Source organism: Artemia franciscana, chromosome 2 (assembly GCF_032884065.1).
Source record: "Artemia franciscana chromosome 2, ASM3288406v1, whole genome shotgun sequence".
In the NCBI taxonomy this organism is placed as follows: domain Eukaryota; kingdom Metazoa; phylum Arthropoda; class Branchiopoda; order Anostraca; family Artemiidae; genus Artemia; species Artemia franciscana.
This window is the reverse complement of record NC_088864.1, coordinates 38,760,406-38,832,494: the sequence shown is the minus strand read 5'-3', so window position 1 is coordinate 38,832,494 and position 72,089 is coordinate 38,760,406. Positions and strand designations below refer to the sequence as shown.

At 34.2% G+C, this 72,089-nt stretch overlaps 2 protein-coding genes and 1 long non-coding RNA gene across 3 annotated transcripts; all 3 read right to left on the bottom strand.

Moving 5' to 3' along the window:
* Positions 1-23,473: 23,473 nt before the first annotated feature.
* On the bottom strand, positions 23,474-26,287 carry LOC136034926 (ankyrin-1-like). The gene has a single exon (XM_065716439.1). It carries the CDS (start codon positions 26,285-26,287, stop codon positions 23,474-23,476), a length of 2,814 nt encoding a protein of 937 aa, XP_065572511.1.
* Positions 26,288-30,495: 4,208 nt separating this feature from the next.
* On the bottom strand, positions 30,496-39,326 carry LOC136041366 (uncharacterized). The gene is made up of 2 exons (XR_010621011.1): positions 39,216-39,326; positions 30,496-33,889 (listed from the first exon to the last, which is right to left on the bottom strand). It is a non-coding gene; the product is annotated as an uncharacterized LOC136041366 (long non-coding RNA).
* Positions 39,327-49,134: 9,808 nt separating this feature from the next.
* On the bottom strand, positions 49,135-51,123 carry LOC136034919 (putative ankyrin repeat protein RF_0381). Its single transcript, XM_065716430.1, has one exon. It carries the CDS (start codon positions 51,121-51,123, stop codon positions 49,135-49,137), a length of 1,989 nt encoding a protein of 662 aa, XP_065572502.1.
* Positions 51,124-72,089: the final 20,966 nt, after the last annotated feature.

Below are 72,089 nucleotides of genomic sequence, written 5' to 3'. Positions count from 1 at the left end.
TGCTTGGTACGTAAAATTTTTTTCTAACATCAATGTTAGAATGAACACTGAAAAATTGAAAAACATTGAAAAAGGTAGAATGTTACCAAAAAGCAAAACCAGGCTTGCGGTTCAAAGAGAAATGGCCAGATTAAGAATGTGCAATTTACGTCAACGAAGGCGTAAAAAAACTAAAAAAAAGGCAAAAACTACAAAAAAAAATAAAAACTAATAAAAAAAATAAAAAAGCTAAAAAACTAAAAAAACTAAAAAAACTAAAAAAAAGTAAAAAACTAAAAAAACTAACTACAAAAAAACTAAAAACTAATAAAAAAAATAAAAAAGCTAAAAAACTAAAAAAACTAAAAAAAGGCAAAAACTACAAAAAAAACTAAAAACTAATAAAAAAGCTAAAAATCTAAAAAAACTAAAAAAAAGGCAAAAACTACAAAAAAAACTAAAAACTAATAAAAAAAAATAAAAAAGCTAAAAAACTAAAAAAAACTAAAAAAACTAAAAAAAGGTAAAAAACTAAAAAAACTAAAAACTAAAAAAACTAAAAAAAAGGAAAAAACTGAAAAATAAGCTAAAATAAAGGTAAAAACCAATAAAAAACTAAAAAAAAAACTGAAAAAACTAAAAAAAGGCAAGAACTACAAAAAAAACTAAAAACTAATAAAAAAAAGTAAAAAAGCTAAAAAACTAAAAAAACTAAAAAAACTAAAAAAAGGTAAAAAACTAAAAAAAATAAAAAATAAAAAAAACTAAAAAAAAGGAAAAAACTGAAAAATAAGCTAAAATAAAGGTAAAAACCAATAAAAAACTAAAAAGAAAAAAAGGAAAAAACTAAAAAAAATTTTCATCTAAAAAACTAAAAAAAAACTAAAAAAGGTAAAAACTAAAAGAACTAAAAAAGAAAAAAATAAATGACGACACTCAAAGAGAAAGCGACCAGGACAAAAGGAATGTTCGATTAGCAATCAACAAAGCACCGGGACACAGGGAGTATAAAAAAAACTAACTACAAAAAAACTAAAAACTAATAAAAAAAATAAAAAAGCTAAAAAACTAAAAAAACTAAAAAAAGGCAAAAACTACAAAAAAAACTAAAAACTAATAAAAAAGCTAAAAAACTAAAAAAACTTAAAAAAAGGCAAAAACTACAAAAAAAACTAAAAACTAATAAAAAAAATAAAAAAGCTAAAAAACTAAAAAAACTAAAAAAACTAAAAAAAGGTAAAAAACTAAAAAAACTAAAAACTAAAAAAAACTAAAAAAAAGGAAAAAACTTAAAAATAAGCTAAAATAAAGGTAAAAACCAATAAAAAACTAAAAAAAACTGAAAAAACTAAAAAAAGGCAAAAACTACAAAAAAAAACTAAAAACTAATAAAAAAAAGTAAAAAAGCTAAAAAACTAAAAAACTAAAAAAAAATAAAAAATAAAAAAAAAACTGAAGGAAAAAAGGAAAAAACTGAAAAATAAGCTAAAATAAAGGTAAAAACCAATAAAAAACTAAAAAGAAAAAAAGGAAAAAACTAAAAAAAAATTTCATCTAAAAAACTAAAAAAAACTAAAAAAGGTAAAAACTAAAAGAACTAAAAAAGAAAAAAATAAATGACGACACTCAAAGAGAAAGCGACCAGGACAAAAGGAATGTTCGATTAGCAATCAACAAAGCACCGGGACACAGGGAGTATAAATGATGACCAGGACATAAGTAAAAAAAAAAAACTAACAAAACTAAAAAGAAGGTAAAAACTACAAAAAAACTAAAAAGAAAAAAAACTAAAAACTAATAAAAAAACTAAAAAATCTAAAAATCTAAATAAACTAAAAAAGAAAAAAAAAGGAAAAAAATAAAGGAGAAAAACAAAACTAAAAAACGAATGTATATACAGACCGGGACACCGGGATACAAATGACGACCGGGACACAGGGAATATAAATGACGACCGGGACACAGGGACACAACTACAACGGGGACACCGGGGGAAACAGGGGGATATAAATGACGACCGGGACACCGGGACAGGGAATGGTCGATTAGCAATCACCATCAACAAAGCTCAAGGGCAATCATTAGAATCATGAGGTATAGATCTGAATACAGATTGTTTTCCCATGGACCATTATATGTTGCATGTTCAAGAGTCGGTAAACCTGACAATCTATTTGGATCAGGTGACGTCACCTGAAAAAACTGGATCAGGTGACGTCAAAACTGAAAAAACTAAAAAAAGGCAAAAACTACAAAAAAAACTAAAAACTAATAAAATAAATAAAAAAGCTAAAAAACTAAAAAAACTAAAAAAAGGCAAAAACTACAAAAAAAAACTAAAAACTAATAAAAAAGCTAAAAAACTAAAAAAACTAAATAAAGGCAAAAACTACAAAAAAAACTAAAAACTAATAAAAAAATAAAAAAGCTAAAAAACTAAAAAAAATAAAAAAACTAAAAAAAAGGTAAAAAACTAAAAAAACTAACTACAAAAAAAACTAAAAACTAATAAAAAAAAATAAAAAAGCTAAAAAACTGAAAAATAAGCTAAAATAAAGGTAAAAACCAATAAAAAACTAAAAAAAAAAACTGAAAAAACTAAAAAAAGGCAAAAACTACAAAAAAAAACTAAAAACTAATAAAAAAAATAAAAAAGCTAAAAAACTAAAAAAACTAAAAAAACTAAAAAAAGGTAAAAAACTAAAAAAACTAAAAACTAAAAAAAAACTAAAAAAAGGAAAAAACTGAAAAATAAGCTAAAATAAAGGTAAAAACCAATAAAAAACTAAAAAGAAAAAAAGGAAAAAACTAAAAAAAAAGACACCGGGATACAAATGACGACCGGGACACAGGGAATATAAATGACGACCGGGACACAGGGACACAACTACAACGGGGACACCGGGGGAAACAGGGGGATATAAATGACGACCAGGACACCGGGGCAGGGAATGGTCGATTAGCAATCACCATCAACAAAGCTCAAGGGCAATCATTAGAATCATGAGGTATAGATCTGAATACAGATTGTTTTCCCATGGACCAATATATGTTGCATGTTCAAGAGTCGGTAAACCTGACAATCTATTTATATGCAAAGACAATGGGACAGCAAAGAATGTTGTATATTCGCAAGTTTTACGTAGTTAAAACCATATATATATATATATATATATATATATATATATATATATATATATATATATATATATATATATATATATATATATATATATATATATATATATATATATATATATATATATATATATATATATATATATATATATATATATATATATTCACAGGTGGGACATAGGGACACAACTACAATGGCACGTAACTATTATGGCGCGTAACAACTTACGCGCGCGGGGGGGCTTGGGGGGGGGCGCGAAGCGCCCCCACCAACTAGGTGTTGGGGTGGCGCGAAGCGCCACCCCAACAGCTAGTATATATATATATATATATGACGACCGGGACACTCAAAGAGAAAGCGACCGGGACACAAGGAATGTTCGATTTGCAATCACCATCAACAAAGCACAGGGACACAAATGACGACCGGGACACAGGGAACATAAATGACGACCAGGACATAAGTAAAAAAAAACTAAAAAAAAACTAAAAAAAAGGTAAAAACTAAAAAAAACTAAAAACTAATAAAAAAACTAAAAACTAATAAAAAAACTAAAAAAGCTAGAAAACTAAAAAAACTAAAAAAGAAAAAAAAAGAAAAAAAGGAAAAAAACTGAAAAATAAAGGAGAAAAATAAAACAAAAAAAACTAAAAAGGTAAAAACTACAAAAAAAAACTAAAAAGAAAAAAACTAAAAAAACTAAAAAAAGTAAAAACCAAAAAAAAAACTAAAAAGAAAAAAAGGGGAAAAACACAAAAATTTATTTCATCATATACCAATTCAAAAACGAATGTATATACAGACCGGGACACCGGGACACAGGGAATATAAATGACGACCGGGACACAGGGACACAACTACAACGGGGACGCCGGGGGGCAGAGGGGGATATATAAATGACGACGGGGACACAGGGAATGTTCGATTAGCAATCACCATCAATAAAGCTCAAGGGCAATCATTAGAATCATGAGGTATAACTAAAAAAAACTAAAAAAATGTAAAAAACTAAAAACTAAAAAAAAAACTATTCAAAAACGAATGTATATACAGACCGGGACATCGGGATCATAGTTTTGAATATTATTATTTTATTATTTTGTTATGCTATATGGTTTTCTGTTTTTTATTATTTCTTTTATCCTGTTCTCTTATTTGAACCTTCTCTGTTCTTTTCAGTGACACGTTTTCTTCCGATCTTTCACAATGCGAAAATACTGTTTACTCTGATGATGTACAACTCTTCAACTGATTTCTGAAAAGTTTCTTTTTATTTTTGATTAGAAAATTTCAGGTTCAGACTGTTCTCTTCTAAGCGGAAACTGTTCGACTTGTTCGTTCCAAGTTTCTGTCGCAGATTAATGTAGGTCTATTATTTGTTTTGTTTTCACGATCTGTAGAGATCGAAAATTGGGTCGTAAAATACAAATTTGACAAGAGAAATAAGTTCAAGGTCAGGATTAAAATATATAATCACGATTTATATATTTAATCAGGATAAGATAAAAGCGAGAAGAAATTTTTTTGTTCTTATCTACATCTTATCTATCTAGTACTTCTTTTCATACTGTAGAGGATGTTAAATTAGTTAGTTCGTTTAAAGTGTGTTTGTTGTGTTTTTTGTCTTTTATTTCTTTTTTTTATAACTTTTTCTATCCAGATGTTGGATAAATTTAGTTTCTAATACTGTACCCATACTGCTGTCCTAAGCCCAAGGTTACATCTTAAGGGACATTCAATTGTAGTAATAAAAAAAATTGGGTCGTAAAATACAAATTTGACAAGAGAAATAAGTTCAAGGTCAGGATTAAAATATATGACGTTTTTATATATTTATAAATTTATAATATTATCTCGTCCGTAATTTTTTCCACTAAAAAACTGTATTCTTTAAACAATACTCAGGATTGTCAAAGAAGTTTGTCAGAAGGATTGTCAGATGGACAAAGAAGTTAATCAAAATTGTTGTTGAAATGAAAACTATAGAACAGAAAAATTTACAAAAACAGCCCGTAACTCAACCCACCATCCTTTTTTTTAAATCCTCCATAATAATATTTTCATGATTTCGATTACCGTTTTAAAACTACATTAACCGAAAGTAGGTATGAAGGGAACGAGAAAGGTGTCTTATGAAGGGTTGAGGCTAAATACAAATTTGACAAGAGAAATAAGTTCAAGGTCAGGATTAAAATATATGACGTTTTTATATATTTATAAATTTATAATATTATCTCGTCCGTAATTTTTTCCACTAAAAAACTGTATTCTTTAAACAATACTCAGGATTGTCAAAGAAGTTTGTCAGAAGGATTGTCAGATGGACAAAGAAGTTAATCAAAATTGTTGTTGAATTGAAAACTATAGAACAGCAAAATTTTCAAAAACAGCCCGTAACTCAACCCACCATCCTTTTTTTTTAAATCCTCCATAATAATATTTTCATGATTTCGATTACCGTTTTAAAACTACATTAACCGAAAGTAGGTATGAAGGGAACGAGAAAGGTGTCTTATGAAGGGTTGAGGCTTTAGCTTTGCAAGATCCGGGCAAATTTTACATCATATTCTAAGGGCTATATGCCGGTATTGGCCTAAAAGTAGGCATTAGTGTTATTTTTCTGTGTATAAAAAATTCAAAATACAGCTTTTGATGTATAATGTTAATTCGTTGAGAAAGTTCAGAAAACTGATACGGGAAGAAACTCAAATTGGTCTCGTAGGAGAAAAAAAGTTCTATCTGGGAAATCAAAGCTAATCATAATAAAACTAAAGAAAAATATTTTTGTTTATAAAATTAACAGATAATTTCACAAAAAATAATTGTAAACAACCTTTGTAAAGCTTGTTTTGAACTATGAACTTCTGCTGGTTAACATTGATGGTGTCGGTATAATACTGACTACGCCCGCGTTAAAATGGTAGCCTTGCAGTGTTGGTGGCAATAGGACAATCTGCAATTTCGATTATGCCCATTTTAAAGGTTAACGTAGTGTCGGTGGCACCAGTACTATATGTAATTTCAGTCATGCCCGCTTTAAAGTAGCAGCCTTGTAATGTTGGTGGTACCAGTACAAAAAATAAGGAAAAGTTTTACTCTATTTGATAAAAAGAACATTTTTTTATTACATTGCTCTTCTTCTAGAGCTAGAAAAGTTTAGGGGAAAGAAGGGGAGGGGTGGAAGCCCTCCCAACATACAGAATGTTTTCTGTTCGCTTTGAGTTTTAATGTTGCTGTTTACTTTTCTTTGGAAAGTAAACTTTCCAAGTTAAAGGGCTAATGATTTGCTTCTGTTTGGTTCTCTGTTTTCTTCTTTTTCTTCTATACGGGAATAAAGGTTTTGTTTGTTAGAAGTATTTTTCTATTAGAATCGGCTATCCAATCTTGGTCGCAAATCGGCTTGCACAATATGCTATAATAAAAAAAAAATTCTTAAGTGCCCTAGTGGAAATGGCTGCAGTAGGATTTTTTTTCGAATAGCCTACAAAAAGCAATCATTATGCATCAGATTCGAGCTCTTTATTGTTTAAACATTCGTTCCCATTTTTAAATTTGGTATAAATTTGATGTAATTGCTTCTTTTAACGTTTCCACTTCAACGTTTTCAATTTTTCTTTCTATTTTCCAGGAATTGTTTACTTTTTTGTTAACATTTCTACCTTTTTAGTTTTTCCGCTTTCTTTGCTTTTTAACATGGGAAGTCTTTATAATTATAAATTAAAGCTTTCTCTAGAAAGAAACTTTGAATGGTATGCAATGGTCCTTTTCCGAAAACTGCTTAGAAATCAAAGGTCCTTTTTCAAATTAGTTTAAAAATCAAATGTCCTTTTTCAAAAATTGTTTAGAAATAATGAGGAAAGAGTCAACGAGGATATGCAAATTCTCGATTTTGCCTATTGCAGTCTGACCGTTTTCTTCCTTAATTTTCCTTCTTGATTCGTTCATAGTTTAGTCTTCATACGTAATTGAATTTGATTTACAACATCAATATAATCACGATTTATATATTTAATCAGGATAAGATAAAAGCGAGAAGAAATTTTTTTGTTCTTATCTACATCTTATCTATCTAGTACTTCTTTTTATACTTTTTACGTATTTTTCGCCTAAAGTGTTATACGGTAAGACAATATAGAAATAGATATAGAAATTTGTCTTTTTTTTTGTGGTGTGTGCTTTCTTGAATAAAAATTATTTTTTTCCGAAAAAAGTATTTGACGCGGTGATGCTAAATTCACTATTTATTTTTAAAAATTATAGATGGCACATCAGGCGTGGTAAATTGTTGACGTGTCAGTTTCCGGGTGTTGTTTTTTTTACAGGGACGGGTAGAACTAGAATCGCCAGTCGCCAAACCTTGTTGCAGATGGGATCAAACCTCATGTGGCAGGTCCTTGTATTGCCAGACCAAGATGAATCCACTGTGCTATTAAATTAAAAAAAATCAAGTTTTTTTTTAGCTGAAAGTAAGGAGCGACATTAAAGCGAACAGAAATTACTTCGTATATGAAAGGGGCTGCTTCCTCATCAACGCCCCGCTCTTTACGCTAAAGTTTGACTCTTTCTCTCAACTCTGCTTTTTAAAACAGTAAAAAACTTTAGTGTAAAGAGCGGAGCGTTGATGAGATAGCACCCCCTTTCATATACGAAGTAATTTCTGTTCGTTTTAAGTTTTAATGTCGCTCCTTACTTTCAGCTAAAAAAAACTTGTTTTTTTATTTAATTTCTGAACGTTTTTGAATCAATGCATGTTTTGATTTTGGCTCTCCGCAGAGGAATAATTAACACGAAATTTGCAAGTTTATTATTTTTTTTTGTGGCTAAATGGCTTTCTCATAGTTTTGATCGAATGATTTTGAGAAAAAAGGAACGGTGGAGGAAGTCTAGTCGCCCTGCAATTTTTTGGTTACTAAAAAAGGCAACTAGAACTTTTAATTTGTTATTTTTTTTTTAATTTGAAATGTAACTTATAAATTAGCTTACGTAACGAACTTTTGTAATCTCACGTTTTTATTACATATATGAGGGGTTCACCCCCTCGTCAATACCTCGCTATTTACACTAAAGATAAAATTTTGTCCAAATTCATTAAGAATTACCCCTGAATCACAAAAGCTGTAGAATAAATAGTTGAAATCACTAAAAATACTTTAGCGTAAAGAGCGAGGTATTAGGAGGAGGTGAGCCCCTCAAATGCGTAATAATTTCTGTTCGTTTTAAGTTTTAATGCTGCTCATTACTTCCAGTTGAAAAAACTTTTCATATTTATTTTTTCAATGTTTTTTTTTAATAATCCTAGAAAATCCTGCGCTCCCTTCATGGAAATTTTCTTTCCCCATGACAAATTCCTCGATGGAATGTTCCCCTAACATATCACCCTCTTTTCAACCCCTCCCTCCAACCATAAAATCCCCCTGAAAACGTCTGTTTCATTTCCGTTAGAACGAGCCCTCTCGCAAGCTTCTAGGACCACTGGGTCAATACGATCACCCCTGGGAAAAAAACAAACAAACAAATAAACACGCATCCGTAATCTGCCTTCTGGCAAAAAATACAAAATTCCACATTTTTGAAGATAGGAGCTTTTCCATTTTTTAGAGTTTTGGTTACTATTGAGCCGGGTCGCTCCTTACTACAGTTCGTAACCACGAACTGTTTGACCACAGATCAACTATGTATGATAGAAAAATGCATAATCTTTTGGCAAGAAATTATTTATTACCTGCTCCAAAAATAAACCCGAAAAATAATAAAATACTTTTATTGTCGCATTAGAACATAGTTAGCAGCAGACTTGCCACCACAAGAAAATATTGACACCACAATAACATGGATAAATGAATTATGAAGACTTCAGGGAGCATTTTTAAGAAGTTTCAAAGGGTGATAGGTACCGCTTTGATGCAGTTAGAAGTGGAGTACAAATGAATTGGCAAGACGAAGTGAGGACTTCCCTAGGTTTTCTGGTTAACTGGTTTGTGGCTACTGTAAATTCGGTGGACATCAGAATTAAGGCAAATAAAACGTGTTCAGTGTTCAAAAGGCAAAAAAGTGTAATTTAGACCGGGGAAATTGACTGAGCGGCATTTAGTCTTTTGCCCTCAAAAACAACGTTTGACAGTTTTCTGTAATTTTTAATTTTTTTCTGTAATAGCTATCTATTTTTGTCAAATTTTGTATGGTCAACTGAAACTTTTATGTGTGAATTGTTCTTATCCAGGTATCATCAGACTCTGCGAAACTTTTGTCACAAAAACATCTGTCTTGAAATTTAAGGGTATGTTTGCGAATAGCGACCTAGTATAACTCTGAGTAAAGGGGTTCGAAAAAGGGGTTCTCTTTGTGAAATGAGTTGCTGGGTACACGGCTGGTTCCAACCCTTTTTGCTTTTTTTTGGACACAAAAAGGGTTTAACCAAAGACGGTATCATGTCAGTAGTCAATTGCATTAACCTACTAAATAGGTTAACAAATCTAAGGGATTAATAGTGGCTCCATTTGAAACTACCAGCTGGTTGATGAATATCTTGTTTGGCGTTTTCAGCTAGAAATTGTAAAGTTGTTTTGCAAGACTGATTCTGTCCATTTTCTGTTCGCTCACCATGTAAAAAATATCTAGTTGGATATGTTTCTCTTCAATTCACCTCTGATTACATTTAAACGTCTGCAATTAAAATATGTTTGGCATCTGTTGTGGCACAAGTTTCTTTTCAGGTAACCGCTGATTACATTTAAACGTCTGCAAAATATCTTTGGCAAATGACCGTCCAACAGGTTGACTCTAGCTCAGCATCCTAGAGTGACATGTATGAGAGGTGTAGCACAAGTGGGAGATGGTAATGATGGCAATGAAGGGGAGACAATTAGCCATGACTCTATGCCCACTTAATTGGACTATCTGTCTTGGCTTTCCCCTCCCCCTTCATTGCCATCGTTACCATCTCCCACTTGTGCTACACCTCTCATGCATGTCACTCTGAACTAGAGTCAACCTGTTGGAAGGTCTCCCCGGGGAACAGACGCTGGTTGACAGTAGAATACTTGAAAATTTTAATTGACACATGTTTCTTTTCAATTCACCGCTGACTACACATTAACGTCTGAAATTAAAATATCGTTGGCATCTGTTGTGGCACAATTTAAATCTAGTCGCTGATAGATATCTAATGTGCCTCATGTAGAACCAAAATGTGAAGATGTTGGCTTATAGTAATTCTTTGCGTTTGGTATGACTTTCCTTTTCAATCTCATTTTGCCAGACCTATTTGAATTTTCAATAGTTATAATTCTAGGTGGAAGCCTTGATCTTATAAGCTTCATCTGTAGGGTAAACGTAAACTCGCATGCATCACAGGGAATATACATCTTAACAACAAAAACCCATCGTAAATTTATCAATTAATAGTTTGGAACATCGCCAAAACTGAGAGTTTTAATACTGAAGTCACGTATGGGTAACTTCTAAGAGTGGGAACTGACACTAGTGGCATTTTTACGATGTAATAATAAGAATAATTTATTTAATTAGTATCATTAGTAAAATTAGGGCTAGATGCAAGATGGCGTTGATAGTTTTTTTGTTTTTGTTTTTGTCGACACCAGTGCCAGTTTCCACTCTTAAAGTTACCCGTACTCTTTGACTGATGTTTTGAAAACAGTGGGAGTAAAAAGCGTAATTTTAAAGGAGGCTTTGCTCTCTTGATGTAAAGGACTATTTATGCTCGCTTTAATGGTACTTTTACCCTATATGGCCCGATGTTAGTCACTACACTTTTGGCAATTTAAAGAAAAATGAATAAAAATAGACCATACATATAGACTAATCGATAAATATGAAAGCCATCACTTGATCATATAGGCTTGGCATACACCTGCTTGTTTAGCAAGGAACATAAATCTTAACCGCAAAAACCCAGTGTGACTAATCAAATATTGGTTCTAAAAATCACCAAAATTGACACTTCAATGCTGAAGTTTCGAAAACAGTCGGAGATAAAAGAGGAGTTCCCTTTCACCCCCCCCCCCCCAAAAAAAAGAGCAAGAAGCCCTCTTCAAATAAATCATATGTTTGCTTTAATTACGCTTTTTACACGACATGACCCTCTGTTAGTCGCTACGCTTTTGACATTGAAAAAAAAACAGACTGTATGTTATGAATTGTGTTTTTTAAAAAGCATTATTATTTTTTAGATTTAAAAGTTAAAAATGCTAAAAAGACTATTAAGTCACTTGAAAATTAATGTTAAAAATGCTTAAAAGACTATTAAGTCACTTAAAAATTAAGGTTATTATTAAATATATATTAAATATATTAAATAAATAAGGTTATTAAAATTATAATGCTTCCCTCTCTCAAGACTTAAACTGGCATAAAAAAGCCACGGTGCAGCTTGGTCCGGTTGCCCCTCCCGCTTCAAAACCCATACTTGCAATGCTATAGTTAATAAATTAGTCACCTGTAAATAAGGTGTAGTTATTATCATATTTATTGTCGATTATAGGCCTTTACAGAGATTTATTGGAAAAATGTGCTCCAAAGAAAGGTAAAGAATGATATTTCAATCAGCTTCAAGAAGAAATGAAGTCACAGTACATGTAAGTCTAACTTACAAAAGGCTTGAGTGTTTAACTATCTTTACCGTCAACACCTTTACAGAGTTTCATTTAAAAAAAGTGAAGAACAATGTTTAAAACAACTTATAGAAGAAAAAATCAATAAGTCTTAAGGGAAACAGGAGCTTAAGGGAAACTTTAAGCTATTAGAATTTTGAAAAACAATTTCTCAGAAGACTTAAAAGTATACCTATGTTCTTGAACGACTTGGATTCTGGATAAATAGTTACATATTTTAACCAGTAAATAGCCATCCTTATTTAGTCATTATTTAGTAAGTAATCATACTAGTATTAGTCATACTTTGAACCATAATTTCTCAGATGATTTGACAGCGTACCTGTGTTCTTGAACTCTTGGATTCTGGAAAAATAGTTACTTTTTTAACCAGTAAATAGTCGTGCTTACTGGTTACTTTTAATGGTATTGACCTGATGTCAATAATTTACAAATCAAACGCCCCCCATGTCGAAAAAGAATCAAATCAAACGTCAAAATTTGTTCTTGAATGGACAGCTATCCCAGGTCAAACAAGGCTTTAATAATAGTATACATGCAATGATATTACCTTAGATCCCCCAGTGTCAGGAATGGCACATAGGCCTTCTGTAGCATAATTAGAAATCAACACATTCTCTCATAATCAACAAAAATACCAGTCTCGTTTTAAATGAAGACTAGCATAATGTTTGTATCCTTCCTTATTAACCCGTTTCATAGAGATAGCAATAAGATACGTTTCACTTTTCTTAATTGGTAGTGATGTTAGAATACTATGATGAGACCTGTTGAACCTTACAATATTAAAATTATCGTTTAGCATTGACTGAAGAATGATTTATTTGGCTATTAATGAAAACTAAGAAAATTGGATTATGCTTGAACTTAGTAAAGAGAAATTTATTTAGCCATTAACGAAAAGATGTTTGCTAGTGTGAATAAATATTTTATATTAAAAAAGCTATTAAAGAAAGAATGCTCGCTAGCAAAAATAAACTTTAATTAGTAAAAAATTCGTAAAGTGTATTTTTAAACATTTAATTGCAAAATATAAATTTGTATACGATACATAAAAAAGGCCAAAAAACTATTTAGCACCTTTGGCAAAATCGAAATAGAATTGGATACACCCATACTGAGCAGACGACAATAAAAACCCAACATTTTGTCTTGTGATTCAGAATATCAAACAGTTCGTGGTAACGAACTGTAGTAAGGAGCGACCCGGCTCAATGGTAACCAAAACTCTAAAAAATTGAATTTTGATATCAATAGCTACATCAAAAGAATTGCATTTTAATGCTGATTTTAAATATATAAGTTTCATCAAGTTTAGTCATACCCATCAAAAGTTACGAGCCTGAGAAAATTTGCCTTATTTAGGAAAATAGGGGCAAACACCCCCTAAAAGTCGTAGGATCTTAACGAAAATGACACCATCAGATTCAGCGTATCAGAGAACCATACCGTAGAAGTTTCAAGCTCCTATCTACAAAAATGTGGAATTTTGTATTTTTTGCCAGAAGACAAATCACGGGTGCGTGTTTATTTGTTTGTTTGTTTTTTTTTTCTTTTCCCCAGGGGTCATCGTATCGACCAAGTGGTCCTAGAATGTCGCAAGATGGCTCATTCTAACGGAAATGAAAAGTTCTAGTGCCCTTTTTAAGTGACCAAAAAAATTGGAGGGCATCTAGGCCCCCTCCCACGCTCATTTTTTTCCCAAAGTCAACGGATCAAAATTTTGAGATAGCCATTATGTTCAGCATAGTCGAAAACCATAATAACTATGTCTTTGGGGATGATGTACTCCCCCGCAATCCCTGGGGGAGGGGCTGCAAGTTACAAACTTTGACTTTAATGGTTATTGGGAAGTGGACAGACGTTTTCAGGGGGATTTTATTTTGTTTGGGGGTGGGGCTGAGGAGAGGGGGCTATGTTGGAGGATCTTTCCTTGGAGAAATCTGTCATGGGAGAAGAAAAATTCAATGACAAGGGCGCAGGATTCTCTAGCATTACTATAAGAAAACAATGAAAAATAAACATGAAAACGTTTTTTCAAATGAAAGGAAGAAGTAGCCTTGAAACTTAAAACGAACAGAGATTATTACGCATATGAGGGGTTCTAAAAATACTTTAGTATAAAGAGCGATGTATTTAGGAGGAGATAAATACCTTGCTCTTTATGCTAAAGTATTTTTTAGTAATTTCAACAATTTATTCTACGGCCTTTCTGATTCAGGGGTCATTCTTAAAGAATTGGGACAAAACTTACGATTTAGTGTAAAGAGCGAGGTATTAACGAGGGTACAAATCCCCTCGTATACATAATAAAAATATAAGGTTATGAAAGTTTGTTACGTAAGTTAATTCTTAAGTTACGTATATTTTTTACTAATAAAAACGTTCGTTAAAAATTAAAAGTTCTAGTTGCCTTTTTAAGTAACCGAAAAATTGGAGGGCAACTAGGCCTCCTTCTCCACCCCTTATTTCTCAAAATCGTCTGATCAAAACTAATAGAAAGCCATTTAGCCAAAAAAATAATTAATATACAAATTTCATTTTAATAATTTATGTGCGGAGAGCCAAAACCATTCATGCATTAATTCAAAAACGTTCAGAAATTAAATAAAAAAAACTAATTTTTTTAGCTGAAAGTAAGGAGCGACATTAAAACTTAAAACGAACAGAAATTACTCCGTATATGAAATGAGTTGTCCCCTCCGCAATCCCTCGCTCATTACGCTAAAGTTTGACTCTTTGCCACAATTCTACTTTTTAAAACAATTTAAAGCTTTAGCTTAAAGAGCGAGGGATTGCGGAGGGGACAACTCATTTCATATACGGAGTAATTTCTGTTCGTTTTAAGTTTTAATGTCGCTCCTTACTTTCAGCTAAAAAAATTAGTTTTTTTTATTTAATATTATCCAAGGACGGCTTATTGTTTTACCACTCATAAGTTTTCTACGCAGATGCACTTTCGAAAAGTACGTTCCATCCTCTTTGCGCGAAAATACATTTAGGGTTATTTTTGTATGATCTTTTATACCTAGATAATCTCTTATTTGTTGAATAATAATCTCGGGCAAATATGCGGGATCATCAGTTATATTTTGTGATTCTGTTTTCATTCCAATATTTGCTTCGTCTTGTTCAAGCCCTGGCTTGGGTGGTTTTGTTTCTTGTTCATTTTTTACTTGTTCTTCTTGATTGTGTTTCAAATTCATTTTCTACTTGTTCTTCTTGACTTTCATCATCTTTGTAATAAATTTCTTTTTTATTTTTGTCATTTTTTGTTCCCTCCAAATACCCCCTCTAGACCCAAGATTGGCCCCCAGACATTAGTTTATACCCCCTACCTGCAAACTGAAATTTTGTTTTTAAAAAACATCTAGTCAAAATTAAGACAAGCCTGCATAATTCGAGCATCAAAAGAAACAGGTCAGTTTTCTTTAGTATATTTTGGCCTTTATGTTAATATATTACTAATTGTTAGTTTTCACTGTCAATTTCACATGATTTGGGGAAAATGGCTTGAACTCCCCCTCCATCGGTATTGACAAAATTAAACCTCCGCTCCTAGCTGAAAACATTTTGGTCTGATACTGCAGCGAATAATTCAAAATTATTTTCAAAGTAAAACAAAAGCTAAGAGCTTATATGGCACTTGTGACGAGGCAAGAAGAGCTAAGAGCCAAGAGCTCATATGGTATGAGCTCTAACAAAATTCTAAGAACCAATAGATTGATTTGAAAGGAAAATCAGAGGCTCAATGCCGGTCGGGATTTAAAATAAGAGCTCTGAGTCACAATGTACTTTTAAATATCAAAATTCATTAAGATCCGATCACCCACTCGAAAGTTATAAGTACCTCATATTTTCTAATTTTTCCTCTCCCTTTAGCCCCCAGATGGTCGAAACTGGGAAAACGACTTTATCAAGTCAATTTGTGCGTCTCCCTGACACGCCTACCAATTTTCATCGTCCTAGCACGCCCAAAAGCGCCGAGCTCGCCAAAGCACTGAACCCTCCCCCCCAACTCCCCCAAAGAGAGTGAATACAGTACGGTATCAGCAATCACATATCTACGACATTTGCTTATTCTATCCACCAAGCTTCATCCCGACATCCCTAAGCATTTTCCAAGATTTCCGATTTCCCCCTCCAACTCCCCCCAATGTCAAAGGATCTGGTTGGGACTCGAAATAAGTGCTCTGAGACATGAATTCCTTCTAAATATCAAATTTCATTAAGATCTGGTCTCGCGTTCTTAAGTTAAAAATACCTCAATTTTTCCAATTCTTCCAAATTAACACCCCCCCAGCTCCTCCAAAGAGAACGGATCCGTTCCATTTATGTCAATCACGTATCTAGAATTCGTGCTTATTCTTCCCATCAAGTTTCATCCCGATCTCTCCACTATAAGCGTTTTCCAAGATTTCTGTTTCCCTCCTCCAACCCCCTATGTCCCCGGATCCAATTGGAGCCGAAAATCGAGCAACTGAGACATAAGATCCTTCTATATATCAAGTTTCATTAAGATCCGATCACCTATTCGTAAGATAAAAATACTCCAATTTTCACGTTTTCTAAGAATTCCGGTTTCCCATCCAACTCCCCCCAATGTCACAGGATCTGGTCGAAATTTAAAATAATACCTTTAAAGCACAAGATCCTTCTAAATATCAAATTTCAATAAGATCTGGTCACCCGTTCGTAAGCTACAAATACCTCATTTTTCCGAATTACCCCCCCCCCCCCAAGTCCACCAAAGAGAGCGGATCCAGTTTGGTTATGTCAGTCACGTATCTTAGACTTGTTTTTATTCTTCCCGATCAGTTTCATCCTGATCTCTCCGCTTTAAGTATTTTCTAAGATTCCCCCCCCCCTAATGACGCTGGATCCAGTTGGGATTTAAAATAAGAGATCTGAGTTACGAGGTACTTCTAAATATGAAGTTTCATCAAGATCCGATTACTCCTCGTAAGTTAAAAAAACGTCATTTTTTCTAATTTTTTAGAATTAACCCTCCCCCCCCAATAGATCAGATCCGTTCCAATTATGTCAATCACGTATCTAAGACTTCTGCTTATTTTTCCCACCAGGTTTCATCCTGATCCCTCCACTCTAAGCGTTTTCCATGATTTTAGGGTCCCCCCGCAACCCCCCCCCCCCAATGTCGCCAGATCCCGTTGGGATTTAAATTAAAGCTTTGAGACACGATATCCTTCTAAATATCAAATTTCATTGATATCCGATCACCCGTTCGTAAGTTAAAAATACCTCATTTTTTTCAGATTTAACCCCCCCCCCAACTACCCTAAAGAGAGTAGATCCGTTCCAGTTATGTCAATCATGTATCTAGGAATTGTGTTTAATTTTTCCCACCAAGCTTCATCCCGATCCCTCCACTCTAAGTGTTTTCCAAGATTTTAGGTTTCCCCCTCCCAACTCCCCCCAATGTCACCAGATCCGTTCGGGATTTAAAATAAGAGCTTTGAGACACAATATCCTTCCAAATATCAAATTTCATTAAGATCTGGTCAATCGTTCGTAAGTTAAAAATACTTTTTTTTTCTTTTTTTTGAATTAACAACCCCCCACTCCCACCCAGTTGGTCAAATCGGGAAAATGACTGTTTCTAATTTAATCAGGTTCGGTCCCTGATACGCCTGCCAAATTTCATCGTCTTAGCTTACCTGGAACTGCCTAAAGTAGCAAAACCGGGACCGACAGACCAAAAGAAATTGCGATCGCTATATGTTACTTGGTAAATACAAAGTTCCATAAAATCTGGTCGCTACGCTAAAGCTTTTTAGTGCTATCAAAAGCTTGTTATTCCAATTCAACACTCGTTTTGTTTCAGAAGTTGTTCTTATTTAGGGCAAAATTTGGACAAACATTTGAAATTTAGTCAATTTGCGATTTGCACAGAATTTGCGATTGCTATATGTCACTTGGTTAAAACCAAGTGCCATAAAAATAACTGAAATATACTTCGATACTGTAGTTACAAAAGAAACTTTAAAAAACGCATCGAAAATATGAAATCAATATATACTCCCTTATGATTTCTGGTAATATTTCTGGTCTATGCTGTTATTATGAAAGTAAAGAGTATTATTAAACCCCAAGATGAGCAGAATTTATTCCATATAAGAGTGGACTGCCCTTCTTCGTCACACCACGATCTCGTCGTCGACCACGACCTAGTCGCAGAAAATTCTGTGGGTGCTCATTAGATCAGAATTGAGAGTTCAAGTCCCTTTTTTACAAGTCAAAAGTGCTTGGAGACGAACCAGCTGCAAGGGAGGAATATTTTCTGTGGGGGGGTGTTTTCTGTGGGGGTGTATTTTCCGGGGATATTTTCCAGGAGGGGTAACCACTGGCTACCATATTTAGATAGAGCATTAAATGGTATACTGAGATAAAATCATCATATATTTGGTTTATTGTCCCATAAAATAAAACTATCAAAATTACTTCAAAATCTTTTTTTTGTGGGGGGGGGGGTTGTCGAAACCAAATGAGGAATGGAGAGATTGGAAAAACGATGAATAACCAGAAAAACTAGAAAAGATTAGTAAGTTGGCGAACGATTAAATTGGTGATCTGGAAACAGTCTAGCTGCTTCTTCGGCAGTCACATTAGCCTCAACACATAATGACTCTCCGTTCACGATAAAAGAGGAGGAATCCCCAGCCAATGGCTTCATTCCCAATTAAGTTTGCGCAATAGATGTCACTGAAATTGTTGTCATAGAGTTTCGTGTGTCCGTTTTCAAGTTATTGAGAGTGCTGAATAAGCGTTCTGTCGTCAAATTTGAGAATGGTAGTGCAGACATTTGATTACGTAAAAACAGCTCTAAAACTTTTTAATTTTTGTGTAAATGATTCCTCTCTTAATCCTCTAGACCCATTGGTTTGATATGACCGCTCCTAAGGAAACATAAGAAAAAGAAATAAGAAGAAAAAATACCTCCGTGATGTTTCTTCAAGTAGAAAATTCAAAAGTTTCACATTTCTCTGGATAGGAGCTAGAAACCTCTACAATAGGGTTTTCTTATATTGTGAATCTGATGGTGTTATTTTCAAAAAGATCCCTTAAATTTGGGGGGTTTAACCCCTTTTTCGAATGCCACACACATTTTCTGAGGCTCGTGACTTCTGGTTACATTAAACGTGATGAATTTTAGAAATATAGTTGTTATCAAAATTTTTAGTTGTTGTCAAAATTCCTTTTTTTGAGTTTTCGTTACGAATAATTCAAGTCGTTCATTACTTACACTTCATTTCCTCGAACTGTTTGGTTTATCTTCAAACACAGATATAAGGTAGCAGAGTCCCTTTTTATGAATCATATTTTTGGGGTTGCTTCCGTTATATTATATTTTGGAAGACTTTTGAAGGGGAAGTTCATTTCTATCACCTATTTTTAATACTATTGTTTCTAATATCTTGATCTCGTCACAGTTGCTTCAATTTGCGGGTTCACGGTTTAATTTTTGGCTTACTTTTAAAGATTTATAAATTGTTTGTTCGATTGTTTGAATAATTCTTAATTTATCCATTATCGTCAACTCAATTTGATTTAAATTTATTCTTTTTTTTGTTTGGGCCCGATTGGACCCAATTGTTCCAATTGCCCTTTATCCGGCCCTGTTTTCACGGTATAGGGGTCAAGGGTTTCCCTGCCCGCCTCTCCCTTAATTGGTACCCTTGTCATTGATTGTGGGATTCTATTAACTTACTGTAAGAAGGTCTCCCAGGCTGCGAATCCCTAAAAAAAAAAAAACGTATAGTTCAGGTAAATTAAGTGAAATATTTTGAATATTTTAAGCTGGGTAGACAGTATACGTGTAATAATACGGACAAGTACCAATCCATCCAAAAACACACTGGACTAATTATTAACACTGTTATAGTACGTAATTTTGGTTTTGGGTACAAGCGCGACTGTAATGTCTATGAAAGAGCCTACTTAGGAAGTATTTGGATAGCCCTCACTTTGCTTGGGCTTGATGATCCACCGCTCCTCTAGACCCACCGCTCCTAAGGAAACATAAGAAAAAGGAATAAGAAGAAAAAATACCTCCGTGATGTTTCTTCAAGTAGAAAATTCAAAAGTTTCATATTTTTCTGGATAGGAGCTAGAAACCTCTACAATAGGGTTTTCTTATATTGTGAATCTGATGGTGTTATTTTCAAAAGGATCCCTTAAATTTGGGGGGGGGGGGTTAACCCCTTTTTCGAATGCCAAACACATTTTCTGAGGCTCGTGACTTCTGGTTACATTAAACGTGATGAATTTTAGAAATATAGTTGTTATCAAAATTTTTAGTTGTTGTCAAAATTCCTTTTTTTGAGTTTTCGTTACGAATAATTCAAGTCGTTCATTACTTACACTTCATTTCCTCAAACTGTTTGGCTTATCTTCAAACACAGATATAAGGTAGCAGAGTCCCTTTTCATGAATCATATTTTTGGGGTTGCTTCCGTTTGAATCCCCTTTTCTCTGACTTTGTATAGTGTCTATAGCTAAATTTGGCCTCATTAATTAGGAGTAGGGGGCTACAATTTTTTAAAGTAAGAATATTATATTTTGGAAGACTTTTGAAGGGGAAGTTCATTTCTATCACCTATTTTTAATACTATTGTTTCTAATATCTTGATTTCGTCACAGTTGCTTCAATTTGCGGGTACACAGTTTAATTTTTGGCTTACTTTTAAAGATTTATAAATTATTTGTTCGATTGTTTGAATAATTCTTAATTTATCCATTATCGTCAACTCAATTTGATTTAAATTTATTCTTTTTTTTTTGTTTGGGCCCGATTGGACCCAATCGTTCCAATTGCCCTTTATCCGGCCCTGTTTTCACGGTATAGGGGTCAAGGGTTTCCCTGCCCGCCTCTCCCTTAATTGGTACCCTTGTCATTGATTGTGGGATTCTATTAACTTACTGTAAGAAGGTCTCCCAGGCTGCGAATCCCTAAAAAAAACGTATAGTTCAGGTAAATTAAGTGAAATATTTTGAATATTTTAAGCTGGGTAGACAGTATACGTGTAATAATACGGACAAGTACCAATTCATCCAAAAACACACTGGACTAATTATTAACACTGTTATAGTACGTAATTTTGGTTTTAGGTACAAGCACGACTTTAATGTCTATGAAAGAGCCTACTTAGGAAGTATTTGGCTTGGGCTTAGCTTGGGCTCGGCTCTTCTACTTGTTAACGCTCATAGTCAAATAGCAGCAGCAACGATTAAACATGATGTGATGAGATGTTTTTATGCATTAAAAGGTAGTAGACTACGATTTATCTTTACGTTGTACGTGAATTAAGACGAAGGATAGTAACAGTTTCGATATATTTATTCTCACAAGAACTGTCAATTTTAGTTGAAATAAATGATGCATTGTCAGATTTTACTGAAAACCCTTTTTGAGCCTGGTGTGACTCATGAAGTAAGTGGGGTTTTGTCCAGGGAGTCCGGGCCCACTCTTAGAATCCTTATAAAAATATTTCCGATATTTTAAACACATCTAATTCCGTTCTTTTTTCGGATATATTCTCTGAATTGTTGTTTATTGGACTATAGTTTAATGAAAGAAACCTGTTTTTCAATCAAAATACGACAACAATGTTTTCGAACATTAGGAAAAATCTAAGAAGAAGAACAAACGATCCCTTTTCCTCCCATCCCTTATTAGGACCGTTGATTTACTCTGGATAACTCCTTACAAATCCAGAAGTTTATTGCCATTCCAGGAAAGTAGAGCAAGTTGAGGGAGCAGAGCAAGTTTAGAAACGATACTACTTACAACCGGTGTGTAATTATGCATTCAGCTGGACAGGGGCTTGGGAAACATTTGTCCCTGCCATGTTTTTGTTAAGTAAGGAAATTTATACAGCGAGTGACAGCATGGTAAACAAAAATGATCGTTCAGATTAGTCTATTGTAGTATAGTATTAGACCTTTTTACTGTGCTAAATCAAATGGCCATCTTAGAATTTTGATCGGTCTCTAAGGAACAATGGTTGTGGGAGGGGATTAGGTACCCTCTAAACTTAATAGTAACTCAGAACAGGCACTAGGACTTTTGCTTCCCGTTCGAATGAACTCTCTGTTAATTTTATAGGACAATTGGTTCAATAAGATCATCCCATGGGCGAAAAAATAAACATGTATTCGTGGTCCTTCTTCTGCCAACAAAAACCGCAAAATTTCATATTTTCTTAGATTGGAGCTTGAAACCACTACAATAGGGTTTTCTGGTATATTAAATCTGACTGCACAATTTATTAAGATCACTGGACTTTTGGGGGCTGTTTTCCCCCTTTTTCGAAATTTCGACAAATTTTCTCCGGCCCACAGATTTTGACAGGTATTACTAAACTTAAGGAAGTTTATATATTTGGAACCAGCACAAAAAGCTTTTTTGATGTACCTGTTTTTACCAAAAATTCTTTTCTTAGATTTTCAGTTACTATTGGGTCGATTCACTCCTTATTTACAGTTTATTACTACAAACTGTTAAATAAAACGCACTGATCTTAGCATGACAAATCGTATCCCTTGAACTTTTTGAGCTTATGCTATTTAATTCATTAAGGACAACAAAAAAAGTTTGAAGCTCTATAAAACGACATAAAAAAAAAAAAAATTATTTTTGTTAATATATTTTGACTTTTTGAGGCTCCCTTTTTTCAAAAACCAAGTTAATTTTCCCAGGTTCATAGCTTTTGATGGGTAACCATAAACTTAATAAACTGTCTTTTTTTGAAACCGGGATAAAATGTCTTTTATGCATGTATCGTCTTCAATATTCATTTTTTAGGGTTTCTGATGCTATAGTGTCAAGTCACTCTTTACCTATAGTTTGTTACTATGAATTATTTGATAAAAGGCTCTGATCTGAGCATGAAAAATTGTTTCCCTTGAACACTGAGCTCCGGCTATGTCGTTCATTTAGGACAGCAGAGAAATTTTTGATACCTGTAAAACTCAGTGTAAACAAAAATTTAAGTAGGCAAAGAAAAATATAAAATGTCAAAATTTTTATTTACAAACATAACATAACAAGAATTTTGATTTCAGTTCCGAAACAATTAACATTCTTAATAAATCCGTACACCTTTATCATGTTTGCAGATGTTGTTGTTGAAAATAACACCTTAATCGGATATTCAACATCTTTTTTGTGGGAATTGAGGGATCTGGCAACATCATTATTTCGGGCATTTTGTAACTCCATCGGCAATGTGATGGGCTTTTCACAAAACTTTTCGGCCCTTTTATCTCATCTCTCATTGTATTTGGCATTATTGGATGAGCAAACACTTGCATGTAATCTTTCCTTGAACACTGGAATGCTGAACTTCTATATCCTTTTTCATTTAGACATGGACTGTTTTCAGACTCATGTTTTATACAGCAGTCATTAAGAAAATGTACAAGGACGTGGGACTTTCAGCGACAGTACTGTCTTGAACAGGTCTAGAAGAGGAATTTTTAGGCTGTTTGAATGAAGTCTCCTCCAACAGATACCAGGTTTCACCGGTATGTCTCCATATCTGCTTTCTTCTAATTTTTCTTATTTTTAAATTTCTAATTTCTATCTGCTTTCTTGCTACTGATCCAGTATCTTGCTACTGATCCAGAAAACTAGTTCACTACTACAAATAAGACAATACAGCAACATTACACATAGCAAAATGAATCACTCAATGCAGTAATATCATAAAGAAGTAAGTTTTAGTCCATTTTCGTCAGACTTCAAATTAAGATTTGCTCCCTTTTCTAAAAGATAATTAGCCACAGATATTTGCCCTCTTTTCACAGCCCAATGTAAGGGAGTAAGCCTTTTATTATCAATGGCGTCAATATGTGCACCCTTTGAGACAAGCAGCTGGCAAATGGCTAGTGTACCTTTTGCAGCAGCAAAGTGTAAAGGTGTTTTTCCATGATCTTCCCAATTTTCAGCCCTGAGGTTGGGGTTTGATCCTTTTTCTAAAAGATAACAAGCCACAGATATATGCCCATTTTTTGCGGTCCAATGTAAAGGAGTGACATTATTATTGTCTAATATGTCTATATGTACACCCTTTGAAACAAGTAACTGACAAATATCTAGTTTACCTTCTGCAGCAGCAAAGTGTAAAGGTGTTTTTCCGCCATTACTCCAATTGGCAGCCCTCAAATGTGGGTTGGCTCCCTTTTTTAAAAGATATTCAGCCGCAGACATATGCCCTTTTTTTGCAGCCAAATGTAAAGGGGTTAAAGGGGAGTAAGGGCTGTTGATAAGTGCACCCTTTGAAACAAGTAACTGACAAATATCTAGCTTACCTTCTTCAGCAGCAAAGTGTAAAGGAGTGTAACATTTATAGTCTAATAAGTTTATATTTGCACCCTTTGAAAGAAGTAACTGACAAATATCTTGTTTACCTTCTTCAGCAGCAAAGTGTAAAGGTGTTTTTCCATGATCTTCCCAATTTTCAGCCCTGAGGTTGGGGTTTGATCCTTTTTCTAAAAGATAATAAACCACAGATGTATGCCCATTTTTTACGGCCATATGTAAAGGAGTGTCACCTTTAGCTTCTACAGCAGCACAGTGCAAAGATGTTTTTCTGTGATCATCCCAATTGTCACTCTTCAAATTGGCATTTGATCCCTTTTCTGAAAGATTACCTTCTACAGCAGCGTGATCTAAAGGTGTTAGGCTACAAGACTCCCGAGACTCAAAATTGAGGTTTACTTCTTTTTCCAAATGATAATGCTCTTGAGCATTATCATTGAGATTAAGATATTGAGATTGAGCTTTACGTGCTTCAGGCTCAGTCTTCAAATTGGCATTCGATCCCTTTTCTAAAAGATTACCTTCTACAGCAGCGTGATCTAAAGGTGTTAGACTACAAGACTCCCGAGACTCATGATTGAGGTTTACTTCTTTTTCCAAATGATAATGCTCTTGAGCATTATCATTGAGATTGATATATTGAGATTGAGCTTTACGTGCTACAGGCTCAGTCTTCAAATTGGCATTTGATCCCTTTTCTAAAAGATTACCTTCTACAGCAGCGTGATCTAAAGGTGTTAGGCTACAAGACTCCCGAGACTCATGATTGAGGTTTACTTCTTTTTCCAAATGATAATGCTCTTGAGCATTATCATTGAGATTGATATATTGAGATTGAGCTTTACGTGCTACAGGCTCAGTCTTCAAATTGGCATTTGATCCCTTTTCTAAAAGATTACCTTCTACAGCAGCGTGATCTAAAGGTGTTAGGCTACAAGACTCCCGAGACTCAAAATTGAGGTTTACTTCTTTTTCCAAATGATAATGCTCTTGAGCATTATCATTGAGATTGAGATATTGAGATTGAGCTTTACGTACTTCAGGCTCAGTCTTCAAATGGGCATTTGATCCCTTTTCTAAAAGATTACCTTCTACAGCAGCGTGATCTAAAGGTGTTAGGCTACAAGACTCCCGAGACTCAAAATTCAGGTTTACTTCTTTTTCCAGATGATAGTACTCTTGAGCATTATCATTGAGATTGAGATATTGAGATTGAGCTTTACGTGCTTCAGGCTCTTTTTCTCCATCCACCGTATCTGGCTTGTTATCTTTCTTCGTTTGTTTGAAGAAGCCTTTAAGCTTTCTCCGACAGCTTTTATTTTCTGTCTGGTCAGCATTTAGTATATCTTTGTTTCCAACTGGTGAGCTTCGTTGGAGCTTCCAAATGGTGGGCTTGGTTCCATCATCTTTCACGTCAGGCTTCCTTTGAAACCAGCCAATTATCATGGCTTTTAAGCCTGCCCGTTCTTCTTTGCTTTGATTTTTGAGAAGAATCTCTATTTTTGGTTCCTTACGTTTCGACATGTTATCACTTTGTTCAATTTTTAAATTTCTAATTTCTATCTGCTTTCTTCCATCAAGCCATATCTCCTCATCTGTTATCTCCTCAGTCTTCAAATTGGCATTTGATCCCTTTTCTAAAAGATTACCTTCTACAGCAGCGTGATCTAAAGGTGTTAGGCTACAAGACTCCCGAGATTCAAAATTCAGGTTTACTTCTTTTTCCAAATGATAGTGCTCTTGAGCATTATCATTGAGATTGAGATATTGAGATTGAGCTTTACGTGCTTCAGGCTCTTTTTCTCCATCCACCGTATCTGGCTTGTTATCTTTCTTTGTTTGTTCGAAGAAGCCTTTAAGCTTTCTCCAACAGCTTTTATTTTCTGTCTGGTCAACATTTAGTATATCTTTGTTTCCAACTGGTGAGCTTCGTTGGAGCTTCCAACTGGTGGGCTTGGTTCCATCATCATTCACGTCAGGCTTCCTTTGAAACCAGCCAATTATCATGGCTATTAAGCCTGCCCGTTCTTCTTTGCTTTGATTTTTGGGAAGAATCTCTATTTTTGGTTCCTTACGTTTCGACATGTTATCACTTTGTTCAATTTTTAAATTTATAATTTCTGTCTGCTTTCTTCCATCAAGCCATATCTCCTCATCAGGATATCTTGTTGCACTTAAAACTTTTCCAAATGACATGATAAAATAGTTGTTTTCTCTTGGCGTGGTAAACTCAAACTATAAATTTTTAGTCAGAACCATGCCTTATATTATGAGAGTGACGTCATACCTTCTACCGTCTGAAATACTTTTAAATGAAAGTGACGTCACACGTTCTACCATCTAAAATACTTTTAAATGGAAGTGACGTCACGCCTTCTACCATCTGAAATGCTTTTAAATGAAAGTGACGTCATTGCTTCTTTAAAGTCCATTATAGAAATTTACCAACTTTAAGGAAAATCTTGTCAATATACATGAACACATTATTATATTAAGAAATCATTCCTTTTTGACATTTATCCCTTGCCACAGGTTGGATTGAACCCGCAAACCTCCAATCACGAGACACACCTTTATAGAATGTACAGTGACTAGGTATGTTATTGCTTCTAAAGCATTATCATAGAAACAAGGGCCACTGCATGATGACGAAAATACGTAGTAGAAGCTTGAAAACCCAAGCATAGATGAGCAAAAGCACCAAATTAATTAGGGCCGTAAAATGATTTCAATTGTATTGCATACAATTTTGTCTATGGCTTATATGTAGACTCCAGTAAATTTTATTCATCGAAGAAAAGATTTATTTAGGAGGGTTTTTTCTCACAAGATTTTAGGCTGTCAAATTTCAGTAGTAGCAATAAAATTAGCCAAGCCAATTTTGTCCAAGACAGCTTGTCAAAAAGGACAACAGGTATTTATTTTAACAAAAGTTAATTCTCTTTTGCGACCAGTTACCACTAATTTTTTTTTGTAAAATTTGTGATTATGTAATCAATAGGGCAGCTTAGGATCTTGAGACCCCAACTTGGCCAGTAGGTTGGGGTCACTGTTGGTTAGGGTTAAGTTTATCAGTGTTTAGATCAATTTTCTGCAGCCTACAAAAAGATGGGTAGGCCTATACTATTCAATGCAAGCCTTACCTATTTTTTAAAACTGGTTCCTAATGTAGCATTCGCCTAGTTCAGCCCTAGGTGTATTTCCTAAGGTACTCTTCCAAATACACCCAGGCCTTACTAAGTTTAGTTCTTACAAAGTAGAACTTCGCCCAGCCTTACAATTTAGCCTACCCCTAACCCCCCTAATATGCAAATATATACACAAAATAATATATTTCCCATGTGTTTTTCTAGTTCTTGATTTCATCCTGGTTGGTTCAATTCATAGGTACACAGGTTGAAACAAGAGTGATGTAAGTCTAAATGCATGGTAATATAATTTGGTAATAGACTTGGATAAATTTAGGCAAAAATTTTAGGGATAAGAGTAGGCTGAAAATTTAAATTACGCTCAAACCACAAAAGCTTGCATTATTTACGTGCATTCAAAAAAGCAACAAGAAATTTTGCAAAATGGATAGTGAGTTCAAGTTCAAGTTCTATTTATTTTCATAAAATAACAATAACAAAAACAATATCCCAAAGGGTTCAATGACCCGTTACTTTGGAAACGACATACAATAAATAAAGAATCATAAAACATAAAACTTGTCATAAACATACTAACCAACATCTAAATATAAGTACATAAGGAAAAGAAATCAAATCACCGGCAGTCCCCACGAAACAGCGACCCTCATATCACCCGACAATAAAACACAAATTAAAAATCTCGCGTCATCGAGGTTACAACACCAACAAAACAACAACCCAAAAAAGAAAAAAAAATAATAAATAAACCATAAGAAACATTTCAAATCTAAATCCAGGATTTAGATTACGAGTTTGAGAGTTTGAAAGGTGAGCCAAATGCACCCTGCGATTATTTAAGCATATTTCCAGAGAATACCCCCTCAGATACCGAAGTAGAAAAAATCAATGCGATTCACCCTAAATGGAAACCTAAGAATAAGAAAGGCTAACCTAGACTCATCATAAAAGCCAGCAAGAAAGAGCATTTTCCCTTTTCTTTGTAAATATTAAAAAGAACCAGAGAAAAAGTGTAAGGAATTAAAAACGCTTAAAAAGGAAAAAGATAATTTTTATTATGATTTCGACGAAGAAATTCTTTATGGAATAGTAACCCACGAAAGAAGTAGAAATATATATATATATATATATATATATATATATATATATATATATATATATATATATATATATATATATATATATATATAAATATATATATATATGATAATTATATCATATATTATATTATATACTAGCTGTTGGGGTGGCGCTTCGCGCCACCCCAACACCTAGTTGGTGGGGGCGCTTCGCGCCCCCCCCAAGCCCCCCCGCGCGCGTAAGTCGTTACGCGCCATAATAGTTACGCGCCATTGTAGTTGTGTCCCTATGTCCCACCTGTGAATATAGATATATATATATATATATGGTTTTAACTACGTAAAACTTGCGAATATACAACATTCTTTGCTGTCCCATTGTCTTTGCATATAAATAGATTGTCAGGTTATCCCCCTGTTTCCCCCGGTGTCCCCGTTGTAGTTGTGTCCCTGTGTCCCGGTCGTCATTTATATTCCCTGTGTCCCGGGTCCCGGTCATCATTTGTATCCCGGTGTCCCGGTCTGTATATACATTCGTTTTTTAGTTTTGTTTTTCTCCTTTATTTTTTTCCTTTTTTTTTCTTTTTTAGCTTATTTAGATTTTTAGATTTTTTAGTTTTTTTATTAGTTTTTAGTTTTTTTTTCTTTTTAGTTTTTTTGTAGTTTTTACCTTCTTTTTAGTTTTGTTAATTTTTTTTTTTACTTGTGTCCTGGTCGTCATTTATACTCCCTGTGTCCCGGTGCTTTGTTGATTGCTAATCGAACATTCCTTTTGTCCTGGTCGCTTTCTCTTTGAGTGTCGTCATTTATTTTTTTCTTTTTTAGTTCTTTTAGTTTTTACCTTTTTTAGTTTTTTTTTAGTTTTTAGTTTTTTTAGTTTTTTACCTTTTTTTAGTTGTTTTAGTTTTTTAGCTTTTTTATTTTTTTTATTAGTTTTTAGTTTTTTTGTAGTTTTTGCCTTTTTTTTTAGTTTTTTGTCCTGGTCGCTTTCTCTTTGAGTGTCGTCATTTATTAGTTTTTTCCTTTTTTTTTTTAGTTTTTTATTGGTTTTTACCTTTATTTTAGCTTATTTTTCAGTTTTTTCCTTTTTTTTAGTTTTTTTTTATTTTTTATTTTTTTTAGTTTTTTACCTTTTTTTAGTTTTTTTAGTTTTTTTAGTTTTTTAGCTTTTTTACTTTTTTTTATTAGTTTTTAGTTTTTTTTTGTAGTTTTTGCCTTTTTTTAGTTTTTTCAGTTTTTTTTTTAGTTTTTTATTGGTTTTTACCTTTATAGTTTTTTTAGTTTTTTAGCTTTTTTATTTTTTTTATTAGTTTTTAGTTTTTTTTGTAGTTTTTGCCTTTTTTTAGTTTTTTCAGTTTTGACGTCACCTAATCCAGTTTTTTCAGGTGACGTCACCTGACACATCCATCCACACATCCATCCACACATCCACAGACAGACAACTTATTTTTATATATATAGATAGATTATATATATAATAATATAGATATTATAATTATAATTAATAATATTAATTATAAAAAATATTATTTTTTAATATTATTTTAATAATATTAAATTTTTTTATTAATTATAATTATATTATTATAATTATAACTATAAATAATATATATATATATATATATATATATATATATATATATATATATATATATATATATATATATATATATATATATATATATATATATATATATATATATATATATATATATATATATATATATATATATATATATATATATATATATATATATATATATATATATATATATATATATATATATATATATATGATAATTCCTGTATTACCTCAAAATCTGGGAATACCTGCCTTTGAATTTTCTTATTCGGATACGGGCAGACATTTAAAAACAACCAAAACCCTTCACAAATTAAAACAATATTTTTTCGTGCCGTCGGGTTTGATAAAACTTAAAGATTTTGTAAATGGATGCGAATCATGCAACCTGAGAAAAAATCCCCTGCCCCCCTCATGGGAAGAACCTCCGTAGCAAGATTCCCCATTCAACATTATCTCTATTGACCTGTATGGAACCAGTGGAGGCTTACGTGTTTCTAACAGAGGTCATACTTGTGTTCTTTTGGTTATCAGCCATTTTTCCGGGTTTACTTTTGCAAAGGCATTGAAATATCAAGGCAAATACGCTACAGATTCAGGTTCAGATTCATTTATTCAAAAATTCATATTCATCAGAATCTTCAACTTGCCCCAATGGAGAGACAAGCTCGACTACTGGGCAAGACATATAAACAAAATTTAACAATCCTCATTGATACAGAACAAACAAAAAATGAACCACTATTTCATCAATGCAATAAAATATAAAAAAACAGTATCTTTAATGAGAGTATTTTAGGTGGAGTAAGTGGAGTGAGGCCAAAATAAAATATAAAATAAAAAAATTTACCAGCCGTTCTTGCAAGCAGATTCCATTATATAACTTTTTAATCGTCTCTTGGAAGATCCTTTTGGTAACTCAACAAATTTATTTAATGAATATTTGTTGGCTATTGATGGGATCATATACCGGAGGTTGAAACGGGATCTTTCATTTTTCACCAGAGGTAGTTTATACGGGTTAACACATGTAGTTATCAGTGAATTTTGATGTTTGGACAGTAAATCCTGGTCAAAAAGAAATTATGTAGATGTTGAATCTTAAAAAACCATCTAGATAATAGCAGATGAGATTTCTGTGTAAGTCATTATGTCTAGAAACAGGTAAGAAGTACGTGTTTCAGAGTGGATATCTGTACTCCTCGGGTGTTGTAGCTCGGGTATTGCGTTATTTCCATTATTAAGAAAAGTCGGTATTGCTCTTGGTTTACTTTTATTTAATTTATCACGCAAGATTTCCCACATTTTCTGCTGGGACGCAGCTGAAGATATTTCCTTCTCATAATAATTTCTTTCACTTTCTCTCAAAGTTCTAGTCAGAGTATTTTTGTACAATTTGAATTTCAAGATGTTTTCATCAGACCGATAGTTGCATTTAATTTTGTATAGTCTATTTTTTTTATTAATACATTTTAACAGTCTCGGGGATATCCATGGTTTTCGTGGCATTGACTTGGGTGCTTTCCTTTTAACTTTCGGACATATACCATTACAAAAATCATTAACTGATTTATAAAACATTTGCAATGCCTTGTTTGCATCCTCAGTACTGACTACTTCCTTCCAATCTATATCTCCTAGCTTAATAATCAAACACGCAATTGATTCATCATTTATAATACGGCCTGTTTTTTCCTTACGTTTATTTATTTTAGATCTGGCCAAATTAAATTCAGAAATTATCACACCGTGATCTGAAATATCGTTTAATATGACAAAAGTTGAAAAACAAATACTATTAGGAAAAATATTATCAATTAATGTTGCTTCATTATCATCTATTCGAGTTGGAATCAGACATGATGGGAGCAGTCTGGACAAAGCATTAGTTCTAAAAATCCTCTTATCTTCGAATCATTTTGCTTTGCTTGAATTTTCATTAGGTCTAGGCTGAAATCACCAAAAATAAATATTTGCTTATTCATTTGTGATATTTTATTTAATAGAATTTCAAATTGCATCAAACATTGATCTATGCTTCCGGAAGGTGGGCGACATAAAGATATCATAACTGTTGATCTTTTATTAACTTCACATTCCAGAATACACGTTTCAAAAATCATTTCTACATTCCAAATCATTAGGTCTCGTCTTATTTTCGATTTTAACTCTTTTCTTATGATAAATCCTAATCCCCCATGCTGATGGTGTTTTCTACTTTCATCAACAAAATTATAATAAAAAAACATTACATCATTAATATTCCTATCATTTAAGAAAGTTTCGTTTACCGCTAAAGCTTCAATTTTATTTTTATTAATTATGTCATTTATGAACTCAATGCTACTAAGTAAACCTCTGCAGTTAAAACTAGAAAAACGCACATTTCTGCATGTGGGGATAGAATCATCCATAAATGAATATTTGTTTTTCGGGCTATCTTCCAAAATTACTGCTTCATCATACTTCACATCCTTCATGCATTCCAGTATATCAAAAGGTCAGGCAAGATCAGGCAAGATCAGGTAAATTATGTACATTTAATATCATAGATCAACAAAAAAGCCTCACTCCAGTTAATCAACAATTTAACAAAAGACCACTCAAAAAAGAAAACTAAGCTAAGCACATATAGCGACCGCATACGTCAGAGAATTCACGAGACACAGCAAGGCTTTGGCGAATTTATTTATGAATTTCGGGATACCAAATACAGTAATAAGCGATAACAGAAGCAGCTTTACTTCGAATATTACTAAGGAATTGACGAATTTCCTAAACATAAAATCACCCGCAAGTTAACACAAAGATAGGAAACAGGCATAAGATACTTTCAAATGTTTTAAGTATCTACATGAAGGACAATAGAACGACTGGGACCAATTTTTACCCTTTTTAACAAATGTGATCAATAGCGCGTTCTTCGAGGTGACAAAGGAAAGTCCTTTTTATACATCCTATATAAATATATATAGTCCTTAAGATGTATAGTCCTTTTTATATATTTTATATATTTAGTCAAGACATTATTATAATGATACTGAAGATTAAAAACAAGAGTTTATTAATAGAATGAGAAAAACCTACAAAATGGTAAGGCAAGAACTCTAAATTAAGTCAAGAAGTCAAAAATATACCAAATATTTAGGGTGAAATAAATTTCAAAGTAGGAGATTGTGTTTACCTAAAGAATGAAACAAAAGCTGAAGGCGAGAAACTCTCCAATACATTTTCTGGTCCCTACAGAATAATTAAAAATATGACAATGATTTTACGTTCAAAATCGTAAACCTCGACCCAGGGAAAATTTACAAGACCCTGTCAAGTTTCCAGAAAGATGGGTGTCGCAACACACGATAACTGATTCATCAGATACTGAAAATAATCCACCTCGTTCAAGATTATGAGAATTGAAGCCTTTAATTTCAACCAAGGTCATTTTGAATGACCTTGCAAGGGATTAGAAGTGGTCCAAACTCTTCTAATCCCTTGTATATGTGTGTGATTCCTCAGTGCCCCAGACCCATTAAGACAGGGACTAGACAGGAAGCTATCATTTCCCGAACCCTGTTTAATAATAGTGTCCTGGACGCTCAGGCAAAATGTCTTCCTTCTTGTATTATTGGGGGAATCGATGTTTCTCTTATTTGTTATGCTGATGACATCTTGAATCTCAAGCGTACGATCCAACGCATTCACCAGAATTTCAAAATCCTCAAAGATGAATACTCAAAATCGGATTGTCTTTTAATCCTGATAAAACAGAAGTTGTCCTTTTCAATTGGCAAAATCCCTCTACTTCTCTCTTAAATCTGGACGATTCTTTTATCAAACCGGAAGACAATATTGCATACTTGGGCCTTCTAATTGGCAAATCAATTGGCAACACACGTCATTTGCTGATAGTAGTAGTAGTAGTAGAATAATTTTATTGAAAATAATCATTTTCATACAATAGCAAAACGAAAGCGGAGCTTGCGAGGATGTGCTAAAATAAAAAAAATAAAATAAAAAGAGGATGGAGCATGAAACCATTTACCGAAACCAACATAACAACAAACAACGAAACACTATAATATAAAATAAATATAAAACCCCAAAACAATACATTAAAAAATACAAAAAAAACACAGAAAATATAGTTAATCTGTTTCGAAAGCATACCTACCGAGCAACTCCACACGTAAATAAGTTTTCCGTAGTTAAAAATATGTATATATATCTATCTATATTCACAGGTGGGACACAACTACAATGGCGTGTAACTAATATGGCGCGTAACGACTTACGCGCGCGGGAGGCTTGGGGGGTGCGAAGCGCCAGTAGTATATATATATATATATATATATATATATATATATATATATATATATATATATATATATATATATATATATATATATATATATATATATATATATATATATATATATATATATATATATATATATATATATATATATATATATATATATATATATATATATATATATTTATATATATATATATATATATATATATATATATATATATATATATATATATATATATATATATATATATATATATATATATATATATATATATATATATATATATATAAATGACGACCGGAACACAGGGAATATAAATGACGACCATGACATAAGTAAAAAAAAAAACTAAAAAAACTAAAAAAAAGGTAAAAACTAAAAAAAAACTAAAAACTAATAAAAAAACTAAAAACTAATAAAAAAACTAAAAAAGCTAAAAAACTAAAAAAACTAAAAAAGAAAAAGAAAGAAAAAAAGGAAAAAAACTGAAAAATAAAGGAGAAAAATAAAACAAAAAAAAACTAAAAAGGTAAAAACTACAAAAAAAACTAAAAAGAAAAAAAAACTAAAAAAAGTAAAAACCAAAAAAAAAACTAAAAAGAAAAAAAGGGGAAAAACACAAAAATTTATTTCATCATATACCAATTCAAAAACGAATGTATATACAGACCGGGACACAGGGAATATAAATGACGACCGGGACACAGGGACAAAACTACAACGGGGACGCCGGGGGCAGAGGGGGATATATAAATGACGACGGGGACACAGGGAATGTTCGATTAGCAATCACCATCAACAAAGCTCAAGGGCAATCATTAGAATCATGAGGTATAACTAAAAAAACACTAAAAAAATGTAAAAAACTAAAAACTAAAAAAAAAACTATTCAAAAACGAATGTATATACAGACCGGGACATCGGGATCATAGTTTTGAATATTATTATTTTATTATTTTGTCATGCTATATGGTTTTCTGTTTTTTATTATTTCTTTTATCCTGTTCTCTTATTTGAACCTTTTCTGTTCTTTTCAGTGACACGTTTTCTTCCAATCTTTCACAATGCGAAAATACTATTTACTCTGATGATGTACAACTCTTCAACTGATTTCTGAAAAGTTTCTTTTTATTTTTGATTAGAAAATTTCAGGTTCAGACTGTTCTCTTCTAAGAGGAAACTGTTCGACTTGTTCGTTCCAAGTTTCCGTCGCAGATTAATGTAGGTCTATTATTTGTTTTGTTTTCACGATCTGTAGAGGATGTTAAATTAGTTAGTTCGTTTAAAGTGTGTTTGTTGTGTTTTTTGTCTTTTATTTCTTTTTTTTATAACTTTTTCTATCCAGATGTTGGATAAATTTAGTTTCTAATACTGTACCCATACTGCTGTCCTAAGCCCAAGGTTACATCTTAAGGGACATTCAATTGTAGTAATAAAAAAAAATTGGGTCGTAAAATACAAATTTGACAAGAGAAATAAGTTCAAGGACAGGATTAAAATTTATGACGTTTTTATATATTTATAAATTTATAATATTATCTCGTCCGTAATTTTTCCCACTAAAAAATTGTATTCTTTAAACAATACTCAGGATTGTCAAAGAAGTTTGTCAGAAGGATTGTCAGATGGACAAAGAAGTTAATCAAAATTGTTGTTAAATTGAAAACTATAGAACAGCAAAATTTACAAAAACAGCCCGTAACTCAACCCACCATCCTTTTTTTTTAAATCCTCCATAATAATATTTTCATGATTTCGATTACCGTTTTAAAACTACATTAACCGAAAGTAGGTATGAAGGGAACGAGAAAGGTGTCTTATGAAGGGTTGAGGCTTTAGCTTTGCAAGATCCGGGCAAATTTTACATCATATTCTAAGGGCTATATGCCGGTATTGGCCTAAAAGTATGCATTAGTGTTATTTTTCTGGGTATAAAAAATTCAAAATACAGCTTTTGATGCATAATGTTAATTCGTTGAGAAAGTTCAGAAAACTGATACGGGAAGAAACTCAAATTGGTCTCGTAGGAAAAAAAAGTTCTATCTGGGAAATCAAAGCTAATCATAATAAAACTAAAGAAAAATATTTTTGTTTATAAAATTAACAGATAATTTCACAAAAAATAATTGTAAACAACCTTTGTAAAGCTTGTTTTGAACTATGAACTTCTGCTGGTTAACATTGATGGTGTCTGTATAATACTGACTACGCCCGCGTTAAAATGGTAGCCTTGCAGTGTTGGTGGCAATAGGATAATCTGCAATTTCGATTATGCCCATTTTAAAGGTTAACGTAGTGTCGGTGGCACCAGTACTATATGTAATTTCAGTCATGCCCGCTTTAAAGTAGCAGCCTTGTAATGTTGGTGGTACCAGTACAAAAAATAAGGAAAAGTTCTTCTCTATTTGATAAAAAGAACATTTTTTTATTACATTGCTCTTCTTCTAGAGCTAGAAAAGTTTAGGGGAAAGAAGGGGAGGGGTGGAAATTTTTAATTTTTTTCTGTAATAGCTATCTATTTTTTTTCTATTTTTGTCAAATTTTGTATGGTCAACTGAAACTTTTATGTGTGAATTGTTCTTATCCAGGTATCATCAGACTCTGCGAAACTTTTGTCACAAAAACATCTGTCTTGAAATTTAAGGGTATGTTTGCGAATAGCGACCTAGTATAACTCTGAGTAAAGGGGTTCGAAAAAGGGGTTCTCTTTGTGAAATGAGTTGCTGGGTACACGGCTGGTTCCAACCCTTTTTGCTTTTTTTTGGACACAAAAAGGGTTTAACCAAAGACGGTGTCATGTCAGTAGTCAATTGCATTAACCTACTAAATAGGTTAACAAATCTAAGGGATTAATAGTGGCTCCATTTGAAACTACCAGCTGGTTGATGAATATCTTGTTTGGCGTTTTCAGCTAGAAATTGTAAAGTTGTTTTGCAAGACTGATTCTGTCCATTTTCTGTTCGCTCACCATGTAAAAAATATCTAGTTGGATATATTTCTCTTCAATTCACCTCTGATTACATTTAAACGTCTGCAATTAAAATATGTTTGGCATCTGTTGTGGCACAAGTTTCTTTTCAGGTAACCGCTGATTACATTTAAACGTCTGCAATTAAAATATCTTTGGCAAATGACCGTCCAACAGGTTGACTCTAGCTCAGCCTCCTGGAGTGACATGTATGAGAGGTGTAGCACAAGTGGGAGATGGTAATGATGGCAATGAAGGGGAGACAATTAGCCATGACTCTATGCCCACTTAATTGGACTATCTGTCTTGGCTTCCCCTCCCTTCATTGCCATCGTTACCATCTCCCACTTGTGCTACACCTCTCATGCATGTCACTCTGAACTAGAGTCAACCTGTTGGAGGGTCTCCCCGGGGAACAGACGCTGGTTGACAGTAGAATACTTGAAAATTTTAATTGACACATGTTTCTTTTCAATTCACCGCTGACTACACATTAACGTCTGAAATTAAAATATCGTTGGCATCTGTTGTGGCACAATTTAAATCTAGTCGCTGATAGATATCTAATGTGCCTCATGTAGAACCAAAATGTGAAGATGTTGGCTTATAGTAATTCTTTGCGTTTGGTATGACTTTCCTTTTAAATCTCATTTTGCCAGACCTATTTGAATTTTCAATAGTTATAATTCTAGGTGGAAGCCTTGATCTTATAAGCTTCATCTGTAGGGTAAACGTAAACTCGCATGCATCACAGGGAATATACAAATCAAATATTGTTCTAAATCAAATATTGGTTCTAAAAATCACCAAAATTGACACTTCAATGCTGAAGTTTCGAAAACAGTCGGAGATAAAAGAGGAGTTCCCTTTCACCCCCCCCCTCAAAAAAAAGCAAGAAGCCCTCTTCAAATAAATCATATGTTTGCTTTAATTACGCTTTTTACACGACATGACCCTCTGTTAGTCGTTACGCTTTTGACATTGAAAAAAAAAACAGACTGTATGTTATGAATTGTGTTTTTTGAAAAGCATTATTATTTTTTAGATTTAAAAGTTAAAAATGCTAAAAAGACTATTAAGTCACTTGAAAATTAATGTTAAAAATGCTTAAAAAACTATTAAGTCACTTAAAAATTAAGGTTATTATTAAATATATATTAAATATATTAAATAAATAAGGTTATTAAAATTATAATGCTTCCCTCTCTCAAGACTTAAACTGGCATAAAAAAGCCACGGTGCAGCTTGGTACGGTTGCCCCTCCCGCTTCAACACCCATACTTGCAATGCTATAGTTAATAAATTAGTCACCTGTAAATAAGGTGTAGTTATTATCATATTTATTGTCGATTATAGGCCTTTACAGAGATTTATTGGAAAAATGTGCTCCAAAGAAAGGTAAAGAAGGATATTTCAATCAGCTTCAAGAAGAAATGAAGTCACAGTACATGTAAGTCTAACTTACAAAAGGCTTGAGTGTTTAACTATCTTTACCGTCAACACCTTTACAGAGTTTCATTTAAAAAAAGTGAAGAACAATGTTTAAAACAACTTATAGAAGAAAAAAATCAATAAGTCTTAAGGGAAACAGGAGCTTAAGGGAAACTTTAAGATATTAGAATTTTGAAAAACAATTTCTCAGAAGACTTAAAAGTATACCTATTTTCTTGAACGACTTGGATTCTGGATAAATAGTTACATATTTTAACCAGTAAATAGCCATCCTTATTTAGTCATTATTTAGTAAGTAATCATACTAGTATTAGTCATACTTTGAACCATAATTTCTCAGAAGATTTGACAGCGTACCTGTGTTCTTGAACTCTTGGATTCTGGAAAAACAGTTACTTTTTTAACCAGTAAATAGTCGTGCTTTCTGGTTACTTTAAATGGTATTGACCTGATATCAATAATTTACAAATCAAACGCCCCCAATGTCGAAAAAGAATAAAATCAAACGTCAAAATTCTTGAATGGACAGCTATCCCAGGTCAAACAAGGCTTTAATAATAGTATACATGCAATGATATTACCTTAGATCCCCCAGTGTCAGGAATGGCACATAGGCCTTCTGTAGCACAATTAGAAATCAACACATTCTCTCATAATCAACAAAAATACCAGTCTCGTTTTAAATGAAGACTAGCATAATGTTTGTATCCTTCCTTATTAACCCGTTTCATAGAGATAGCAATAAGATACGTTTCACTTTTCTTAATTGGTAGTGATGTTAGAATACTATGATGAGACCTGTTGAACCTTACAATATTAAATAAAAAAAACAAGTTTTTTCAACTGAAAGTAAGGAGTGACATCAAAACTTAAAACGCACAGAAATTACTTCGTATATGAAAGAGGCTGCTTCCTCATCTACGCCTCGCTCTTTACGCTAAAGTTTGACTCTTTCTCTCAATTCTTCTTTCTAAAACAGTAAAAAACTTTAGCGTAAAGAGCGGGGCGTTGATGAGGAAGCAGCCTCTTTCATATACGAAGTAATTTCTGTGCGTTTTAAGTTTTGATGTCACTCCTTACTTTCAGTTGAAAAAACTTGTTTTTTTTATTTAATTTCTGAACGTTTTTGAATCAATGCATGTTTTGATTTTGGCTCTCCGCAGAGGAATAATCAAAACGAAATTTGCATATTTTTTTTTGGCTCAATGGCTTTCTCATAATTTTGATCGAATCATTTTGAGAAAAAAGAGCGGGGGACGAAGCCTAGTTGCCCCCCGATTTTTTGGTTGATTAAAAAGGCAACTAGAACTTTTAATTTTTTACGAATCTTTTTATTGGTAAAAGATTTACGTAACTTATAAATTAGCTTACGTAAAGAACTTTTGTATTCTCATGTTTTTATTACAAATATGAGGGGATTCGCCCCATCGTCAGTACCTCGCTCTTTACACTAAAGCTTATATTTTATCCCAATTCATTAAGAATGACCCCCTGAATCACAAAAGCCGTAGAACAAGTAGTTGAAATTACCGAAAATACTTTAGCGTAAAGAGCGAGGTATTAGAAGGAGGTGAGCCCCTCATATGGGTAATAATTTCTGTTTGTTTTAAGTTTTATTGCTGTTCCTTACTTCCAGCTGAAAAAGCTTTTTCACTTTTATTTTTTAATTGTTTTTTTTTAAATAATGCTAGTAAATCCTGCTCTCCCTTCATGGAAATTTTCTTCTCCCATTACAAATTCTCGAAGGAAAGTTCCCCCTGCATATCCCCCTCTTCTCAACCCCTCCCAAAAACCAAAAAAAATCCTCCTGAAAACGCCTATATACTTCCCAATAACCATTACTATATGTAAGCACAGGTCAAAGTTTGTAACTTGTTGCCCCTCCCACGGGGACTGTGGGGGAGTAAGTCGTCCCCAAAGACATAGTTATAAGGTTTTTCGACTACGCTGAATAAAATGGCTATCTCAGAATTTTCATCCGTTGACTTTGGGAAAATAATTAGCGTGGGAGGGGGCCTAGGTGCCCTCCAATTTTTTTGGTCACTTAAAAAGGGCACTAAAACTTTTCATTTCCGTTAGAATGAGCCCTCTTGCAACATTCTAGGACAACTGGGTCGATACGATCACCCCTGGGGAAAAAAAAACAAAAAAAAAAACAAAAAAACAAAAAAACAAATAAACACGCATCCGTGATCTGCCTTCTGGCAAAAAATGCAAAATTCCACATTTTTGTAGATAGGAGCTCGAAACTTCTACAGTAGGGTTCTCTGATACGCTGAATCTGATGGTGTGATTTTCGTTAAGATTCTATGACTTTTAGGGGGCGTTTCCCCCTATTTTCTAAAATAACGCAAATTTTCTCAGACTCGTAACTTTTGATGGGTAAGACTAAACTTGATGAAACTTATATATTTAAAACCAGCATTAAAATGCGATTCTTTTGATGTAGCTATTGGTATCAAAATTCCATTTTTTAGAGTTTTGGTTACTATTGAGCCGGGTCGCTCCTTACTACAGTTCCTTACCACGAACTGTTTGATAAAACTATCGTTTAGCATTGACTGAAGAATGATTTATTTGGCTATTAATGAAAACTAAGAAAATTGGATTATGCTTGAACTTAGTAAAGAGAAATTTATTTAGCCATTAACGAAAAGATGTTTGCTAGCGTGAATAAATATTTTATATTAAAAAAGCTATTAAAGAAAGAATGCTCGCTAGCAAAAATAAACTTTAATTAGTAAAAAATTCGTAAAGTGTATTTTTAAACATTTAATTGCAAAATATGAATTTGTATACGATACATAAAAAAGGCCAAAAAACTATTTAGCACCTTTGGCAAAATCGAAATAGAATTGGATACACCCATACTGAGCAGACGACAATAAAAACCCAACATTTTGTCTTGTGATTCAGAATATATTATCCAAGGACGGCTTATTGTTTTACCACTCATAAGTTTTCTACGCAGATGCACTTTTGAAAAGTACGTCCCATCCTCTTTGCGCGAAAATACATTTAGGGTTATTTTTGTATGATCTTTTATACCTAGATAATCTCTTATTTGTTGAATAATAATCTCGGGCAAATATGCGGGATCATCAGTTATATTTTGTGATTCTGTTTTCATTCCAATATTTGCTTCGTCTTGTTCAAGCCCTGGCTTGGGTGGTTTTGTTTCTTGTTCATTTTTTACTTGTTCTTCTTGATTGTGTTTCAAATTCATTTTCTACTTGTTCTTCTTGACTTTCATCATCTTTGTAATAAATTTCTTTTTTATTTTTGTCATTTTTTGTTCCCTCCAAATACCCCCTCTAGACCCAAGATTGGCCCCCAGACATTAGTTTATACCCCCTACCTGCAAACTGAAATTTTGTTTTTAAAAAAACATCTAGTCAAAATTAAGACAAGCCTGCATAATTCGAGCATCAAAAGAAACAGGTCAGTTTTCTTTAGTATATTTTGGCCTTTATGTTAATATATTACTAATTGTTAGTTTTCACTGTCAATTTCACATGATTTGGGGAAAATGGCTTGAACTCCCCCTCCATCGGTATTGACAAAATTAAACCTCCGCTCCTAGCTGAAAACATTTTGGGCTGATACTGCAGCGAATAATTCAAAATTATTTTCAAAGTAAAACAAAAGCTAAGAGCTTATATGGCGCTTGTGACGAGGCAAGAAGAGCTAAGAGCCAAGAGCTCATATGGTATGAGCTCTAACAAAATTCTAAGAACCAATAGATTGATTTGAAAGGAAAATCAGAGGCTCAATGCCGGTCGGGATTTAAAATACGAGCTCTGAGTCACAATGTCCTTTTAAATATCAAAATTCATTAAGATCCGATCACCCACTCGAAAGTTATAAGTACCTCATATTTTCTAATTTTTCCTCTCCCTTTAGCCCCCAGATGGTCGAAACTGGGAAAACGACTTTATCAAGTCAATTTGTGCGTCTCCCTGACACGCCTAGCAATTTTCATCGTCCTAGCACGCCCAGAAGCACCGAGCTCGCCAAAGCACTGAACCCTCCCCCCCAACTCCCCCAAAGAGAGTGAATCCAGTACGGTTACAGCAATCACATATCTACTACATTTGCTTATTCTATCCACCAAGCTTTATCCCGACATCCCTAAGCATTTTCCAAGATTTCTGATTTCCCCCTCCAACTCCCCCCAATGTCAAAGGATCTGGTTGGGACTCGAAATAAGTGCTCTGAGACATGAATTCCTTCTAAATATCAAATTTCATTAAGATCTGGTCTCCCGTTCTTAAGTTAAAAATACCTCAATTTTTCTAATTCTTCCAAATTAACACCCCCCCAGCTCCTCCAAAGAGAACGGATCCGTTCCATTTATGTCAATCACGTATCTAGAATTCGTGCTTATTCTTCCCATCAAGTTTCATCCCGATCTCTCCACTATAAGCGTTTTCCAAGATTTCTGTTTCCCTCCTCCAACCCCCTATGTCCCCGGATCCAATTCGAGCCGAAAATCGAGCAACTGAGCCATAAGATCCTTCTATATATCAAGTTTCATTAAGATCCGATCACCTATTCGTAAGATAAAAATACTCCAATTTTCACGTTTTCTAAGAATTCCGGTTTCCCATCCAACTCCCCCCAATGTCACAGGATCTGGTCGAAATTTAAAATAATACCTTTAAAGCACAAGATCCTTCGAAATATCAAATTTCAATAAGATCTGGTCACCCGTTCGTAAGCTACAAATACCTCATTTTTCCGAATTACCCGCCCCCCCCCCAAGTCCACCAAAGAGAGTGGATCCAGTTTGGTTATGTCAGTCACGTATCTTAGACTTGTTTTTATTCTTCCCGATCAGTTTCATCCTGATCTCTCCGCTTTAAGTATTTTCTAAGATTTCCGCCCCCCCCCCCTAATGACGCTGGATCCGGTTGAGATTTAAAATAAGAGATCTGAGTTACGAGGTACTTCTAAATATGAAGTTTCATGAAGATCCGATTACTCCTCGTAAGTTAAAAAACGTCATTTTTTCTAATTTTTTAGAATTAACCCTCCCCCCCCCCCCAATAGATCAGATCCGTTCCAATTATGTCAATCACGTATCTAAGACTTCTGCTTATTTTTCCCACCAGGTTTCATCCCGATCCCTCCACTCTAAGCGTTTTCCATGATTTTAGGGTCCCCCCGCAACCCCCCCCCCCAATGTCGCCAGATCCCGTTGGGATTTAAATTAAAGCTTTGAGACACGATATCCTTCTAAATATCAAATTTCATTGATATCCGATCACCCGTTTGTAAGTTAAAAATACCTCATTTTTTCAGATTTAACCCCCCCCCCCAACTACCCTAAAGAGAGTAGATCCGTTCCAGTTATGTCAATCATGTATCTAGGAATTGTGTTTAATTTTTCCCACCAAGCTTCATCCCGATCCCTCCACTCTAAGTGTTTTCCAAGATTTTAGGTTTCCCCCTCCCAACTCCCCCCAATGTCACCAGATCCGATCGGGATATAAAATAAGAGCTTTGAGACACAATATCCTTCCAAATATCAAATTTCATTAAGATCTGGTCAATCGTTCGTAAGTTAAAAATACTTTTTTTTTCTTTTTTTTTGAATTAACAACCCCCCACTCCCACCCAGTTGGTCAAATCGGGAAAATGACTGTTTCTAATTTAATCAGGTTTGGTCCCTGATACGCCTGCCAAATTTCATCGTCTTAGCTTACCTGGAACTGCCTAAAGTAGCAAAACCGGGACCGACAGACCAAAAGAAATTGCGATCGCTATATGTCACTTGGTAAATACAAAGTTCCATAAAATCTGGTCGCTACGCTAAAGCTTTTTAGTGCTATCAAAATGCTTGTTATTCCAATTCAACACTCGTTTTGTTTCAGCAGTTGTTCTTATTTAGGGCAAAATTTTGACAAACATTTGAAATTTAGTCAATTTGCGATTTGCACAGAATTTGCGATTGCTATATGTCACTTGGTTAATACCAAATGCCATAAAAATAACTGAAATATACTTTGATACTCTAGTTACAAAAGAAACTTTAAAAAACGCATCGAAAATATGAAATCAATATATGCTCCCTTATGATTTCTGGTAATATTTCTGGTCTATGCGTGTTATTATGAAAGTAAAGAGTATTATAAAACCCCAAGATGAGCAGAATTTATTCCATATAAGAGTGGACTGCCCTTCTTCGTCACACCACGATCTCGTCGTCGACCACGACCTAGTCGCAGAAAATTCTGTGGGTGCTCATTAGATCAGAATTGAGAGTTCAAGTCCCTTTTTTACAAGTCAAAAGTGCTTGGAGACGAACCAGCTGCAAGGGAGGAATATTTTCTGTGGGGGGGTGTTTTCTGTGGGGGTGTATTTTCCGGGGATATTTTCCAGGAGGGGTAACCACTGGCTACCATATTTAGATAGAGCATTAAATGGTATACTGAGATAAAATCATCATATATTTGGTTTATTGTCCCATAAAATAAAACTATCAAAATTACTTCAAAATCTTTTTTTTTGTGGGGGGGGGGGTGTCGAAACCAAATGAGGAATGGAGAGATTGGAAAAACGATGAATAACCAGAAAAACTAGAAAAGATTAGTAAGTTGGCGAACGATTAAATTGGTGATCTGGAAACAGTCTAGCTGCTTCTTCGGCAGTCACATTAGCCTCAACACATAATGACTCTCCGTTCACGATAAAAGAGGAGGAATCCCCAGCCAATGGCTTCATTCCCAATTAAGTTTGCACAATAGATGTCACTGAAATTGTTGTCATAGAGTTTCTTGTGTCCGTTTTCAAGTTATTGAGAGTGCTGAATAAGCGTTCTGTCGTCAAATTTGAGAATGGTAGTGCAGACATTTGATTACGTAAAAACAGCTCTACAACTTTTTAATTTTTGTGTAAATGAGTCCTCTCTTAATTCTCTAGACCCATTGGTTTGATATGACCGCTCCTAAGGAAACATAAGAAAAAGAAATAAGAAGAAAAAATACCTCCGTGATGTTTCTTCAAGTAGAAAATTCAAAAGTTTCACATTTTTCTGGATAGGAGCTAGAAACCTCTACAATAGGGTTTTCTTATATTGTGAATCTGATGGTTTTATTTTCAAAAAGATCCCTTAAATTTGGGGGGTTTAACCCCTTTTTCGAATGCCACACACATTTTCTGAGGCTCGTGACTTCTGGTTACATTAAACGTGATGAATTTTAGAAATATAGTTGTTATCAAAATTTTTAGTTGTTGTCAAAATTCCTTTTTTTGAGTTTTCGTTACGAATAATTCAAGTCGTTCATTACTTACACTTCATTTCCTCGAACTGTTTGGTTTATCTTCAAACACAGATATAAGGTAGCAGAGTCCCTTTTTATGAATCATATTTTTGGGGTTGCTTCCGTTATACTATATTTTGGAAGACTTTTGAAGGGGAAGTTCATTTCTATCACCTATTTTTAATACTATTGTTTCTAATATCTTGATTTCGTCACAGTTGCTTCAATTTGCGGGTACACAGTTTAATTTTTGGCTTACTTTTAAAGATTTATAAATTGTTTGTTCGATTGTTTGAATAATTCTTAATTTATCCATTATCGTCAACTCAATTTGATTTAAATTTATTCTTTTTTTTTGTTTGGGCCCGATTGGACCCAATCGTTCCAATTGCCCTTTATCCGGCCCTGTTTTCACGGTATAGGGGTCAAGGGTTTCCCTGCCCGCCTCTCCCTTAATTGGTACCCTTGTCATTGATTGTGGGATTCTATTAACTTACTGTAAGAAGGTCTCCCAGGCTGCGAATCCCTAAAAAAAACGTATAGTTCAGGTAAATTAAGTGAAATATTTTGAATATTTTAAGCTGGGTAGACAGTATACGTGTAATAATACGGACAAGTACCAATTCATCCAAAAACACACTGGACTAATTATTAACACTGTTATAGTACGTAATTTTGGTTTTAGGTACAAGCGCGACTTTAATGTCTATGAAAGAGCCTACTTAGGAAGTATTTGGCTTGGGCTTAGCTTGGGCTCGGCTCTTCTACTTGTTAACGCTCATAGTCAAATAGCAGCAGCAACGATTAAACATGATGTGATGAGATGTTTTTATGCATTAAAAGGTTGTAGACTACGATTTATCTTTACGTTGTACGTGAATTAAGACGAAGGATCGTAACAGTTTCGATATATTTATTCTCACAAGAACTGTCAATTTTAGTTGAAATAAATGATGCATTGTCAGATTTTACTGAAAACCCTTTTTGAGCCTGGTGTGACTCATGAAGTAAGTGGGGTTTTGTCCAGGGAGTCCGGGCCCACTCTTAGAATCCTTATAAAAATATTTCCGATATTTTAAACACATCTAATTCCGTTCTTTTTTCGGATATATTCTCTGAATTGTTGTTTATTGGACTATAGTTTAATGAAAGAAACCTGTTTTTCAATCAAAATACGACAACAATGTTTTCGAACATTAGGAAAAATCTAAGAAGAAGGACAAACGATCCCTTTTCCTCCCATCCCTTATTAAGACCGTTGATTGACTCTGGATAACTCCTTACAAATCCAGAAGTTTATTGCCATTCCAGGAAAGTAGAGCAAGTTGAGGGAGCAGAGCAAGTTTAGAAACGATACTACTTACAACCGGTGTATAATTATGCATTCAGCTGGACAGGGGCTTGGGAAACATTTGTCCCTGCCATGTTTTTGTTAAGTAAGGAAATTTATACAGCGAGTGACAGCATGGTAAACAAAAATGATCGTTCAGATTAGTCTATTGTAGTATAGTATTAGACCTTTTTACTGTGCTAAATCAAATGGCCATCTTAGAATTTTGATCGGTCTCTAAGGAACAATGGTTGTGGGAGGGGATTAGGTACCCTCTAAACTTAATAGTAACTCAGAACAGGCACTAGGACTTTTGCTTCCCGTTCGAATGAACTCTCTGTTAATTTTATAGGACAATTGGTTCAATAAGATCATCCCATGGGCGAAAAAATAAACATGTATTCGTGGTCCTTCTTCTGCCAACAAAAACCGCAAAATTTCATATTTTCTTAGATTGGAGCTTGAAACCACTACAATAGGGTTCTCTGGTATATTAAATCTGACTGTACAATTTATTAAGATCACTGGACTTTTGGGGGCTGTTTTCCCCCTTTTTCGAAATTTCGACAAATTTTCTCCGGCACACAGATTTTGACAGGTATTACTAAACTTAAGGAAGTTTATATGTTTGGAACCAGCACAAAAAGCTTTTTTGATGTACCTGTTTTTACCAAAAATGCTTTTCTTAGATTTTCAGTTACTATTGGGTCGATTCACTCCTTATTTACAGTTTATTACTACAAACTGTTAAATAAAACGCACTGATCTTAGCATGATTCATTAAGGACAACAAAAACAGTTTGAAGCTCTAGAAAACGACATAAAAAAAAATTATTTTTGTTAATATATTTTGACTTTTTGAGGTTGCCTTTTTTCAAAAACCAAGTTAATTTTCCCAGGTTCATAGCTTTTGATGGGTAACCATAAACTTAATAAACTGTCTTTTTTTGAAACCGGGATAAAACGTCTTTTATGCATGTATCGTCTTCAATATTCATTTTTTAGGGTTTCTGATGCTATAGTGTCAAGTCACTCTTTACCTATAGTTTGTTACTATGAATTATTTGATAAAAGGCTCTGATCTGAGCATGAAAAATTGTTTCCCTTGAACACTGAGCTCCGGCTATGTCGTTCATTTAGGACAGCAGAGAAATTTTTGACACCTGTAAAACTCAGTGTAAACAAAAATTTAAGTAGGCAAAGAAAAATATAAAATGTCAAAATTTTTATTTACAAACATAACATAACAAGAATTTTGATTTCAGTTCCGAAACAATTAACATTCTTAATAAATCCGTAAACCTTTATCATGTTTGCAGATGTTGTTGTTGAAAATAACACCTTAATCGGATATTCAACATCTTTTTTGTGGGAATTGAGGGATCTGGCAACATCATTATTTCGGGCATTTTGTAACTCCATCGGCGCTGTGATGGGCTTTTCACAAAACTTTTCGGCCCTTTTATCTCATCTCTCATTGTATTTGGCATTATTGGATGAGCAAACACTTGCATGTAATCTTTCCTATAACACTGGAATGCTGAAATTCTATATCCTTTTTCATTTAGACATGGACTGTTTTCAGATTCATGTTTTATACAGCAGTCATTAAGAAAATGTACAAGGACGTGGGACTTTCAGCGACAGTACTGTCTTGAACAGGTCTAGAAGAGGAATTATTAGGCTGTTTGAATGAAGTCTCCTCCAACAGATGCCAGGTTTCACCGGTATGTCTCCATATCTGCTTTCTTCTAATTTTTCTTATTTTTAAATTTCTAATTTCTATCTGCTTTCTTGCTACTGATCCAGTATCTTGCTACTGATCCAAAAAACTAGTTCACTACTACAAATAAGACAATACAGCAACATTACACATAGCAAAATGAATCATTCAATGCAGTAATATCATAAAGAAGTAAGTTTTAGTCCATTTTCGTCAGACTTCAAATTAAGATTTGCTCCCTTTTCTAAAAGATAATTAGCCACAGATATTTGCCCTCTTTTCGCAGCCCAATGTAAGGGAGTAAGCCTTTTATTATCAATGGCGTCAATATGTGCACCCTTTGAGACAAGCAGCTGGCAAATGGCTAGTGTACCTTTTGCAGCAGCAAAGTGTAAAGGTGTTTTTCCATGATCTTCCCAATTTTCAGCCCTGAGGTTGGGGTTTGATCCTTTTTCTAAAAGATAACAAGCCACAGATATATGCCCATTTTTTGCGGTCCAATGTAAAGGAGTGACATTATTATTGTCTAATATGTCAATATGTACACCCTTTGAAACAAGTAACTGACAAATATCTAGTTTACCTTCTGCAGCAGCAAAGTGTAAAGGTGTTTTTCCGCCATTACTCCAATTGGCAGCCCTCAAATGTGGGTTGGCTCCCTTTTTTAAAAGATATTCAGCCACAGACATATGCCCTTTTTTTGCAGCCAAATGTAAAGGGGTTAAAGGGGAGTAAGGGCTGTTGATAAGTGCACCCTTTGAAACAAGTAACTGACAAATATCTAGCTTACCTTCTTCAGCAGCAAAGTGTAAAGGAGTGTAACATTTATAGTCTAATAAGTTTATATTTGCACCCTTTGAAAGAAGTAAATGACAAATATCTTGTTTACCTTCTTCAGCAGCAAAGTGTAAAGGTGTTTTTCCATGATCTTCCCAATTTTCAGCCCTGAAGTTGGGGTTTGATCCTTTTTCTAAAAGATAATAAACCACAGATGTATGCCCATTTTTTACGGCCATATGTAAAGGAGTGTCACCTTTACCTTCTACAGCAGCATAGTGCAAAGATATTTTTCTGCGATCATCCCAATTGTCACTCTTCAAATTGGCATTTGATCCCTTTTCTGAAAGATTACCTTCTACAGTAGCGTGATCTAAAGGTGTTAGGCTACAAGACTCCCGAGACTCAAAATTGAGGTTTACTTCTTTTTCCAAATGATAATGCTCTTGAGCATTATCATTGAGATTGAGATATTGAGATTGAACTTTACGTGCTTCAGGCTCAGTCTTCAAATTGGCATTCGATCCCTTTTCTGAAAGATTACCTTTTACAGCAGCGTGATCTAAAGGTGTGAGGCTACAAGACTCCCGAGACTCAAAATTGAGGTTTACTTCTTTTTCCAAATGATAATGCTCTTGAGCATTATCATTGAAATTGAGATATTGAGATTGAGCTTTACGTGCTTCAGGCTCAGTCTTCAAATTAGCATTTGATCCCTTTTCTAAAAGATTACCTTCTACAGCAGCGTGATCTAAAGGTGTTAGGCTACAAGACTCCCGAGACTCATGATTGAGGTTTACTTCTTTTTCCAAATGATAATACTCTTGAGCATTATCATTGAGATTGATATATTGAGATTGAGCTTTACGTGCTACAGGCTCAGTCTTCAAATTGGCATTTGATCCCTTTTCTAAAAGATTACCTTCTACAGCAGCGTGATCTAAAGGTGTTAGGCTACAAGACTCCCGAGACTCAAAATTGAGGTTTACTCCTTTTTCCAAATGATAATGCTCTTGAGCATTATCATTGAGATTGATATATTGAGATTGAGCTTTACGTGCTACAGGCTCAGTCTTCAAATTGGCATTTGATCCCTTTTCTAAAAGATTACCTTCTACAGCAGCGTGATCTAAAGGTGTTAGGCTACAAGACTCCCGAGACTCATGATTGAGGTTTACTTCTTTTTCCAAATGATAATGCTCTTGAGCATTATCATTGAGATTGATATATTGAGATTGAGCTTTACGTGCTACAGGCTCAGTCTTCAAATTGGCATTTGATCCCTTTTCTAAAAGATTACCTTCTACAGCAGCGTGATCTATCTGCTTTCTTCCATCAAGCCATATCTCCTCATCAGGATATCTTGTTGCACTTAAAACTTTTCCAAATGACATGATAAAATAGTTGTTTTCTCTTGGCGTGGTAAACTCAAACTATAAATTTTTAGTCAGAACCATGCCTTATATTATGAGAGTGACGTCATACCTTCTACCGTCTGAAATACTTTTAAATGAAAGTGACGTCACACGTTCTACCATCTAAAATACTTTTAAATGGAAGTGACGTCGCGCCTTCTACCATCTGAAATGCTTTTAAATGAAAGTGACGTCATTGCTTCTTTAAAGTCCATTATAGAAATTTACCAACTTTAAGGAAAATCTTGTCAATATACATGAACACATAATTATATTAAGAAATCATTCCTTTTTGACATTTATCCCTTGCCACAGGTTGGATTGAACCCGCAAACCTCCAATCACGAGACACACCTTTATAGAATGTACTGTGACTAGGTATGTTATTGCTTCTAAAGCATTATCATAGAAACAAGGGCCACTGCATGATGACGACAATACGTAGTAGAAGCTTGAAAACCCAAGCATAGATGAGCAAAAGCACCAAATTAATTAGGGCCGTAAAATGATTTCAATTGTATTGCATACAATTTTGTCTATGGCTAATATGTAGACTCCAGTAAATTTTATTCATCGAAGAAAAGATTTATTTAGGAGGGTTTTTTCTCACAAGATTTTAGGCTGTCAAATTGCAGGAGTAGCAATAAAATTAGCCAAGCCAATTTTGTCCAAGACAGCTTGTCAAAAAGGACAACAGGTATTTATTTTAACAAAAGTTAATTCTCTTTTGCGACCAGTTGCCACTAATTTTTTTTTGTAAAATTTGTGATTATGTAATCAATAGGGCAGCTTAGGATCTTGAGACCCCAACTTGGCCAGTAGGTTGGGGTCACTGTTGGTTAGGGTTAAGTTTATCAGTGTTTAGATCAATTTTCTGCAGCCTAAAAAAAGATGGGTAGGCCTATACTATTCAATGTAAGCCTTACCTATTTTTTAAAACTGGTTCCTAATGTAGCATTCGCCTAGTTCAGCCCTAGGTGTATTTCCTAAGGTACTCTTCCAAATACACCCAGGCCTTACTAAGTTTAGTTCTTACAAAGTAGAACTTCGCCGAGCCTTACAATTTAGCCTACCCCTAACCCCCCTAATATGCAAATATATACACAAAATAATATATTTCCCATGTGTTTTTCTAGTTCTTGATTTCACCCTGGTTGGTTCAATTCATAGGTACACAGGTTGAAACAAGAGTGATGTAAGTCTAAATGCATGGTAATATAATTTGGTAATAGACTTGGATAAATTTAGGCAAAAAATTTTAGGGATAAGAGTAGGCTGAAAATGTAAATTACGCTCAAACCACAAAAGCTTGCATTATTTACGTGCATTCAAAAAAGCAACAAGAAATTTTGCAAAATGGATAGTGAGTTCAAGTTCAATATCTATTTATTTTCATAAAATAACAATAACAAAAACAATATCCCAAAGGGTTCAATGACCCGTTACTTGGGAAACGACATACAATAAATAAAGAATCATAAAACATAAAACTTGTCATAAACATACTAACCAACATCTAAATATAAGTACATAAGGAAAAGAAATCAAATCACCGGCAGTCCCCACGAAACAGCGACCCTCATATCACCCGACAATAAAACACAAATTAAAAATCTCGCGTCATCGAGGTTACAACACCAACAAAACAACAACCCAAAAAAGAAAAAAAAATAATAAATAAACCATAAGAAACATTTCAAATCTAAATCCAGGATTTAGATTACGAGTTTGAGAGTTTGAAAGGTGAGCCAAATGCACCCTGCGATTATTTAAGCATATTTCCAGAGAATACCCCCTCAGATACCGAAGTAGAAAAAATCAATGCGATTCACCCTAAACGGAAACCTAAGAATAAGAAAGGTTAACCTAGACTCATCATAAAAGCCAGCAAGAACGAGCATTTTCCCTTTTCTTTGTAAATATTAAAAAGAACCAGAATTATATATATATATATATATATATATATATATATATATATATATATATATATATATATATATATATATATATATATATATATATATATATATGATAATTATATCATATATTATATTATGTATTATATATATAATAATATAGATATTATAATTATAATTAATAATATTAATTATAAAAAATATTATTTTTTAATATTATTTTAATAATATTAAATTTTTTTATTAATTATAATTAAATTATTATAATTATAACTATAAATAATATATATATATATATATATATATATATATATATATATATATATATATATATATATATATATATATATATATATATATATATGATAATTCCTGTATTACCTCAAAATCTGGGAATACCTGCCTTTGAATTTTCTTATTCGGATACGGGTAGACATTTAAAAACAACCAAAACCCTTCACAAATTAAAACAATATTTTTTCGTGACGTCGCGTTTGATAAAACTTAAAGATTTTGTAAATGGATGCGAATCATGCAACCTGAGAAAAAATCCCCTGCCCCCCTCATGGGAAGAACCTCCGTAGCAAGATTCCCCATTCAACATTATCTCTATTGACCTGTATGGAACCAGTGGAGGCTTACGTGTTTCAAACAGTTCGTGGTAACGAACTGTAGTAAGGAGCGACCCGGCTCAATAGTAACCAAAACTCTAAAAAATGGAATTTTGATACCAATAGCTACATCAAAAGAATCGCATTTTAATGCTGGTTTTAAATATATAAGTTTCATCAAGTTTAGTCTTACCCATCAAAAGTTACGAGCCTGAGAAAATTTGCATCATTTTAGAAAATAGGGGGAAACGCCCCCTAAAAGTCATAGAATCTTAACGAAAATCACACTATCAGATTCAGCGTATCAGAGAACCCTAATGTAGAAGTTTCGAGCTCCTATCTACAAAAATGTGGAATTTTGCATTTTTTGCCAGAAGGCAGATCACGGATGCGTGTTTATTTGTTTTTTTGTTTTTTTGTTTTTTTGTTTTTTTTTTTTTTCCCCAGGGGTGATCGTATCGACCCAGTTGTCCTAGAATGTTGCAAGAGGGCTCATTCTAACGGAAATGAAAAGTTCTAGTGCCCTTTTTAAGTGACCAAAAAAATTGGAGGGCACCTAGGCCCCCTCCCACGCTAATTATTTTCCCAAAGTCAACGGATCAAAATTCTGAGATAGCCATTTTATTCAGCGTAGTCGAAAAACCCTATAACTATGTCTTTGGGGACGACTTACTCCCCCACAGTCCCCGTGGGAGGGGCAACAAGTTACAAACTTTGACCTGTGCTTACATATAGTAATGGTTATTGGGAAGTATACAGGCGTTTTCAGGAGGATTTTTTTGGTTTGGGGGAGGGGTTGAAAAGAGGGGGATATGCTGGGGGAACTTTCCTTCGAGAATTTGTAATGGGAGAAGAAAATTTCCATGAAGGGAGAGCAGGATTTACTAGCATTATTTAAAAAAAAACAATTAAAAAATAAAAGTGAAAAAGCTTTTTCAGCTGGAAGTAAGGAACAGCAATAAAACTTAAAACAAACAGAAATTATTACCCATATGAGGGGCTCACCTCCTTCTAATACCTCGCTCTTTACGCTAAAGTATTTTCGGTAATTTCAACTACTTATTCTACGGCTTTTGTGATTCAGGGGGTCATTCTTAATTAATTGGGATAAAATTTAAGCTTTAGTGTAAAGAGCGAGGTACTGACATTGGGGCGAATCCCCTCATATATGTAATAAAAACATGAGAATACAAAAGTTCTTTACGTAAGCTAATTTATAAGTTACGTAAATCTTTTACCAATAAAAAGATTCGTAAAAAATTAAAAGTTCTAGTTGCCTTTTTAATTAACCAAAAATTCGGGGGGCAACTAGGCTTCGTCCCCCGCTCTTTTTTTCTCAAAATCATTCGATCAAAATTATGAGAAAGCCATTGAGCCAAAAAAAAATATGCAAATTTTGTTTTGATCATTCCTCTGCGGAGAGCCAAAATCAAAACATGCATTGATTCAAAAACGTTCAGAAATTAAATAAAAAAAACAAGTTTTTTCAACTGAAAGTAAGGAGTGACATCAAAACTTAAAACGCACAGAAATTACTTCGTATATGAAAGAGGCTGCTTCCTCATCAACGCCCCGCTCTTTACGCTAAAGTTTTTTACTGTTTTAGAAAGAAGAATTGAGAGAAAGAGTCAAAATTTAGCGTAAAGAGCGGGGCGTTGATGAGGAAGCAGCCTCTTTCATATACGAAGTAATTTCTGTGCGTTTTAAGTTTTGATGTCACTCCTTACTTTCAGTTGAAAAAACTTGTTTTTTTTATTTAATCTAACAGAGTTCATACTTGTGTTCTTTTGGTTATCAGCCATTTTTCCGGGTTTACTTTTGCAAAGGCATTGAAATATCAAGGCAAATACGCTACAGATTCAGATTCAGATTCATTTATTCAAAAATTCATATTCATCAAAATCTTCAACTTGCCCAAATGGAGAGACAAGCTCGACTACTGGGCAAGACATATAAACAAAATTTAACAATCCTCATTGATACAGAACAAACAAAAAATGAACCACTATTTCATCAATGCAATAAAATATAAAAAAACAGTATCTTTAATGAGAGTATTTTAGGTGGAGTAAGTGGAGTGAGGCCAAAATAAAATATAAAATAAAAAATTTTACCAGTCGTTCTTGCAAGCAGATTCCATTATATAACTTTTAATCGTCTCTTGAAAGATCCTTTTGGTAACTCAACAAATTTATTTAATGAATATTTGTTGGCTATTGATGGGATCATATACCGGAGGTTGAAACGGGATCTTTCATTTTTCACCAGAGGTAGTTTGTACGGGTTAACACATGTAGTTATCAGTGAATTTTGATGTTTGGACAGTAAATTCTGGTCAAAAAGAAATTATGTAGATGTTGAATCTTAAAAAACCATCTAGATAATAGCAGATGAGATTTCTGTGTAAGTCATTATGTCTAGAAACAGGTAAGAAGTACGTGTTTCAGAGTGGATATCTGTACTCCTCGGGTGTTGTAGCTCGGGTGTTGCGTTATTTCCATTATTAAGAAAAGTCGGTATTGCTCTTGGTTTATTTTTATTTAATTTATCACGCAAGATTTCCCACATTTTCTGCTGGGACGCAGCTGAAGATATTTCCTTCTCATAATAATTTCTTTCACTTTCTCTCAAAGTTCTAGTCAGAGTATTTTTGTACAATTTGAATTTCAGGATGTTTTCATCAGACGGATAGTTGCATTTAATTTTGTATAGTCTATTTTTTTTTATTAATACATTTTAACAGTCTCGGGGATATCCATGGTTTTCGTGGCATTGACTTGGGTGCTTTCCTTTTAACTTTCGGACATATACCATTACAAAAATCATTAAATGATTTATAAAACATTTCCAATGCCTTGTTTGCATCCTCAGTACTGACTACTTCCTTCCAATCTATATCTCCTAGCTTAATAATCAAACACGCAATTGATTCATCATTTATAATACGGCCTGTTTTTTCATTACGTTTATTTATTTTAGATCTGGCCAGATTAAATTCAGAAATTATCACACCGTGATCTGAAATATCGTTTAATATGACAAAAGTTGAAAAACAAATACTATTAGGAAAAATATTATCAATTAATGTTGCTTCATTATCATCTATTCGAGTTGGAATCAGACATGATGGGAGCAGTCTGGACAAAGCATTAGTTCTAAAAATCCTCTTATCTTCGAATCATTTTGCTTTGCTTGAATTTTCATTAGGTCTAGCTTGAAATCACCAAAAATAAATATTTGCTTATTCATTTGTGATATTTTATTTAATAGAATTTCAAATTACATCAAACATTGATCTATGCTTCCGGAAGGTGGGCGACATAAAGATATCATAATTGTTGATCTTTTATTAACTTCACATTCCAGAATACACGTTTCAAAAATCATTTCTACATTCCAAATCATTAGGTCTCGTCTTATTTTCGATTTTAACTCTTTTCTTATGATAAATCCTAATCCCCCATGCTGATGGTGTTTTCTACTTTCATCAACAAAATTATAATAAAAAAACATTACATCATTAATATTCCTATCATTTAAGAAAGTTTCGTTTACCGCTAAAGCTTCAATTTTATTTTTATTAATTATGTCATTTATGAACTCAATGCTACTAAGTAAACCTCTGCAGTTAAAACTAGAAAAACGTACATTACTGCATGTGGGGATAGAATCATCCATAAATGAATATTTGTTTTTCGGGCTATCTTCCAAAATTACTGCTTCATCATACTTCACATCCTTCATGCATTCCAGTATATCAAAAGGTCAGGCAAGATCAGGCAAGATCAGGTAAATTATGTACATTTAATATCATAGATCAACAAAAAAGCCTCACTCCAGTTAATCAACAATTTAACAAAAGACCACTCAAAAAAGAAAACTAAGCTAAGCACATATAGCGACCGCATACGTCAGAGAATTCACGAGACACAGCAAGGCTTTGGCGAATTTATTTATGAATTTCGGGATACCAAATACAGTAATAAGCGATAACAGAAGCAGCTTTACTTCGAATATTACTAAGGAATTGACGAATTTCCTAAACATAAAATCACCCGCAAGTTAACACAAAGATAGGAAACAGGCATAAGATACTTTCAAATGTTTTAAGTATCTACACGAAGGACAATAGAACGAGTGGGACCAATTTTTACCCTTTTTAACAAATGTGATCAATAGCGCGTTCTTCGAGGTGACAAAGGAAAGTCCTTTTTATACATCGTATATAAATATATATAGTCCTTAAGATGTATAGTCCTTTTTATATCTATATATATAAAAATAAGTTGTCTGTGGATGGATGGATGGATGTGTCAGGTGACGTCACCTGAAAAAACTGGATCAGGTGACGTCAAAACTGAAAAAACTAAAAAAAGGCAAAAACTACAAAAAAAACTAAAAACTAATAAAAAAAATAAAAAAGCTAAAAAACTAAAAAAACTATAAAGGTAAAAACCAATAAAAAACTAAAAAAAAAACTGAAAAAACTAAAAAAAGGCAAAAACTACAAAAAAAACTAAAAACTAATAAAAAAAGTAAAAAAGCTAAAAAACTAAAAAAACTAAAAAAAGGTAAAAAACTAAAAAAAATAAAAAATAAAAAAAACTAAAAAAAAGGAAAAAACTGAAAAATAAGCTAAAATAAAGGTAAAAACCAATAAAAAACTAAAAAAAAAAAGGAAAAAACTAATAAATGACGACACTCAAAGAGAAAAAAAAGGCAAAAACTACAAAAAAAACTAAAAACTAATAAAAAAAATAAAAAAGCTAAAAAACTAAAAAAACTAAAAAAAGGCAAAAACTACAAAAAAAACTAAAAACTAATAAAAAAGCTAAAAAACTAAAAAAACTAAAAAAAAGGCAAAAACTACAAAAAAACTAAAAACTAATAAAAAAAATAAAAAAGCTAAAAAACTAAAAAAAACTAAAAAAACTAAAAAAAGGTAAAAAACTAAAAAAACTAAAAACTAAAAAAAACTAAAAAAGGTAAAAACTAAAAGAACTAAAAAAGAAAAAAATAAATGACGACACTCAAAGAGAAAGCGACCAGGACAAAAGGAATGTTCGATTAGCAATCAACAAAGCACCGGGACACAGGGAGTATAAATGACGACCCGGGGGAAACAGGGGGATATAAATGACGACCGGGACAAAAAAACTAAAAAGAAAAAAAACTAAAAACTAATAAAAAAACTAAAAAATCTAAAAATCTAAATAAGCTAAAAAAGAAAAAAAAAGGAAAAAAATAAAGGAGAAAAACAAAACTAAAAAACGAATGTATATACAGACCGGGACACCGGGATACAAATGACGACCGGGACCCGGGACACAGGGAATATAAATGACGACCGGGACACAGGGACACAACTCCGGTACACCGGGATACAAATGACGACCGGGACACAGGGAATATAAATGACGACCGGGACACAGGGACACAACTACAACGGGGACACCGGGGGAAACAGGGGGATATAAATGACGACCGGGACAAAAAAACTAAAAAGAAAAAAAAACTAAAAACTAATAAAAAAACTAAAAAATCTAAAAATCTAAATAAGCTAAAAAAGAAAAAAAAAGGAAAAAAATAAAGGAGAAAAACAAAACTAAAAAACGAATGTATATACAGACCGGGACACCGGGATACAAATGACGACCGGGACCCGGGACACAGGGAATATAAATGACGACCGGGACACAGGGACACAACTACAACGGGGACACCGGGGGAAACAGGGGGATGTAAATGACGACCGGGACACCGGGACAGGGAATGGTCGATTAGCAATCACCATCAACAAAGCTCAAGGGCAATCATTAGAATCATGAGGTATAGATCTGAATACAGATTGTTTTCCCATGGACCATTATATGTTGCATGTTCAAGAGTCGGTAAACCTGACAATCTATTTATATGCAAAGACAATGGGACAGCAAAGAATGTTGTATATTCGCAAGTTTTACGTAGTTAAAACCATATATATATATCTATCTATATTCACAGGTGGGACATAGGGACACAACTACAATGGCGCGTAACTATTATGGCGCGTAACGACTTACGCGCGCGGGGGGGCTTGGGGGGGGCGCGAAGCGCCCCCACCAACTAGGTGTTGGGGTGGCGCGAAGCGCCACCCCAACAGCTAGTATTTTATATATTTAGTCAAGACATTATTATAATGATACTGAAGATTAAAAACAAGAGTTTATTAATAGAATGAGAAAAACCTACAAAATGGTAAGGCAAGAACTCTAAATTAAGTCAAGAAGTCAAAAATATACCAAATGTTTAGGGTGAAATAAATTTCAAAGTAGGAGATTGTGTTTGCCTAAAGAATGAAACAAAAGCTGAAGGCGAGAAACTCTCCAATACATTTTCTGGTCCCTACAGAATAATTAAAAATATGACAATGATTTTACGTTCAAAATCGTAAACCTCGACCCAGGGAAAATTTACAAGACCCTGTCAGTCTAATAAAGAGAGCCAAGTTTCCAGAAAGATGGGTGTCGCAACACACGATAACTGATTCATCAGATACTGAAAATAATCCACCTCGTTCAAGATTATGAGAATTGAAGCCTTTAATTTCAACCAAGGTCATTTTGAATGACCTTGCAAGGGATTAGAAGTGGTCCAAACTCTTCTAATCCCTTGTATATGTGTGTGATTCCTCAGTGCCCCAGACCCATTAAGACAGGGACTAGACAGGAAGCTATCATTTCCCGAACCCTGTTTAATAATAGTGTCCTGGACGCTCAGGCAAAATGTCTTCCTTCTTGTATTATTGGGGGAATCGATGTTTCTCTTATTTGTTATGCTGATGACATCTTGAATCTCAAGCGTTCGATCCAACGCATTCACCAGAATTTCAAAATCCTCAAAGATGAATACTCAAAATCGGATTGTCTTTTAATCCTGATAAAACAGAAGTTGTCCTTTTCAATTGGCAAAATCCCTCTACTTCTCTCCTAAATCTGGACGATTCTTTTATCAAACCGGAAGACAATATTGCATACTTGGGCTTTCTAATTGGCAAATCAATTGGCAACACACGTCGTTTGCTGATAGTAGTAGTAGTAGTAGTAGAATAATTTTACTGAAAATAATCATTTTCATACAATAGCAAAACGAAAGCGGAGCTTGCGAGGATGTGCTATTTACCGAACCCAACATAACAACAAACAACGAAACACTATAATACAAAATAAATATAAAACCCCAAAACAATACATTAAAAAATACAAAAAAAAACCACAGAAAATATAGTTAATCTGTTTCGAAAGCATACCTACCGAGCAACTCCACACGTAAATAAGATTTAAACTTAAAATTACCAATATCCCCCGTTGAGCATAAAATAAGTATTTCTTACACTGGTATCCTAAAAGAAAGCTAGGCCTCAAGCCTTACCTTCTAGCATCCACCTATAATGCCACAGGCCCTCCACATCTGCTTTACATTGCTCCTTTCTGGAATTAAATAAAAAAACTAGTTTTTTAACAGAAAGTAAGGAGCGACATTAAAACTTAAGACGAACAGAAATTACTCCGTATATGAAATGGGTTGTCCCCTCCGCAATCCCTCGCTCTTTACGCTAAAGCTTTTAATTGTTTTAAAAAGTAGAATTGTGGCAAAGAGTCAAACTTTAGCGTAAAGAGCGAGGGATTACGGAGGGGACAACCCATTTCATATACGGAGTAATTTCTGTTCGTTTTAAGTTTTAATGTCGCACCTTACTTTCAGTAAAAAAACTAGTTTTTTTTTTTATTTAATTTCTGAACGTTTTTGAATTAATGCATGTTTGATTTTGGCTCTCCGCAAATAAATTATTGATATGAAATTTGTATATTAATTTTTTTGGCTAAATGGCTTTCTCTTAGTTTTGATCAGACGATTTTGAGAAATAAGGGGTGGGGAAGGAGGCATAGCTGTCCTCCAATTTTTTGGTTACTTAAAAAGGCTACTAGACTTTTAATTTTTAACGAAGTTTTTATTAGTAAAAAATATGCGTAACTTAAGAATTAACTTACGTAACAAACTTTTATATTCTTATATTTTTATTATGTGTACGAGGGGGTTTGTACCCTCGTTAATACCTCGCTCTTTACACTAAATCGTAAGTTTTGTCCCAATTCTTTAAGAATGACCCCTGAATCAAAAAGGCCGTAGAATAAATAGTTGAAATTACTAAAAATACTTTAGCATAAAGAGCGAGGTATTTATCTCCTCCTAAATACCTTGACCTTTATGCTAAAGTATTTTTAGAGCCCCTCATATGCGTAATAATCTCTGTTCGTTTTAAATTTCAATGCTATTCCATACTTTCAATAGGAAAAAAAAAAAACGTTTTCATGTTTAATTTTTCATTGTTTTTTTTTATAGTAATGCTAGAAAATCCTGTGCCCTTTTCATTGAATTTTTCTTCCCCCATGACATATTCCTCCAAGGAAATATCTTCCCACATAGCCCCCTCCCATCAATCCCACCCCACAAACCAAAAAAATCCCCCTGAAAACGTCTGTACACTTCCCAATAACCATTACTATATGTAAACACTGGTCAAAGTTTATAACTTGCAGCCCCTCCCCCAGGGATTGTGGGGGAGTAAGTCATTCCCAAAGACATAGTTATTATGGTTTTCGACTATGTGGAATAAAAGGGCTATCTCAAAATTTTAATCCGTTGACTTTTGGAAAAAAATGAGCGTGGGAGGGGGCCTAGGTGCCCTCCAATTTTTTGATCACTTAAAAAGGGCACTAGAACTTTTCATTTCCGTAAGAATGAGCCCTCTTGCGACACTCTAGGACCACTTGGTCGATACGATGACCCCTGGGAAAAAAAAACAAAACAAAAAAAAACAAACAAACAAATAAACACGCACCCGTGATTTGTCTTCTGGCAAAAAATACGAAATTCCACATTTTTTCAGATAGGAGCTTGAAATTTTTGCTATAGGGTTTTCTGATACACCGAATGCGATGGTGTGATTTTTGTTAAGATTCTATGACTTTTAGGGGATGTTTCCCCCTATTTTCCAAAATAAGGCAAATTTTCTCAGGCTTGTAACTTTTGATGAAAAAGACTAAATTAATTGAAACTTATATATTTAGAATCAGCGTAAAAATTCGATTCTTTTGATGTATCTTTTAGCATCAAAATTCCGTTTTTTAGAGTTTCGTTTACTATTGAGCCGGGTCGCTCCTTACTACAGTTCGTTACCATGAACTGTTTGATTTCTTTTTAATGTTACAGATAAAAAGCACCTACGATCAGTCTTCTTCAGATTTGATAAGTATATTTTACATTGCCTCCTTGGACAAGAAACCGTAAAATTTTCCATTTGTATAAACTTGCAGACCCAAATACCCAGTTTTTATTAGTAAAAAATATACGTAACTTAAGAATTAACTTACGTAACAAACTTTCATAATCTTATATTTTTATTATGTATACGAGGGGGTTTGTACCCTCGTTAATACCTCGCTCTTTACACTAAATCGTAAGTTTTGTCCCCCTTCTTTAAGAATGACCCCTGAATCAGAAAGGCCGTAGAATAAATAGTTTAAATTACTAAAAATACTTTAGCATAAAGAGCGAGGTATTTATCTCCTCCTAAATACCTCGCCCTTTATGCTAAAGTATTTTTAGAGCCCCTCATTTGCGTAATAATCTCTGTTCGTTTTAAGTTTCAATGCTACCCCTTCCTTTCATTTGAAAAAACGTTTTCATATTTATTTTTCATTGTTTTCTTATAGTAATGCTAGAAAATCCTGCGCCCTTTTCATTGAATTTTTCTTCCCCCATGACAGATTCCTCCAAGGAAAGATCCTCCAACATAGCCCCCTTCCCTCAGCCCCACCCCCAAACAAAATAAAATCCCCCTGAAAACGTCTGTACACTTCCCAATAACCATTACTATATGTAAACACTGGTCAAAGTTTGTTACTTGCAGCCCCTCCCCCAGGGATTGTGGGAGAGTAAGTCATCCCCAAAGACATAGTTATTATGGTTTTCGACTATGCTGAACAAAATGGCTATCTCAAAATTTTGATCCGATGACTTTGGGTAAAAAATGAGCGTGGGAGGGGGCCTAGATGCCCTCCAATTTTTTTGGTCACTTAAAAAGGGCACTAGAACTTATCATTTCCGTTAGACTGAGCCCTCTTGCGACATTCTAGGACCACTTGGTCGATACGATGACCCCTGGGAAAAAGAAAAAAAAAAAAAAAAAAAAAAGCAAACAAATAAACGCGCACCCGTGATTTGTCTTCTGGCAAAAAATACGAAATTCCACATTTTTGTAGATAGGAGCTTGAAACTTCTACAGTAGGGTTTTCTGATACGCTGAATCTGATGGTGTCATTTTCGTTAAGATTCTACGACTTTTAGGGGGTGTTTCCCCCTATTTTCTTAAATAAGGCAAATTTTTTCAGGCTCGTAACTTTTGATGGGTAAGAGTAAACTTGATTAAACTTATATATTTAAAATCAGCATTAAAATGCGATTCTTTTGATGTAGCTATTGATATAAAAATTCAATTTTTTAGAGTTTTGGTTACTATTGAGCCGGGTCGCTCCTTACTACAGTTCGTTACCACGAACTGTTTGATAGATACTACTGCGATAAGACTGTGTAGTCAACAAATAATTATCTTTAGACCATGACAAAGGCAATCATCGATATTGAATTTATTTACAAAATATGCAAAGGAGAACGTTATATATGCGGTGTCTATGTTGGTAGTGGACAAAATGGTGACGAAATATTCGGAGAAAGCTGGGACGTCACTTATAATCTTAAGGGATACATCCCCCACGCCTGCAAAGCGAGACTGGAACTCGCCAATCCCCCTAAATATCGTACCGCCAGAGGAGAAGTGGGAACTAAGTATCGGAATTGGGAACGACGTGCGAAACAACTCGGTTATCTACAGCTAAAAACAAAAAAATTTCATAAGTGCCTCTAAATAAAACACTTTTATGCCAAGGGGCCAAATTAAACTGTTCTCTCACTGTTAATGCCGTGTCCCACTTATCTGCTACAGATTAGAGGAAAATCCAGAATGCATCAAACCATCCGTTACTTCAAATTTGCCATTACAAGCAATTCCTATCTCACCAAGAATCAAAAGAATATGAAACCAAAGGAAGTGAATTGTTCCTGAGGCGTAGGAAAATGCACCAAAGTAAAAGGGACGTCTATAAAATTAAAATGACTACTTTCCACCAGTACTAATATGTTACCCTTAATTTCAATTACTAAGGCAACCCAATGCAATCCCCCCGGATATCTACGTCCCAAGCAAGTTATTACTGCAGTAAAATCATAATTAAGTTCCTAAAAATATCCCATCTATGAAAATTATAATCACGCCTTAACATAAACATAGACAGTCATCAACTACTGGCCCTGTGCAACATCAAGAGAGGTAATTTATATTAAGTAAGCTACTAACCTAGCTAAAGAAAATAGTAACTTGGTAGCTTAGCAAAAATTAAATAATAACTTTGGTACATAATATTGAAAGAACAATGATAAGGCCACTTAGCTACCCCCCACCAAATAAATTAAACCATACAACCGAAACCTCATGGATAATGCAAAGTAGTCATAGTTTATTTGATATGACAAAAGTAAATGCAATATTGATAGGAATGATTTTCTAGATTGTTCTAATAGAAACAATAAGGGACATTGACTCCTCCTGAAAATTCTCAGGGAACCCCTGGAGGTTCAAGGTTCTTTATTACAATAGCAATAAAATACAGAGTTTTGTATATTTTTTCCATTGCTTGGAGCAGAGCTGGAGTGAGGACAATAGCGTATATCTTATATTGTAACTTTAGCCGACGAATATTATCAAGATCAATTGAACATAGGAGAATATCCGCCAATTTAACGTTCAAAATTTTTATAGAGAAAATCAAAACATCCAGTTACCCCCTGATATCAAAATATATTACAGAAAATCTTTGGTACATGAACGATGAAGATGGCCTCGCCATAATATGGCCCCTCAAATTCTTTCCCATATTAATAGATCAGGTGCACAATTTGTTAAGTGTGGGAAAATTCCTTAAAACCTTGTATGATAATTGCTTGGACATTACTTTCGCAAACCCAATAACAAAAGCTAGTACCTTCCAATTAAACCGCACAAGATTATCAAGACATAAAGAAAATCACACTAAATTTCTTCAAGGAAGATGAAAATTTCAAATCCAAAGTAGTCCATGGCATTGATATTATAGTGTATGAGCAAGAATTTGTTACAAATTTTTATTGATTTTTATTATCGGTTTATTATAAATTTTATGTTTAGCTCGACTGTTTTAATGGACTATTAGTCGATATTTCATGAGTGACAGAGGGATACTTGTTTTGTCCATTTATTTAGCTTTATCTGCTAACATAAGACTATTCTTCTTTGAGCCATAATTAACCATAGGGGATACTTTGTGCTGAAAAAACGTAAATAGGTTGTTCAAACCACCCATCCTTGGAAAAAAACTGTAGTTTTAGTATAAAAAAAGGGAGAAAGGAAAACAGACAACCATAGATTTAATAAAGAGAAACAGAGAATGAAGATAGTGACAAAGGGAGCTAACAGACAAATAAAGAGAAAATAGTGTTAGAAACCACTAGCCTCGAACACTTGACTGAAAAAGCAAGTGGGAAAACCACGTGCAGTTGCAAATTTGTTAAAGTGTAGTAAGGTGGTTTCTGAGAAAAATTTATTTCTTGCAAGCAATTGAGAAGTTCGTATGTTGAGTTGCGAAATTGAATAAGTTCTGGATAACCCACAAATTTTATTATATAATATTGTCCACTAATAAAAAAGTTAATTTAAGAGACCAAAATATTGATGGTATGTAACAATGTTGATGATAATTTCTGTTGTTAATATAGTAACATAAGACATCGTAAGACATTTTTAACAACTTAAAAACTTTAAAACACGAGAGCTTGCTCCTACCCAGCCATAATACATAAAAATACAGGTCAGCCAATGGCATTCAAGGCTGGACAAAACGCAAAAGATGATCATGCTGGTGAATTTTTGGTGCATCCCCACATCTCCAAACCACACACAAAGTAAACCCAGCATCGCCAGAACATATAAGAGCCGAGATAAAAGGGAGGAAATTATCACACGAATGACCATAGAGGTCCTCACTTGCACATGCCTATGTCCAGTCATTACTGTGACTAAAAACTGCTATGTACATTGAAGCTATGGCGCCGCATGACCATAGAGGTCCTCACTCGCACATGCCTATGTCCAGTCATTACTGTGACTAAAAACTGCTATGTACATTGCAGCTATGGCACCGCAAAACAATTTTCTTGGACAGCACAGCTGTGGATCTGCAATAAAAGGCATCAAATCTAATGTAAAATAGACCTCAATATTCAACCATATAGTCTAATGCTACGCTAAGGTGCCTATTAATTTTTCTCTTATATGTAGTATTGAATTAATATTATGTCATACGCACATATATTAATATGGTTATTTGATAAAATTTCTTCTAATGAAATTGACGATGTAATTACATTGCCGTAAAAAAACAAAACAATGGAAAACGTAATAGAGGCAACAATCTTGACAGGGCCTTCCGAGGGTGAGGCTGCTCTTACTCCCCGCATTCCCATGATTCCAACGGATCTGCCTTTTCAATTTAAAAGATTGCAATTCCCAATCCGATTAGCATTTGCAATCACCATTAACAAAGCTCAAGGGTAATCATAAGAAAAATGCAGTATAGATCTTAATACGGAATGTTTTTCCCATGGACAATTATATGTTGCATGTTCTTGAGTCGTAAACCGGACAATCTATTTATATGCGCAGACAATGGGACAGCGAAGAATGTTGTATATCCACAAGTTTTACACAGTTAAAAGTTAGCACCTTGCATACGTGTTGCTTTAGGGGGGAGGGGTTTAGGCTTGCGGCTCAGAGAGAAATTACCAAAAGAAAGCGTGTCTTCAAAGTTACCAAATTATTTCAAAAACTTCAAAGTTACAAAATTACCAAAACAAAGCGTGTCTGCAGAATGCGTGTCGATGAATTACCAGAGTATATCAGAGGAATTTCCTGTTGTGTATCCACAAGTTTTACGCAATTACAAATTAGCACCTTCCACACATGTTGCTGGGGCACGTTCCGAAAAAAAACAACTAAAAAACAAAGAAGAAAAAAGATAAAAAAGAAGAAAAAAAAGAAAAAAAAACTAGAAAAAAAAATAAAATTAAAACCAAGGGATTACAAGAATCAAAGACCTTAAAAAAGAAAACCAAAACTTTGCGGCTTAGTAAATATCATTGTTAGAAATTGGACTTGCTTTAATAGTCAAGTATCTATGAAAAAACTGCAATAGAACACAAGGGACAATGAGAATCCATATATAGAAGCCTGCCGCGTATCTTGCTCGGGCCCGGCGGCGAGGCCGCCGGTACCCAGCTAGTTAACATTACTTCCACGATGATAAGATGATGAAAGCATGATCCTGGCAGAGTTGATCCCCTCAGGGTTGTTGTTAAACTGTATACTTGAAAGCACTCAATACACCGCAAGTCAACTATAAAAAAACATCGTCACTAATCCACCCCCCCCCCCCAATAAAAGAGAACGAAGTATCCACAGGTCACTCATTCTTCTATCTGATTCTTCTGGACCTTCTTCGGAATAAGCCTATCGTTAAAATTACATTATCAGCGACCACACTTTCCAATTACAATATCGACAGGATGAGGACCGCTACCTGTTAGAGGAACGAAGTCGCGGCAAGTAGCTCTAGCAGGATCTCAATGTTATTGATGGAAACAACATCAATCCTTAAGAAGAAAAACTGCCTCAGTAGCATAGTTTCGAACTAGTAATGAAGACTATAACAAAACATCAAAGGAGCAGCTGGGATAGAAGGGTACAAGGTGGAGTTACAGGGCATATATAGTAGCCATTGATCAGCCTAAGCATACTAACTCTCATTGAGCCTTCAGATAAATACCGAACCAGTTGTATGGAAAAGGATAGAGGTAGAAATTGACATACAATCACTCTTAATTCCCAGGAATCCCTGGGAGACCCCCATAAAGTGACAAAGAGGGAGCAGTTGCAGACAAAAACTACAGGCAAAAATAGGATAAAGGCTAACAGGATCATGGAGGAGGGACCTTCGGTATGTCCTAGCATTTTACCACTGAAAAGGCTAAAGCTGCGAAAAAAAGTCACAGCTCATTCCCTGTCGATGATTGCTTGTTCCAAAATAAGGCAAAAAACAGCAAAAAAAGTATAAGCAACAAAAAACTTTAATCCTTTTCTCCATAATGAGAATAATGATAATGCTAAACCTATCTTCCCTAATATAATATGCATATCTAGGTTGTGACTTATCTGAGATAGAAACAATATATGATGCGAAAAATAACAATAAGATGGGAGGGAAAAAGTATTGTTACAAATGAAAAAGTAAAGGTTGAAAGACGACTTGTATATTTGATATAAATATGTTTTTTGGTAAATATTGATACCTAAAACAGTAACTTTCTGGAGTACCAAAGTTTCTTTTCTTGCAGGTTCTTACTACTATTTTTGTTTATGCACATACTACTTTATACTGTCTGACAAAAGGATAAAAGGGACGAGCGACCATCGATTTAATAATTAATTCATTCATACTATGTTTGGCAAAGTCTTTTATTTGATAGAAAATTACATAAACATCTGCCCGCCTTCACAACTTAATTTGCGATCGACATAAACATTATAAAATACATGACCACCAGGAATGTTGCCAACATGATGCCGCAGCCGTTCCCATCCTATGGAGTCTACAGACATTGTGTCAATATACAAGACAAGGCTTAGGGCGCTAATTTTCATGCAGTGACATTTGGAGAGGATAGATGCCGTGATACCTGGAAGAATATTCGGCTGCTCTAATGGTTTCAAGGACACTTTCTTCTTGTATGAAGAAGTATTCAAGGATCTGAAATACAAAAAAAAATTATTAAGGCCAGAGTTTGTACATGACAATGACCAAAGCTCACATGGTTTTCAACTTGAATCAAGTTCTTAAAATTTGGACTTTTAGCTCCCCTCCCAAATCTGGATTTTTCCCATTTAAGCTTTATTTGTACAAACTTTTCAAAATATATTCATAGGATATGTAGGCCGAACACTTTAAAAGTCTGTAAAATACGAAAAAAATGATTTTTGCCATTTAGACCTCCTATTCAAAAGTAAAATTGGAAGTGATGTGCTAATGTTGACTTAGTAAAGAGTAATGTATCTCCCATGCATTATTCTTTACCCTTGCTATTTCTTAAGCAAGGGATGGTCGTAGAATCTTGGAATATGGCTCATTTAAATGGTAGTCAGAGGTTCGAGTGCCCTTTTTAGGGACCCAGATGATGAAGGGCAATCAGTCTCATTTTCTAGCTTCTCTTCTCCATATAAGGATCTCAACAATGTAAGGATCCTTGCCTCACAGAGGTCAGGGGAGCATGACGGTCCCAAGTCCGCAAATGAGGGAGTGTTGGTCTGTGGGCTTGCAACCCACATCCAGGACCTTGAGAGGCAACCCTCAGGGGAAAAACAACTGCAACTGAGACGTCTACAGCAGCCTTGGATACATCACTTTCCGAGATAACAACCCCCCTCCCATGCCCATGATCCTAATTTTTGACTGCTAAACAGAATCTAAAGATGGGTTTTTGGAACGTGAGAACGATGAACCAGATATCCAAGACAGAGAAAGTTGTTAAAAAGATGACACAATACCTCATTGATGTACTCGTTCTCAGTGAAATAAGGTGGACTGGAAATGGTTTGGAGAAGTTCGGTGATGGGTATGCCATGGCATTTAGAGGTCACCCTTCCATCCACGCGCTGGTGTATAACTTCAAATGTCGCCACTTGCACAAAAAGCAATGACAAACTGGAATCCAGTTAACAATCGTATGATGACAGCTCGTTTCGCATCAAATCACACAAAAATTACCATCATCGCTTACTACGCTCCAACTAACAAAGCTGATGAAGAGGAGAAAGATGCTTTCTATAACATGCTAAACTCGGCCCCCTAAGACATTCCCAGGCATGATATACTCTGTGTGGTTGGCGATCTAAATGCTAAAGTTGGTGTAAACCGCCAGTACTGCCCTCAAGTTCTGGGCCCACATGGCATGGGAGAGCTAAATGAGAACGGTACATTCCTAATCGATTATGCACTAAGCAACGATTTCATAATAGGCGGTAGTATGTTCGACTATAAAATGATTCATAAGTACACGTGGGTGTCCCCCGACGGCCAAACGAAGAATCAAATCGACCATTTCCTCATGCCAAGACGTTGGAAAAGTAGCCTATGTGACGTGAGGGGCTGTCGAGGAACGGATGATAATTCAGATCACATCCTGATGATAGCCAAAGTAAGAATCAAACTGAAAGCGCAGAAGCAGAAAACTAACGCCGCAACGCAAAAACAATTCGACATCGATAAGTTGAAAGATCTTGACATCCACAAAAACTTCTGCATATCGGTACATAACAGATTTGAAGCATTAAACCTGCTCTACGAGGCCGAAGACTCTGATGTTGCGAACACATGGGCCTTAGTCAAGAGTGTGTACCATGACGTTGCGAAGGCCAGCATTGACTTCAAAAAAAGAAAGAAATAAGAATGGATATCGGATGAAATGAATCAGTAAACGCAAGGAGACCTGAACGCTTATCTTGAATACGTCGAGCTCTGAGCAAAAAGCCGAATTACAGCTCCGTTACAAAGAAGAGGATAAAGCGGTGAAAAGAAGTGCCAGGAAAGACAAAAGAAATTGCCATCGAGAGAAAAGCAGCACTTGCAGAAGAAGCTGCAAAGAAAGAAGAGTCAAACATGGTTTATCGACTAAGTAACGAGATAGTTGGAAAGAAAACAAATCATACATCCCTTGTAAAAGATGAAAATGGAGACGTTATTTTGGATCTAAAGACAGCTGACGAGAGATGGGCTTCACACTTTGAGAATATCTTAAATAGGTCCAGACATGATGATCCCAAAACAATACTGGATACGCCATTGTTACAAATTGACGTATGTGCTGGCACCCCAGCTCAGAAGAAGTGACGACAGCTGTGAAAAAGTTGAAAAATGGACGTGCACCTGGAGTCGATGGGATTACGGCTGAGATACTGAAAGCGTCCCTTCGAGCCTGCATTTTTGTATGGACTGCTCTTCTAGTGGCCATCTGGAACAACGAAAAAGTCCCAAAAGATTGGACCAGAGGTATACTGGTCCAACTCTTCAAGAAAGGCAATGCACAAATTTGTGATAATTGGAGGGCATCAACTTGACGTCTGTGCCTAGTAAAATACTAGCCTCAGCCCTAGACTCACATCTCAGGGAAGAGCAGC

Excerpts from the sequence above, each read along its gene's own strand:
- LOC136034926 (XM_065716439.1), bottom strand. The coding sequence starts at position 26,287 with ATGTCATTTGGAAAAGTTTTAAGTGCAACAAGATATCCTGATGAGGAG.
- LOC136034919 (XM_065716430.1), bottom strand. The coding sequence starts at position 51,123 with ATGTCATTTGGAAAAGTTTTAAGTGCAACAAGATATCCTGATGAGGAG.